The following is a 72,089-nucleotide window of genomic DNA, read 5'->3' on the forward strand; positions in this document are numbered from 1 at the left end:
TAGTAATATAGAAAGTAAGATATAGTGAGTTGTTTTTTTTTTGTTTTTTTTTGTGTTGTTTTGAGGGTAATAATCAGACAAATCAGAAATGTTTCTTCTTTTAAAAAATTATTTAAAATTGTGTTCATGTCTGTGTTTGTTTCTGTGTCAGTATCTGGGTAGGTGCACGTGAGTGCTGTCACTCAGAGGCCAGAAGAGACTATTGGATCTCTTAGAACTGGAATTCCAGGTGCTTGTAAACCACTTGACATGGGTGCTAGGAACCAAATTCTGGAACCTGTGAGCCATCTCTCCAGCCCAGAAAGGCTTCTGATGTATGTGGAGAGACTGTTGGAGACCCTCACAGTTCTGTGAATCTGGGAAGGTCACAGGAATGTTGTGGAATGCTTCACTCCAGCGGCTCAACCTGAAAATGGTGTCAGTGTGAGATTTATGTTAGAGAGAAGTTTATAAAAACCAAGTTATGATAGCTCTCCTGGTTCACACCTGCAATACTTCACCTCGAGCCTGAGCCTAAGGATCAGGAGTTCAGGGCTAGCCTGAGCTACATGGTGAGCATCTGAAAAGCAAAACAAAAGCAAGAAAACAAGCAAAAAATTATCAGGTTTCAAAAATATTATCTGAGCCAGGCATTGGTGGCGTATGCCTTTAATCCCAGCACTTGGGAGGCAAAGGCAGGCAGATCTCTGTGAGTTTGAGACCAGCCTGATCTACAAGAGCTAGTTCCAGGACAGCCTCCAAAGCCACAGAGAAATCCTGTCTCAAAAAACCAAAATAAATAAATAAATAAATAAATAAATAAATATATTATCTGCTGAAATTCAGATTTTGTGATTTTCCCCCCGTAGGTGCTATAATTTCTGGATTTCTGGATGATACTATAAATCCAATGGTGAGGAGAGAGAGCAAGTGAGTAAGTAAGAGAGAGAGCCAGAAAGAACCTTGGTTCCCATGTTTCATTCTGATGCTAATTCTTACTTAGAAGCAATACAGACACCTTCAAGCCCCACACATTATTTTTCATTTTGGTGAGAGTTGGGTTTGTGCTAATGTGTTTATCCACACTAGCACATGATGAGCTGATGGGCAGTGACATTCTTATTTTTCATCTCTCAGTAGTTTTGTGCAAACGTGTTCTTACAGTCACATAACTCTGCTCAGGTTTGCTCTACTTTCCTCCTTTTGATTTCAACCCTCCTTCACCTATGGCTGGTTAACACTCAGGGTTACAGAGGACTAATAAAGGGAAGGATTCTATCCATCCTTAATTGTAATCTACGCTATATAAGGAGGAAAAACTTAAATGCAAGTACATGGTTCCTTGGATTGAGGGAAAATGAATGTGTTGAGAAGAGAAATATTATCCACTTACAAACAGTTTCTTCTCTATTCCAAAAACATATTTGAATATGTCAGCAATTCTAAACACAGGCTTCCTTAGAGAAAATACTTTAGCTTTGTTTAAAATAAGTTTTCTCCCTCCCTTTTCCTCTCTTTCCTGTAAATTCGAAAGAGTCCCTGGGTTTTGCTTAGATCTCAATGCGTTTTTGCTCTCTGGGTACCTACTTTCACGTTCAGCATGGGGCCCTAGTGAGGAACTACCTTAGGCATCCTAAGAAACCACTGCACCCTCACTCTTTCTTGCCTAGCATCTGCTATGTTGCTTTTGGCTAAGCGTCTGATACAATTACTGCCAAAAGAGAAGGGTCTGTAGACTTTGGGGCTGTCTGTTTTGGGGGCCTGAATTTCTATTGCACTTAGAGAGGAAAAGCCCTCTAAGAATGCAAGACTATTTTTCTTTGATTAAAAATCAAAATAAGAACCCTGTTTTGCCTGTGATTTCTCAGCAGTTCCCAAACCTAAAAAGTGGAGGAGAGAGGGCAGGCCCTTTTCTCCATGTAGGTGGCCACTGACTGCTTCCCAGAGGCATTCCCTCCCAAGCAGAACAGAGCTCACAGCCTGGGTGGTCAGAGATGAGTGAGGCCAGGAGCAGGTGAGCTGGTGAGCCACCCCCTCATCACTCAGGAAGTGTCAGCCTGGAGCCTCAAGATGGGAGGGCTGATGGAAGCTCTTCTCTTGTTTTCTGTTGGTTTGAAGGAGTGCAGTATTTCTCTGTTCTCTATACCAAGATTAGGCCATTCTCTGGCAGCAGATAACAGAAAGGCAGAATGTAGAGTGGACGTGGGAACACAGGAAACCATGGCAACTAGTCAGTAGTGACACACTTTGCTGCTCTGCTACATTGTATCGAAGGTTTACCACCTGCTGCTTTTGTCTCCATTGCTCATGACTGTCTTGTGGTTCTGAGGGCCTACAGAACTTTCATTTCTCTGCAAACCTGTGCCTGAGAACATCCATCCCACTCAAGGATTGCTGTATCTTATTGGATCGTCCGGCAACCCTCCCTCTCAGGGTTAAAGCTTTGTCAAAAACTCATTGATGAGCTGGACAGATGGTTGGGTGAGTAAAGCAGGCATAGCTGGACACCTAACACATGTCTATAATCCCAGCTTCCTATAGTGAGGTAAGAAGGGAAGACAGAATCTTCGGGAGCTGGTGGGCCAGGCAGGTTGGTGTACATAGCCAATGAACAAGAAACTCAGTCAAACAAGATGCAAAGAGAGCATGGATACCTGCTCTGACCTTAACATGCACGCTGTGGCACCTGTGAACCCATATTTGTACACATGAACACATCACACATTCAAAGATAAAAGAAATAACTGGGCAGTGATGGTGCACGCCTTTAATCCCAGCACTTGGGAGGCAGAGGCAGGTGGATCTGAAGGGACCAGCTTCCCTTTTGGCAGCCATAATGGCCGAACATGTGCTTCTATGACCTTGTCCTAGACACTAGAAAGTCAGATGCCTGCCTCGTAACAAGGAGCCAATCAGAAGTTAGCTGGTGGCGCTATGCTTTACGACCCTGGGTATGCTTTACTGACAAGCACACAGCAATGACGCACAAAGCATAGCAACCACCCTGGGAGGGCCTATGGGCCATAACAACCAGTTGACCAATCAATACAGGGCAAACCCTCCAAACCTGGAGGCACACCAATCCTGAGCCTGTACATACCCCTAGACACTCCCCTTATGCTGCCCTATAAAGATCTGTACGCAGCGGCTTCGAACTGTCTTTGCTAGCCATCGCCATGGTGGGTGGGTCAAAGACCTGAGCTAACATGGGGTTAGCTCGTTAAACTACAAAAAAACCTCATGCAATTTGCATCAAGCTTTTGCCTCCATTCTGTGATTGGGGTGGCCGAGGTCCTGGGCTAAGATTCTGGAAGCCTCAGCTTTTTGAGGGTCTTACAGATCTCTTGAGAATTCAAGGCCAGCCTGGTCTTCAAGAGCTAGTTCCAGGACAGCCTCCAAAGCCAGAAAGAAATCCTGTCTCGAAAACAAAAACAAACAAAAAAGATTTTATATATATATATATACATACATACATATCTTTAACTAAGAAGTTCATAGAAAAACTGCTCACTAGTTTTGTCCATTCTGGGGCAATATCGCCACAGTCAGGACAGCCCATCCAGCTCGTGATAATTAGCACTTACGGTCAACTTGACAAGACAAAATCACCATGGAAACATACCTCTGGTTGTGTCTATGAGGATGCTTCAAGAAATATTCAACTGCGAGAGACACCATGAGCATGGTGACACCTTCCTGCCGGATGGAGTCCCATCTGAATACAAAGGAGAGAACAAGCTGAGTACCGACCCCCTCCTCTCTGTCCCCTGACAGCAGGGGACACAATGTGACCAGCTGCCTCCTAACCTTCTCCCATGCCTTCTCCACCGTGACAGACTGTACCCTCAAACTGTGAGCCAAAATAACCCTCCTGCTTTTGTTAACCCCACCCCTATCCCCAGCTGCTTTTGTGCGGTATTTTGTCACGGCAACAAGACAAGCGACTAATGCCTTACTGTATGTATATGTGTTTCTGTGATGATGATACAAAGAGTCTTGAACAGGAGAATTTTAGGAAGAACATAACAAATCTAGAAAAGGAGGTTGGCTTGAAGGGACCAGCTTCCCTTTTGGCAGCCATAACGGCCGAACATGTGCTTCTATGACCTTGTCCTAGACACTAGAAAGTCAGATGCCTGCCTTGTGACAAGGAACCAATCAGAAGTTAGTTAGTCACTAGAAAGTCAGATGCCTGCCTCGTAACAAGGAACCAATCAGAAGTTAGCTGGTGGCGCTATGCTTTACGACCCTGGGTGTGCTTTACTGACAAGCACACAGCAATGACGCACAAAGCATAGCAACCACCCTGGGAGGGCCTATGGGCCATAACAACCAGTTGACCAATCAACACAGGGCAAGCCCTCCAAGCCTGGAGGCACACCAATCGTGAGCCTGTGCGTACCCCTAGACACTCCCCTTACGCTGCCCTACAAGATTTGTACGCAGTGGGGTCCAGCTGTCTTTTTTAGCCATCTGCCATGGTGGGTGGGTGAAAGACCCGAGCTAACATGGGGTTAGCTCGTTAAATTACAATAAAGCCTCGTGCAGTTTGCAGCAAGCTCTCAAATCCGCCTGGTGACTGGGGTGACCGCGGTCATGGCCTGGGACCCCGGATACCTGAGTTTTCCTGGGGTCTAATAGGCTGAGCCCCACAGTGCAAAAAAAGCCATTTATATTATCCTGAACTCATCTGCTGGACTTGGGGAGGGACTGCAGCAACTGTCTTGCTCCCTGTCTACTCTCCCAGACTCTCCTGGCCTCCGATTTGTCTTTCACTGTGATTTGCTTTTCATGCCAGAGTTCCCTGACTCACAGATGTTACACTGGCTTGTACACAGCAGGTCTACACTACTTACTTGTTGAAACCTCTGTAGGCTGCTAACAGGACTGTGGGAGTCAGGAGAGAGGTTCCACAACAACCCTGCTGAGTCCTCCCACCTCTGAGCACAGAGACTGTTCTGTTGTGCTACTCCTCCACTAAGCTATTTCTCTTGGTGGGACAGTAAGACTCCTGATTTCACTTCCAGATGGGAAACTGACTTTCTAAACTGAGTGTGGTGGTACACAGTGGTAATCCTAGATCTCAGGTTTGAAGCCAGCCTGGGCTCCATAGCTGGACCACAATAAAAATAAAAATAGAAAGAGGGAGGCAGGCATGGGGAAAAGAAAGAAATGAAGAGAGACAGGGGGAAGGGGAGGAAATGAAAACAGAACAGAATGGGAAGGGGGGAAAGGAAGTTGTTTTTCCACACCAAGAAGAAGCAGAGAGTACAAGGCCCAGGCTTTGAACCTCAGCTTCCTGGGATGCTTAATATAGTGTCGAACCCTTTGTTTTCCTCACTTCCTGATGTCACAGAAGGATGCAGACAGCTTCTTCCCGTGTGGAAATCCCAACTTTCTCTATATTAGCAGCAGTTCCCCACAGTGTTTCTCCAAGTCTTGGCAAGCTGTTCTATGGGGATGGGTAAGGTTTCTGACACCATCTGTCAAGCCCCCTTTGCCTGTGGTTTATAATACTGCTCTTACTGCTTTTTACACACAAATGATCAGAGCTATTTCTTACCCTTTCTATATATGCCCAGATACAGCTCCACGGAGATGCCCTCCTTGTCTTTGTCTGTGCAGCACCTCTGAGTGATTTCTTGTTTGGATTGACTCATTGCTTATGACTAATTTTGGTACATTTCCTTTGCAAAGAATAATGTTATAGACACTCTTAATAAATATTCCAAAATAATGAGCAGCATAGTTGTGAGTAAATGACAAAAACATCTCACCAAGTATCGGTTTTGAATGTCTTAGTAATTGACAGGGAGAAATGGTCACTTAAATGCCATGTAGAATCATCTCTCTTCTATTCATCAACAAGAGACGCTGAATCATTCACTGTACACCAGAGCCAAGAATGACCAGCAGGAGACCAGAGACCCAGGCTAGCCCTGACTGAGGAGTCTGAGGCTCCTGAGATAGCCCATCCTACCTTAAGGTTAAGCAGTACTGAGGTTGGCAGGGCTAGGACAGGTGTGATGGGGAAAACTGTTGCTGGTCTAGGCGGGGAAGGGAAATGAGAATGCCAGCTAGAACAACATAGAGACAGCTGAGATTGGCTCTATTCAAAAGGAGCTACAGTTAAAATGTAACAGACAGCACATAACATATGCCTCGATTGTTCTCTCTCTCTCTCTCTCTCTCTCTCTCTCTCTCTCTCTCTCTCTCTCTCTAGATCAGGATGGTTTCGAACTCACAGAGATCCGCCTGTCTCTACCTACCAAGTGCTGGGAGTAAAGGCGTGTGCCATCACCTCCTGGCTTTTGGTTCTCATTCTCTATTCCAAACAGGAACAGAAAACAGCTTAGATAAGTGCATTTACTGTGGGTGTGTCACTGGCTGCAGGCATGGAAGACAAACTGAAATATGTAAAGGAAGGAACAGACACTTATGAAGGATGTGTGGAGAAAAACAAGAATGGAGCACCCAGCAGCCGTGGTCACCTGCACAAAAATTACATGCAAAGTGGGGCTAGGAAGAGGGAGGGGACCTTAAGGCTGGGAGGGGGTCAGAGTAGGTGGATACATTTACAATGTATGGCAATTGCACATAAACGTGCATAGAACTGTCCAAAAATAAGATAATCAAAATCATAAATATTTAGCAATGAACATGCAAACACACACAAGCAATGTTTTGGGGAGGACTTTTAAATTTAATTTTTATCAGTTAAAGAAAGAGCACTTGCTAACTACATTTTTGTTTTAACTTAAATTGTTTTAAAACAAGGTTTTAGGTTTTTTTTTTTTTTTTTTTTTTTTTTTTTGTGTGTGTGTGTGTGTGTGTGTGTGTGTGTGTGTGTGTGCCCATGCTGTGTGCAGGTGCCTGTGGAATCCAGAAGAGGGTGTTGGATCTCCTGGAGCTGGAATTACAGGAATGTGAGCTAACCCACCTGGGAACTGGAATCTGAACATTGGTCCCGTAGAAGAGCTGCATGTATTTTCTACTGTTGAGCCTTCTCTCCAGCCTCTTAGGTTTAACATAAAAGTTACACATCTGTATTTCTCATCAATCTTTTAGAAACATATCTTTAACTCTAAAAATACATTTATGTGTGTATGTGCACATGTGTGTTTGCTCATAGAGACCAAAAGAGTTATTCCTTTGAGCTACAGCACACATGAAGTGACAACAGGCTTCTTACATTGGTGCTGGGGATTTGAACTCAGTATGTCATGCTTATACACAGAGCAATCTTACTCTCAGAACTATCACCCCAGTCCTCTGAAATACTTTTAAAATTTTTATTAATTTTTAGGCATTTCTTTTACATGTGTATGTGTATGAGTGTATGAGTATGTGTTGTGTGTGTGTGTGTGTTGTGTGTTGAGTGTGTAACACAGAATCCATATGGAAAAAAGAGAACTGTAGGCAGATTTTTCTGTCCCTCCTGCCAGCTCTCAAATCAAGACATGGAGACTTATAATTATGAAAGCTTGGCCAATAGCTTAGTCTTGTTTCTAACTGGTTCTTATTCTTAAATTAAGTGGTTTCTTTAATATATGTGCTGCCCTAATGCTGGGGTCCCTATTTGGGCACCACTCTGCCAGGTCCTCCAACAGTCAGGGCTGTGGGAAGGGCCGGTCCAGCCGGTAACTTCCTGGGGCTGAACAGGATGGCCGGTGTAGGCGACTCAGAACCACCTCCTAGTCAGTGGAGGAAACCACACACTGAGTTTTGGAGACCTATCAAAGCAGAGTCTTGCTTTAGTGTAATAGAAATGCACTTATATAGAGTTGAGAAAGTGGGTGGGGACCTCAGGATGGGGTGAGGTATAAGGGCCAATAATATCTCACCACACCAGCAGTAGCTGGGCAGAGGCAGTTTTGCTGAGTCAGATTGCCAAACTCTAGCCAGGCTCAGGAAATTCCATTAGGCCTTGTGTCTGGGCCTTTTTAGACCCAATACCCTGAGGCTTATTTACCTAATCTATGTACTTCCCATCTTACTTGTTCTACATCCTGACATCTTCTGGTGAGCCTGCCTTTCTTCTTCCCAGTATCCTCTGTGTCTGGCTGACACACCTATATCTGCTGCCTAGCTAATGGCCATTCAGCTCTTTATTAAACCCATCAGGAGACACCTTGGCAAGGGCACATGTTCACAGTGTAGAAAAAGATTCCACAACAGAGAACAACTTGTGGGCATTGGTTCTCTCATCTATCATGGGGGCTCTGGGGATTAAAGTCAGATCATCAGACTTGGTGGCAAGTGCTTTTCCCCACTGAGCCATGTTGCTGCTCTCCCCAAATATTTAAATTGTTTTTAGAGTGCTGTGTGATAATTCCACACATGTGCCCAATGGTCGAGGCAGGTTGGTTAACACTACTATTACCTTAAACTTTTTTGCTTGAGGCAGTGTCTTGTTTTGCCCAAGCTGGCCTCAAATTCACTATGTAGCCAGGCTCTGAGCTCCTTATCAGCTTGCCTCCTTCTCCCAAGTGCTAGGATTAAAGCATGTGCCACCATGCCTGGATATTGTCTTCTAAAACATCAAAAAACATAATATGTAATAGTTGTGCATATGTCTGGAGTATAGTGTGCTGTTTCAACACCTATGTTCTTTTCTATTACTGAACCACATTTCCTTGTGTATAAGTGGCACATTTTCTTTATGCATCTATGAACACTGAGGTTGAGTCCACATTTTTTGCTATTATGAGTAGAAAGACAATGGACCTGGACATGTAAGTGTCTCTTTGATAAGCTGATTTACTCTCTTCATATACATACTCACAAATGGGGCAAGCTGGAGCTAATAGTTACACCTGTTTTTAGTTTTTAAATGAACCACCATATTGTTATGGGGAAAACTTCTAAATCATTTATTGCAATAGTTTGAATGCTTGGCCCATAGGGAATGACATTATTAGGAGGTGTGGTCTTGTTTGAGGGAGTGTGTCACTGTGGGGGTGGGTTTTGGGATCTCATACGCTCAAGCTACATCCAGAACACAGTTCACTTCCTGTCGCCTGCAGATCAAGATGTAGAACTCTCAGCTACCTCTCACAACACCATGTTTGCCTGCACGCTGCCACGTTTCCCACCATGTTGATAATGAACTATAAGCCACCCCAATTAAATGTTTTCCTTTGTAAGAGTTGTTGTGGTCATGGTGTTTCTTTGCAGCAATAGAAACTCTATTATCAAAAAACCAGGATGTGGGGCTGGCAATATGGCTCAGCAGTAAAGGAGCTTGCCACAAAAGTCTGATGATATGAGTTCAATCCCTAGAAACCATGTAAAAACAGAAGGAGATGTACCTCACCTGGGCAGCACAACATAAACAACCCTATTGGTGGAGGTATGGGTGAGCCATGCCTGAAGTTGTAAGCATTACTCATCTGTCATATGCTCCCCCCAGCTACCCCCTATCAATGCCTGAGGCAGGTGAGAGAGCTAGCCTGAGGTCATAAGATTGGGAGAGCTGTCCATACTCATCAGCTGCAGCACTTAGGAGACTGGCCCCTACACCACTTCTGGAAACACAGTAGAACTGGCCCTGAAGGTATAGGTGTGGGAGAGTTGACCCTGAGGACATAAAAGCAGGAGAAGTGGCCCTACACCTTGCTCATCGCTGCAAGGACTGAACTAGCCAGGGAAATGTTTTTAAAAATAAAGGAAATAAAGTATCAGGGGTTTACTATTAAATAATGAGTTGTCAGCTAATTTCAGCCAATTTAGAGTTTTGAAGGAAACTGGAAGTGATGGTGCACACCTTTCAGCACTTGGGAGACAGAGGCAGGTGGATCTCTGTGAGTTCAAGGTCAGTGTAGTTTATATAGTTAGTTCCAGGACAGACAGAGTTACATAATGAAATCCTGTCTCAAAAACAAACAAACAGCTGGGTGATGGTAGGTAGCATACACCTTTAGTCCCAGCACTTGGGAGATAGAGGCAGGCAGACCTCTGTGAGTTTGAGGACAGCCTGGTCTACAGAGTGAGCTCCAGGACAGCCAGGGCTACACAGAGAAACCCTGTCTCGAAAAAAACCAACCAACCAACCAACCAACCAACCAAATAAACAAGAACAACAGCAATATATATATAATATATATATATATATATATATATATATATAATAACAGTAACAACAACAACAACAGTAGTCTTTTACTGTTCTTTTACTGTGAAGAGACAGCTGGTCATGGTGTCTTATAAAGGGAGGCATTTAACCGGGGCTTGCTTAGAGTTTCAGATGTTTATTCCGTTGTCATGATGGTGGGGAGCATGGTGGCACATGCAGGCAGTCATGGTGCTAGAGAAACTGAGAGCTCTACATCTGGATCCACAGGCAGCAGGAAGAGAGAGCCATGGGGCTTGGGCTTTTGAAACCCCAGGGCCCACCCTCAGTGAAGTACTTACTCCAGTAAGGCCACACCTCCTAATCCCTCTCAAGTAGCGCCACTCCCTAATCTATTAAAATGCTAAAAGAGTTGGTGCTAGTGGGTTCCTTTGAACTGAGGTCACTGGGCAGGATCCAGGAGGCTGCTTCCTCTGAGCTCCTTCCACCTGCCTTGAGACTAATCCTCTAAAAGTTATCTTGAACCCCATCCCAGGATCCTAATCAACTAGGGTACCAGGAGGGGCAAACTCAAAGCTGACACCATCCTCTGATGGACTGTTACCTTCTCTTCTGGGAGCTGCTGTAGACAGCTTTCCTGCTTGCAGGGCTTTATCTGTAGAGCAAGACTGCCTTCAGCCTCCGCCTCAAGAGACTGTCCCCTCCACTGTCCCCTCCCAGAAGCCCCAAACCCCGTTCCTTTCTCAAGTGCAGGATGCTGTGTAAGTTTTAAGCTTTAACTTGACCCTTATTGAGCCTTTTACTTTGTTTATTTTTCTCTTGTAAACTTGGTTTATGTGAATTTAATTTGCACTAGGCCAGGGAACCCAAGAGTGTGGTGGAAGCTGCCTTTCACTCCCTGACTCTTTTGAAGCACAGCTGAGAATTACAGAAAAATAAATGTTCAGTGGTGACAACTCCAACCTCTAGACACATTTACTTTTTCACCCTGACTATCTATTAACACCCTATGCTGTATTTACCTAAATAGAGGAAGACTAAATACTTTAGTTATAGAGAGGCATGGCTGGAGACGAGCCAGGCTGCAATGGGGATAGGCAGGAGGGCAGTGAGCAACCCTGGACTGTATATTCCATTTCTATTGGGAAAGCAAGGGCAGTTCAGATGGGGGCGAGTAAATATTTTTTTAGTTAATAGGCAGTTACTGCAATTTCACATAACACTTCAAACTTGTGCCGCAGCTCAATTTCCCTTCCACAGTCAATATGCAACCTTTTGAAATACATTTGCAGAATTAAATTTGCTTTAGCACTTAAAAAAAAAACATCTTTTGGAAAGGGCAGAGATGTGCTTTGGCTGGGTTCAGGCTGTCAACTGATCCTATTTTTCACTTCCGTAAGTCCCCAGATTTCTGTGTTCTGGCTCAGGGAATGTATTGGGGCTCCTCAGGGGAGAGTCCCGAAAAGTAAAACCTACCCAAACATAGGTATGGACTCCTCCTCAGGGGAGAGTCCCAGGAAGTAAAACCTACCCAGACATAGGTATGGACTTCTCCCCAGGAGAGAGTCACCCTGTCACCTTTTCACTGTTAGCATTCATTTCGAGACACAGTGGATGCCTCAGGTGCTGACTGGTGGCTGCTGAAGGGTTACTGTGTTCTCCCCTGGCACTTTCCAAGCCCTGGATGCTGACCATGCTTTCTGTCCCCACCTGCACAGACCTCCTCAGTGACTGCAGTGAGGGACACTACTCTGCCTCAAAGGAGCTTGACTCTAGTACAGTCCAATTGCCAGAAATGACAATGTCTAGAGACTGGTGGTCCTTGGGGATCACTTCCCTGTTTAGCTTCCTCTCCTGCCTCCCATACTTACCTTCTCCTCCTCCCATCCCCTCCCTCCCTTTCCCTTTTTCTTCCTTCCCCCTCTCTTCCCTTCCCTTGTCTTCCTAGACTACCTTCTTTTTCTTTCTCTTCTCCCCTCTTCTGGGAATAACTTCTCAAATATTTCTTTCAAGTGAAAAGAATCCTTATCTCAGGCTCTGCTTATATGAAACCAAACTCAGAACATTGCATGAAAATGATGTCCCTTAGTGTAGAGCAGTTGTCCTGTCCTGACTGCCCACTCCCTGTCCCAGCAGATGCTTCCAAATTACCATGCAGCGACTTAATATTATTTACAAATGCTTAGCCAATAGCTCAGGCTTCTTACTAACTAGCTTTTACTTAAGTTACCCTATATTCCTTGCTTACCTTCTGCCATTAGGTGGTACCTGTATTAACATTGTATGTTCATCTCCTGCTCCCTCGCCATCTGCTGGTGACTCCTCAGACTCCACCCTTCTCCTTCCCATCATCATTACTTTGGTCACCCTACCTATATTTCCTGCCTGGCTACTAGCCAATCAGCATTGGCTACAAGAGCCAGGTCAGCCTTCAAAAGCCACAGAGAAACCCTGTCTCAAAAAACCAAAAAACCAAAAACACAAAAAACAAAAAACAACAACAACAACAAAAAACAAAAACCAAACACCAAAAACAAAACAAAACAAAAAAAACAAATAATGTCTCATGTAGTCCAGGTTGGACTCAAACTTGGTTTATAGCTGAGGATGGCCCTGTGCTTCTAGTGCTAGGATTCCAGGTGAGTAGGACTGTATTCAGCTACAAAGAGCTGGGATGGGATCTGGGGTTCATGCATGCCAGGCAGGTTCTACAACCTGAGTTACATCCTCAGCCCCTCAGTGCCGTGTACCAGGACTAGACAATGAGTTAGTTACATCCTCAGTGCCCCACAATGCCACGGAACAGACCTATACAATGATGTTAGCTAGGGAAGCAAGCCTCAAACTTCAGCATTCATCATGCTCTGGCTATACACTGAATTGTTCTTCCCAAAGCTTGTAAGCCTAAAACTACAGAGGGCAAACTATGGAGGTGAACAAAGAGGAGCCACATGGGGAGAGGAACAGAAGTCGGCTTTCTTTAAACACACACTGCTCTGCAGGCTTCAACTTTAACATCATGTGGATGTATAATTCTATACAATTTTTTAAAATTAATTTTTATTGGAAACAAAACATAAGGATATATATATATATATATATATATATATATATATATATATATGGGCACCATGTAATATTTTTTACCCATTTGTATTTTGTGCAAGGCTTGTGGCAGGCCTTTCTGTCACTGAAGCCTTTTCTTTGTGGTGTAGACTTAGTGCCTGTCTCTTGGCTTGTTATCTGTGGTCACCCTGCTGTGTAGCATTGTCCAGAGCTTCTGTGGCAGCTGTTCCCAACTTTCCTAATGCTGAAACCCTTTAATATGGTTCTTCATGTTGTGGTAACCCCAACCATAGAATTATTTTACTGCTACTTCATAACTCTAATTTTGCTACTGTTATGAATTGTAATGTAAGTGTCTGATATCCCATATGAGACCCCTTATAGGGCAGCATAAGGGGAGTATCTGGGGGTACGCACAGGCTCAGGATTGGTGTGCCTCCAGGCTTGGAGGGTTTGCCCTGTGTTGATTGGTCAATTGGTTGTTATGGCCCATAGGCCCTCCCAGGGTGGTTGCTATGCTCTGTGCATCATTGCTGTGCACTTGTCAGTAAAGTACACCGAGAGCCGTAGAGCATAGCACCACCAGCTAACTTCTGATTGGTTCCTTGCCAGGAGGCAGGCATCTGACCTCCTAGTGACCAAGGCAAGGTCAGGAAAGCACGTGTTAGACTGTCATGGCTGCCGAAATGGGTAGCTGGTCCCTTCATTTTAAATCATAGTGTTTAAATACTTATTTACAAAATGAAATCTCCAGGTGACCTAATTTCCAGCTCAGTTTGTTCATATGACTGATCTTCCAAACACACTACAATTATGATCCTGTGTGTGCTCTGGAATAGTTCAAGAGTGGTTGCTCTGGGGAATGGCCAGGGAACCAGACTCTGAGGCAAGGGTCACCCTGTCGTTGCTGGACACACAGACCATTCCTGGGTGATAACTCACCTTCTCTCCAGGCAGGACAACCCTAGACATAAAGCCAAATGCCTGATTCAATTTTTTGAAGGTAAACTCTTTGAACAACTTCTCTCCTACTTAATTCCAGCTATTCTTCTGCCTCAGGCCAAGAACTCTGTTCTCTTCTTGGCTGTTTACCATTGAGCACCTACTGACAAGCAGGCAGGCCAGGGCTTGTGCCTGCAGCTCCATCAAGAGATGCTGCCTTAGCCCTGTGCCTTTGCACACACCTGTCCCCTGTCAGCTAAGAAAAGCAGCAAGGCCAATGTGACTTTAGAAGGAAGGGTTTATTTGGGGCTTATAGCTCTGGAGGGTCTATCACCACTACAGTGGGGTGTGTGTGACAAGCACCTGGTGTGGTGGCAAGGTGTTAGGTATAGAAATGCCCCCCCCCCCCCCCCATCCATGGCAGTGCTGGTGACATTGGCCTAAACATTAGGACTTTGGCCAGGTAAGCAGGATTTTTACTGGGTAAACAAACCAAAAGGTAGGTTTCTCTTTACCTAAAGAGTTGATTTCCTCTGGAGTTTCCTGCTTGTAGGAACCTTCCTTAACCTTCCTCTAAGGGTCAACTACCTTGGGCATGGGCACCTAGTTCTCAGCCAATCTATGTCAGCTAAGATCCCCATCCTGTGATCGTATTAAATCTGCTTGCTTTTCAGCCATTTGGTTCTCCTCTCTGCTGCCCCCATAATGCCTTGGCAGTTTGATCCCCAATAAATCTATCTTTCTGCCTACAGAGTGGTCTAGTTTGAAAGTTTTCTGAGCTGTTGCTTTTAGCAGGAACAGCTCAGAGCTCATATTTGGAACCTCAAACAGGAAGCAGAGAGAGCAAACTCTAAATGGCACATCTTTTTGGAACCTCCAGTCCTGCCCTCAGTGACACACTGACTGCAGCAAGGTCACCCTTCCTAAGCCTCCCCCAAAAGCCACTCACCGATGATCAGGTATTCAAATACACAAGAATATAGGGACATCTCATCCAAACTTCACAGTAACAGAAGTAGAAATATTTAATGACTAAGTGGTGCCTAGGATTGTTTCAAAGTCATTCTGGGATGAAATAGGTGACAGCTACTTGGAATTTAGAGTATACACGCTTCAAATTAATATGAAGAACACTATCAACACGCGCACTTCCCATGCTTTTATGTATCATTTAAAATGTGAAATGTTGTGTAGCAAGTGATAGGGAAATGGAAGGACACCCTAGGGCTGGTAAAGTTAAGCAGAGATGGGAAAAGAGAGGGTGGGAAAGGGAAGGACTGTGGGGAGGGTCAGCCAACCCTAGAATGTAAAAGGAAGCTGTGCAGACGTCCAGTGCTTTATAAGCTAACAAAAACCTAATCAGAAGAGTCTGAATGGAGGTAGCTTGCATAGATGGACAGGGCGGCTCTCAGATGCCAGACTGTTTTAAATGAAAATCCTGGAGCTAGCTGTGGCCAGGAAGCTCTCAGAGGCTGCCAGAACAATAGAGGCCATTAATGTTGCTCTTGGCCACCTGCTAGAACTAAATGATAAGCCCCTTTGCTGAAGATGTCACATGCTCAGGATGCAGGGCATAGAGAAAACAAGCTGGAGCTGAGCCCCAAGCCTTCTCCCTGTTGGCTAGCACTCATCGTGCCAGAGGTCCATCAGCCTCACCCAGCTGTGCACTCTGCAAGCTCCACTACTCATGTGCCAGACAAGATATGCCTACTGATGCAATAGTGGCATGGCTGTTGTGGGTTAACACTCCTCCTCTCCCCAAGTTCTGTCAGATACTTGGTCACAGTGCCATGGAAGTAAGTAACACACCGTTGTTTTGCTTTTTGATCCTTTCAGTCCCTCAGACCACACCACCCATGTTCTGAGTGTGTCTTCCACATTCACTGATCACATGCCAATTTTTTATGGAAACATCCTCACGGGCACACCTGGAAGGATGCTTTATCAGTTTTCTAAATAACTCTCAATTCAGTCAGGGACTGTATACAAGACACTGTTATGTTTGCTGTTACCTAGTGTGCACCTAAAGTGTCTTTCACACATGTGGTCTGGGGGTCTATTTCAGACTATTGTTTTTGAAGATTCCATACAGTAGGAGGGCTATCTCTAGGAACATGTGACCTGAGCAAGCCTATACTTAGACATTATTATTGAGGAAAGTCTTCAAGCAAACTCTAGTGCTGTTGTCAGAAGCAGAGTACAGGGGTGGGGTGGGGTGGAGGGTGGGGAGGTGGGGGGTGCATGCCAAAGAGGACTTGCCTGAGAGTTAGTCTAGGCTCTGCAAAGTGTCTGACTTGAAAGGGGCAGGAGACAAAGCAAGATGGCTTTGTGAGCAAATCTGGCAGCTTTGTAGGCAAATCTGGTGCATTTGCACAGTCCTGTGGGTGTTTGCTTTCCCTATCAGCTCTCAGTGTTCCACTCAGGGCAGCTTTATCATTCTATTACACCTATCTCTTAGCTAATGGCTTTCAGGATGGTCAATAGTGTAGCTCAGTGGGAGGATGCTTGCCTAGCATATGGGAGGCTCTGGGTTCCATTATCAGCACCAGTACCATCATAACAGAATCAATAAAACTACTAAAACCTCTCAAAGATGATTGAGGGGTCAAGAAAGTTAAGAGTGGTGCTCATAAACACATGGATATGTTTGGGTATGTGCAAGCATGCTGCCCCTTGCTTAGAAGCTGTCAAAATTCTGTGAGAATAGGTCATTGTGTAATGTGAGTCATGAGAATCATCACCAAACTCACCAAAGATGTTATTACCATCATCATCACCATCAGTTCTGTGTTCTTAGCTACGGGTGGAGAAAGTAATATACGTTTGTCTAGCTGCTGGCCAATCTAGTTGTGAAATTGCTTCTGCTATCAACTAAAAGTCTAAAGAAACATCATCCAATCAAAGAAATTATTCAGCAACATCCAGTGGATGTCCTCTTTATAAAAACATCACAATACTTACTTTTCAGTCCTCAAGGTGTTAAGGAATTGTTCAGAGCCCTGATTATGACTCGGCCATTGGTCAGGGATGATAACTGGCCAGATTATATATTATTATGATCTACTTTTTGCCACTAGTATTTAACACACACTTAGCTTGTTGTATACTTGTGTTGTGTATGCCTGACTATGGTGGTTTATTATTACATTCCATTGAAAGCAAAATAAATTACTATTTCAGAGAACCTCTGACCTATTTATTGACAGCCACTGTCCTCAATGAAGACAAAGTAGATTATCCAGAACAGTCAATTCCCAAGGCAGGAGTCTTAAGTTTAGCTTACAATGTTTTCTTATGATTTTGCTGAGGTTTAAGGGAAGATGGTTCAAGTTGGGAGACAAGTTTTAAAATTTTATTAGACTAATTAAGAGGGATGTGTGAGAGTGTGAGTGCGTGTGTGTGTGTGTGTGTGTGTGTGTGTGTGTGTGTGTGTGTGTGTGTGTGTGTGTGTATGGCCATATCATGATATGGGTGTGGAGGTCAGAGGACAACTTTCAGAAGTCAGTTCTCTCCTCCCACTGTGTGGGTCTGAGTGATTAAACTTGGGCTGCCAGACTTTGTGGCAAATGCCTTTATTTATTGAGTCATCTCACTGGCCAGAGAGGCAATTCCCCCTCCCCAAGGGGTTTCTCTGTGGCTTTGGAGGCTGTCCTGGAACTAGCTCTTGTAGACCAAGCTGGTCTCCAACTCTCAGAGATCCCCCTGCCTCTGCCTCCCGAGTGCTGGGACTAAAGGTGTGCGCCACCACCACTCGGCGAGAGGCAAGTTTTATATTATTATTATTATTGTTACTGTACTCATCTAGGCCACAGTGAGGAAGACACTATGCTTTGTCTACTAGCTAATCTGTTTATGAAATTGCTTTTGTTGTTATAGAAGCCAATATAGAGGGCAGAAACTATCCAGGGAAAGAAATTGCTCAGCAGAGACCAAAAGAGATATACCTCAATTTCAGTGACAAGTTACTTTTTCATGTTCTGAGTTTAGTGCTTGAGAACAAATCGCTCCCAGCATTACCAAGTTAAGGTCAAGCTTGTCTTTCACACCTGAAAATGAAATTCTTTGTAAATAGAAATTGTCAAAAATACAACATGAGCATGATTTATAAACACGTGTCCTGGACTTAGCCAAGCACACGCTGTGCTAGAGAAATGAAATGGCTGCAGAGCTCTGCCCTGGAATGTTCTGTTGTTTTGATATTGAGACCATATAAACCACAAGGCAACATCCTGAAAAATACTCACCTCTGTTCTTGTTCATCTCAATAAACTAGGGTCCTTGGTAGGGAGTGAAAGAAAGAGCATGACCCCAAACTAGAGATAAAAATAAACTTAGGAGGAAGACATGGTGTTCTCTTGGGGTCAAGCACATGTTATGAATTATTCCATTATTATAGCCATGGAAAGACTGGTTAATAAGCTGCCAATAGCAGCAGCAGCAAAAGTAACTTCACTGGTCTGCTGTGTTAACTGTGAGGAAGCCATCAACATTCTCTCTCTTTTGGAACTCATATACAAACTAGTCTCTAAATGGAGCTGGACATTTCCTGGAAGACAGGTACCCAGAATACTTTTCCTTAAGCATCTTCATTTATTTCATAATTACAGAATATGTACGCATTTAATTGTTTAAGAGTGCCCTGATGATGGACAAGATAGTAAAGGAAGTATAAATGACAAAAAGTGATATATTTATCACCACCATCTAGAGTTGAGTTCTTTATGGTGGGTAGCCATGACCCATGGCTCATGAGACCATATCCTCTTAAAGTGTGGTTAGTGTACCCAAGGGACTGACATCTTATTTAATTTACATTTCAGTGGATACTCAGCCTAGAGATTGCAAACAACTCATTTCCATCTTTATGGGATCGCTCTCCCTCCATCCTCCCCTTCTTTTTTCCTTCCCTTTTCCTTGTCGTCTTTTCTGTCTCCCTCCCTCCTTACAAGGGCTTGCTATGTAGCCCAGGCTGGCATCAAACTCACAATCCTCCTGACTCAGCCTCCAAGTCCTTAAATTCCTTTCCTCTAGTCTTACACCTCAGGGGCTTGTCTCAAAGGAATTGTCAATAGTAACGACTTTTGAGAGCATAAACGACATTAATCTTCTAAGTACCAAGAGGAACACGTATCATCAGACAGAAAATGAAGAACCAGCTATGAAACACAACCGCCACACACCACAGACCACACCTTCCTCAAAGGCACACTCCTACTCTCAATACCACAGATTAGCTTAACTTCTTTTATTTATGTTATGCTAATTCTAAACGTGTCTCTGAGACAAAGCAGCTGACAGAAATACTTCCAGCATCCTACACCAGCTTTGGGCACAGTCTGAGTAGAGTGAGGAGACTGACTGAAGCTGTGCCCAGGCTGTAGAGGAAGAGCACTTACGGCTGCTGGAGAGGATGTTGAAGAAGACATTCCAGATCTGGTGACTTTTCATGAGGAAACCGAATAGAGGTGACTTCTGAAAAGGTGACACTTGCAGAAGTTATAGGAGCTGTCATTTTAGATCATGACCGCTTTTAAAATTCTTTTATGGATCTGATAAAACCTAGATCTCTAATATTTTTAAGCCCAAGTTCCCCTGGACACTGTAACTCTTTTCAGCTTTTGCTTATATACAACTCATTCTTTACAGCAAATTAAGCTGATGAAGCCTGGCAATAAGATTTGGAAAAAGCTTAATAAAATTTTTTGCCTAGTTAAAAAAAAAAAAAAATTTGTGTCCGCTTTGAAAATTTCCCTGGAAACTTTCCCTGAGAGCTTTTCTTTCCACATTTTTTGGATGTCATCGTGCTGCCTTCTAGCTTGTGTGCCGACAGTTCCCAGTCTTTATTGAGTCACAGAGGTTTTTGTACTCTGATAACTATGCTCCTGACAGTTTGCCACCAGGCTGCCATAGTAGCACGAAAACAAAGACAGTGTGTAAAGCCAGCAGGGACTAGTGTTTCAGCCCAGCTTCATGAGGAGGCGGCAGGGGAGCGGACTTGAGCACTGGGCAGTTTGCTCAGCTTGGTTCTCTGTATGTTCTTCTCTGGCTGCTTATTGCTTCTAATGAAGGAACCGGCTTCCCTTCTGGCAGCCATAACAGCCGAACATGTGCTTGCCATAAACCTGCCTTGGTCACTTAGAGGTCAGATGCCTGTCTTGTGACAAGGAACCAATCAGAAGTTAGCTGGTGGCGCTATGCTTTACGACCCTGGGTGTGCTTTACGGACAAGCGCACAGCAATGACGTAGAGAGCATAGCAACCACCCTGGGAGGGCCTATGAGCCATAACAACCAGTTGACCAATCAACACAGGGCAAGCCCTCCAAGCCTGGAGGCACACCAATCATGAGCCTGTGCGTAAGCCTGTGCGTACCCCTAGACACTCCCCTTACGCTGCCCTATAAGATCTTTGGGGAGACCTTAGGAGCCGTCTTTTCTAGCCGTCTGCCATGGCGGGTGGGTGAAAGACCCGAGCTAACATGGGGTTAGTTCGTTAAATTACAATAAAGCCTCGTGCAGTTTGCAGCAAGCTCTCGAATCCGCCTGGTGATTGGGGTGACCGCGAACCTGGCCTGAGACCCCGGATACTTGAGTTTTCGGGGGTCTAACACTAAGTAACAGGATGGCTGCGGCTTCAGGGTGCTTCCTAGTCTCTGGCCTCATTTAACTCTCTTGGATCTTCCATTTCTCCCCACATTAGGTATTTTTTTTTTTTTTCATTTCTTTTAAGCTTACAGTTTGTATTTTCCCTCCTTTCTATTAATTTTTGGATCTAACAGATTTTTACCTGAGTTCGAGTGAAAAAGATGTTTTCCTGATGGCTTGAATGGTAATTTTGATCATTATGAATTTAATTTCCTAAATGTTTATTCCTGAAAAACTGGTGACTTTGTTCTATTACCTACCAATGAATTAAATAGAATCTGACCTTTCAAGGTTTACTTCTTTTGTGTATAAATAGGTCAATTAACCTCTACTACTAAGTCCCCTCCTCCCCCAATTCTTGACCAGACCCCCCCCCCCCCCCCCCCCCCCCCCCCCCCCCGCCCAAACACACAAAGGCCAGGCAGACTAGGAATGTTTTAAACTTACTGTGAACCTTTACTATTGTGTGGTTTGGAAAAGTTCTACTTTTCTTCTGTCATTGTTCTTTTCTTTTAGAGTATCAACTACATGAAGCTGTGGGTAAATCCTCATTCTGATGTTGTTTATGGGCATGAGCCCACCATGCAGCTAGTGTGAATTAAAAACAAACAATATCTGTCACTCTGCAGCACACTGATTAATACTTAGCACTATGTTAATTTTCCTGGGGAAAAGCCCCAGGAAGAAGACTCCTCCTGTGGCCCCAAGCTATCAAGCCAGCCTTCACATCAAAACCAAATCCTTACATATACATGTCCTGTTCTCACACAAGTCTGGGATGAGGCCTGAACATGGATTATTTCTAAAACTCCAAATGACTTGCTTGTGTTTTGTCTGTGTTTTTTGAGACAGGGTTTTCTGTATAGCCCTGGAACTCTATAGACCAGGTTGGCCTTGAAATCACAGAGATGCTCCTGTCTCTGCCTCCTGAGTGCTGGGATTAAAAGCATGTGCCACCACTCGGCTGATTACTTTTTTGAGACAGGGTTTCTCTATGTAGTCCTGGCTGTCCTTAAACTCAAGAGTTCTATCTGCCTCTGCCTTCTGAGTGCCAGAATTAAAGGTGTGTAACTCTACATACACCTGGCTTCCAAGTGATTTTAACAAGAGAGCAATGTGGAAAACAAACCAAAACCCCAAGCCACCCCCACTAATATAACAAGTGAAAGCAAACGTTTCATACACCCCAAATCAACAAAGAGGGGCATGTATATGGTTGCTTGTGTTGGTGTGTAGCTCAAGGTGAAATCTACCTACTAAGAGAAAAACAACTGCAGGCTCTAACAGACACTGACAAGAGCTAGCAGTACACTTGGCTGACTCTTAGATTCTATTTTTAATGTTAAATCCACACTGGTTATGTAACACTGGGCTAAAGGTTTTACATAATGACTGTTGTTTATAGAAATGTTAATTTTCATTTCTTTGAAAGTTACTTCTATAGGAATTCATCTTTGCCTGGGAAAGCTGCAGTCCGACATACTATTTTTAAAAAGCAGTTTACTTTGAATTTAAAACAAAAACAAAAGCCATTTTTTAAAAAAGGATTCAGTAGAAAATTAACTAAGCAAAATGAAATAGGCCCAACAGTGAAGCAGTAGACAGTCTGACAGATTTGTTCACTATGTGAACAGTGTATTGTTTCATTTAAGGTGTCTTCTAATTCTGACTTCCTTGGTGCTGCACTTAAACCTCAGTTACAGGACATCATCTGAGATAGTCTTACTCTTCCAGGAGATGTCATCCAAGTTTTATTAACAGTCATCACTTCCTGGGTATTTTAAAATAAAACAGATAACGTAACCTTTTCCACCTCAGGATTAGTTTCAGAAATCCAAACTTAGTAGATACAAAATACTATAAACAGTGAAATATATAAAGAACAATATTCTTTTTCTTTTCTTTTTTTTAAAGGATCTTCTTTGTCCCAGGCTGGCCGTGAACTCACTATGTAGCCAAGGACAACCTTGAACTTCTGATTCTCTTGCATCCACTGAGTTTAAAGATGTGGGCCACTAAGACTGGTTTATAGGTGGGTGTTCCAAATAAAACCCAAGGATTTTCAAATGCCAGGCAAGCACTCTGCCAGCTGAATTATACCCCAGCTCTAACACACAGCATTCTTGAGAAAAGACGCTACGTACAAATGTACGGCATCCTCTGAGATACCATGTTACTCCTGTCAGAATGGCTAAAATCAAAAACACTAATGACAGTTTATGCTGGAGAGGATGCGGAGAAAGAGGAACACTCCTCCACTGCTGGTGGGAGTGCCAACTTGTACAGCCACTGTGGAAATCAGTATGGCGACTCCTCAAGAAAATGGGAATGAGTCTACCACAAGATCCAGCAATTCCACTCCTAGGCATATACCCAAAAGCACATTCATATAACAAGGACATCTGTTCAACCATGTTCATAGCAGCATTATTTGTAATAGCCAGAAACTGGAAGCAGCCTAGATGCTCCTCAACTGAAGAATGGATAGAGAAAATGTGGTACATTTACACAATGGAGTACTACACAGCAGAAAAAAGCAATGGAATCTTGAAATTTTCAGGAAAATGGATGGAACTAGAAGAAACCATTCTGAGCGAGGTAACCCAATCACAAAAAGACAAACATGATATGTACTCACTCATATGTGGACCTGCTTTATGATACATAGTAGTGACTGTGCTTTATCAGAGCTGTTTTTAATGATGTTGCTCAGAATGGTTTCCTTCCAGATGATGACTGAGAAGCTAATTAAAAAGAAAAAAATTGGTGCCAGGTACCACAAGAGTAACAGAACTGTGCTGTTTTCTGGGATTTTGTTTTTTTTTACTTTTTTTTTTTAATGGAGTGTGCTGGATGCCTCTACAATTTTGTTCAAATGACTGCAGAACCTGGAAAAGCTGCTTCTGCTATTGATACATAACATATTGCTATTATATATATATATATATATATAATACACACACACACACACACACACACACACACACACACAATTTGAATTTTTGGAAACTTAAGCTGTGCTGTCAACTTTGGAAAAAAGTATCCCAGTTTACCGTGTTGAGTTGGCATAGTACAGAAATTAACAGCCATACTGGTCTAGAAATGTTGAACTTCCATTTTTTTTCCATTTGTACAGGGGTAACACACTGTATTAAATATGTAAGGTCTTAAAAACAAAACAAAAAAACCAAATGTACGGCATCAGTTACTTTGAAACACTCCCTTAAAAAGAGCTCTAGAGTGCATGTAACAGAGTATACTATGTAATGTACACACCTCCAACAAAACAAATGCCAAAGTGGTGACTTCTAGTAACCGAACAGACTGTACCTTACCCACTTTTTTTTCCTTACACTGTGCTGGGCATCCAATCTTCATTTATAGGATAGAAATAAAGGGGTAGGATGTAAAAAGAAGTATTTTTGTAGGTAACGCCATCATAAGGAATAAAGGAGCAAAGAAAATCATACACTTTATCTCTAGTGTGCACATGTTGTGGGTGGGTGTGCTTGTGCCAGGGCATGTGTGTGGAGGTCAGAAGACAGCTGGGAGAAGCTGGTTCTTTCCACCATGTGGATCCTGCAGATTGAAGTCAGGTCCTCAGAATCTGTGGCAGGCACCTTCTTACACTGACCCCATAATTACCGTTTTAAGACTGAATTTTTTTTCTTACCAGATGTGATTTAATGGGCTGCTGTCAGAAGGATCTTAGGACCTCTAAGACACAATGAGGGGTTCTTGTCTCTCCATCAACGGACTCTAGCAGCATCTTAAGGTATAGAAAGGTTCTGCTACTCAAATGAAAGATGATGTTTGGAGAATGAGCCGGGATCATCTTCCAACTGGCTATGTAAATATCAGGAGTCAGAGTTGTACATGCACCCACTATGGACATATTAAATGGGCTTGCAAGACCATGCTCTCTCTATATTTTCTTTCCTGCATATTTCTTCATGGAAAAATATTCCAACTTTTGCAATATATCAAGAGACATCTTCCAGAAGCACAGACTTCCATGTCTAGCTTTGTATTTTGAGATGGGCATTTTCATTTGAGCTGTCTTGCACTGAAACGGAACAAATATAACAATGGTCCTCTGGCCAGCCTTTAACATTCGATTCTCAACATCTACAAAGGGCATGGAAAGGGGATGGAGGGAAAGGAGACAGACAGGCCCGGCCAGTGGTAGTGTATAAATGAGGCAGCAGTAGCAGATGTGTGAGGGGAAGGGCAGCTCAGGGCACCACTTTATTAACTTCAGCTGAATGGGCTTCTCACTTTCCAAAGATATGAAATCCAGCAAGCTATTAGTGCTTGACATTCTCATCTTAAAGCCCTCAACTTTGGTACTGGTTATCCAACTAAAATTTGCACAATCCTAGTATTATTACTAGAATTTAAACATTCTTATTTGCAATCATGTTTTTTTTTTGGGGGGGGTGGGGGAAGTGTTTCCAGACAGGGTTTCTCTGTATTGTTTTGGAGCCTGTCCCGGAACTCCCTCTGTAGACCAGGGCTGGCCTTGAACTCAGAGATCACCTGCCACTGCTGGGATTAAAGGCATGCACCACCAACGCCCAGAGTGTAATCATGCTTTGACACACATAAAATCCTTGAAATACAAGATAGCCCCACAGGTAAAAACTGGGGGCTTATTGCCTTTGTGGAAGTTCCAGAAGCACCTTCACCCAATTTTATGCAATTTCAGCAAATGCTAAGTTTGACACAATCTGGTTAGAAGTTACCATTCAGCCTGTGGCTAACTGAACACAGGCTAACTCAGGACTGGCGGAAGCCAGCTCTAACAGGCTGTTTTCAGAGTCTTCCTGGTGACTGGAAACAGGTAGGGGTGGGGGACAGCAGGATGAAGATTAGGAGTTGTTTTTAATCATTGCCACAAAAGCTTGGGAAAAAGATAAACCTCAAGTCACCAAAGGCCATTATTTCCTTAAAGTGTTTTCAAAATAAATATGCGACCAATCCTCAGAACAATACATGCTCATGGATATGTTAAAACAGCCAGGAAGAAGGGTGTCTGTGACAAGGCTTGAATACTGTATAATGAAGACCCAGGAGGACTGACATGTTTCCAGTTTCCTGGCTAAAAGAAAAGAAAAAGAACCCCCTACTCCACCCACACTCCACCCACACAAGGAACACTCCAGAATCAAAAAAGGATAGTAAGGATGGCGAGGGGAGGCATTCACAGGCTTTATGAAGCAGAAACAGTGTAAGGTATGTGTCTCAGAGAAAAAAAATAAATCCCAAATATACAACTCTAAAAATGTTATCAATGTTTAATGTTTTGAGGATTAAGTAACAAATCAATTGATTTTTTTACTTAAACTAGCTTCATTCCTCTGAATTTTTCTAAAAGTTAGAAATTTACCATTATACTTACTGCTTTAGAACCATCAGATTTTACTTCTGAAAAAAATCTAATACCTTTAAAAAATTATAATTTTAATGTTAGCACAAAAATTACTTCCTAACATTTTGTTTTAGAAAACTTTCTGCAGCCAAATATACCTATTTTTGAATACAGTACTGCAAGGCACATACAGGACTCACCTCCTTTGAAATACACAGGAGATACATACACTCCCTGAAACAGGATTTTAAAGTCCATGGACAACTGGAAATACTACAAAGTTAGGTTAAAAAACACTGCCCTATAGGGCCATGCACCTTCTGTAAATTCACTCACTGTGTGTGTGTGTGTAACCACTTAAAAGACTTAGTTCTTGAAACTAAGAGCAGTGCTGAGGACAGCAGAAGCAGAAGGCCCAAAGTCTGGCAGGAGAAGTTTAAACTACCATTGCCTCCAGAGCCTGGTCATCTCTATTGTTTTCAAAGACTTGAATTTAAAAACAGGGTAATTCTACCAGAAACAAAGATTTTCATCTTTCTTAAAACAACGTGTGTGTGTGTGTGTGTGTGTGTGTGTGTGTGTGTGTGTGTGTGTGTGTATCCTTTAGCATCAATTCTTTTATAAAGAATGCTAAATGGATTATTTTTTTGTTCAGTAAAACTGAAACTACACCATTTAAATCCTTCTACCAAATTTAATGCAGCTTAATTAGGGACCAGGTATAACTTTTTCCTCTTGAACATTTTTGGTCAAGCACGTCTAACCATAAATGCAAATGGAAGTTTAAGAGGTAGATTTTTTTTTTCCATGATGCATTTTGTATTTCAAGAAAATAAAACAACCATTGAGTGTGTTTCTTAAAGTATTCAGGTCTAATGAAAAGAAAAATAAAAGATATGCTATTGGTTACAGCCTGACATTTTAACAGCCATAGTATTAGATGTTTTGTGACCAGATGCATTTTCAATTCTCTCAGGGTCAAAATACGAGTCTGCCAACTGTATTAAATCCTCCTCCTCCGCCCCCTCCACCGGCTGGCCCACAGCTCCCTGGTGGATCATTGTCATCAAATCCATTGGGCCGGAATGAACATGAAGCAGATGCAGCTTGGAGGGCCCGGGCTCGAGCATTCAACTCTTGTTCCTAAAAGTAATGTATATGAAATTAAAAATCTAAATACAATGGATGAGTACAGCACATATACAAATATTCTAAAACTGTCTTACTCTTTACCAAGCATCCTTCATTTGAAAATATTGGTATCAAGCCAGGCATAGTGTCACATGCCTTTGATCCCAGCTCGGGAGGCAGAGGCAGGTGGATCTCTGAGTTTTAGGACAGTGTAGACAGTGAGAACACCCAGGGCTTCTCAAAGAAACTCTGTCTTGAAAACTCAAAAATAAAGTAAGAAAAAACTGACATCTATCTTTGCTAAGTAGTTATCACTTAGTACACAAATGGAGGAAACAAAGTAGAGGGGGCAAATTCCACGTGTAACTGTGGAGTGCCAGACCCCTAAAGCCACTGCTACTATTGTACTTAACCACAGAGGAAGGGGAACTCCTGCAAAACTCACTGATATAACAAGAGTGGAATTCTTTAACAGCTATAATCCACTTTGGAAATGTGTGAGTACAACAGATCAGAAATCACTAATGTCTGGATTTTCCCTACTGCTTCTTTAGATTACTAAAAGAGGCAGGCAGATCTCACAGAAGACTGATAAGTAAAATGAAGCAATCATTTCTACAGTCGGACTTAGAACTCTCTCCTACTAGTTGATTAGACGGTTTACCAGGAAACCAGACATATTTGTCTATGTGCCACATCCATGTTAGGTGCTTAATAAATCCTAATACTCTTATTATAGAACATTATTAGTTACTGGGAAGGTAAAATGGCCTGATGACTAGTTATCTCTAGAATCCACATGGTAAAGTGATGACTCCCACAAACTGTTCTCTCACTTCTACATGTGAACACACATACATACACATATGCTCATACAAAGAAAAAAAGTAAAAAATTTAAAAAGGTCATTATTCAGTTTTACAAAGAACAACCTTGAATAGATAATGGCAGGTTCATGTGGTAGGGGTAAAACTGGACCCTGAAAGAACAGAAAAGCATGGTGCTTATGTTCAAGTGCTTACGCTCAAATACCACGAGGCCAAAGGGAATGGGGAAGCCAGAAAAACCCGTGGATCTGGACTGCATTCCAAGTAGGAGTAGCTGTGGCTATAAAACATGCCTGCCAGTTCCTTCATATCTGATAAACATCTCAACACTGATAATCTGTTTACTTCAGAAGGGAAGGCTATATATGGTGGGTCTTTTTTTTTTTTTAAATAATTTATTTATTTATTTATTTATTTATTTATTTATTTATTATGTATATAACATTCTGCTTCCATGTATATCTGCACACCAGAAGAGGGCACCAGATCTCATAACGGATAGTTGTGAGCCACCATGTGGTAGCTGGGAATTGAACTCAGGACCTCTGGAAGAGCAGTCAGTGCTCTTACCCTCTGAGCCATCTCTCCAGCCCTATATAGTGGGTCTTGCAGCAAACATTTTATGTTACAGATTTTTCTATTGCAACCAGCTTTCTGCTCTTCCTTCCACATTGTAAATTGTGGTGATTTACAATGTTAAGTGACACAAGGTCAGGAAGAGATGAATGGATATATCCTATGTCTTTTACCTGGATATTAAGCCACAAGAATAGGTATTTATTAGTGGTAATCAGTCCAGTTCTAAAATTCTAATTATTTTGTAAAGTTAATTAATTTTTGTAGCACTTTAGAACATTGTCATACCCCTTTAAAATGTATCATATATCATCCTTTGGATATTTTATAATTCAGTAAATTTGAAAGCAACTAAAAAATAACTTCTCATAAAAATCAGTACTAGGGGCTGGAGAGATGGCTCAGCGGTTAAGAGCACTGACTGCTCTTCCAGAGGTCCTGAGTTCAATTCCCAGCAACCACATGGTGGCTCACAACCACCTTGAATGAGATCTGGTGCCCTCTGCTGGCATGCAGGCAGAAGACATAATAAATAAATAAAATATTAAAAAAAAAAAACAGTACTAATGGCTCATTTCTTCTCTTCTAATATCTTATGGGTTCTGTGACCTTAACACACTAAACTTCAAGAAAGTTACCACTTAAGCTCATAAAATTACTTGAACTAGCCCCTTTTTTTATTAGTACTGTAATTTTATCTACAAATTACTGATCTTTGTTTGTTTTGGGGACAGGGTTTCCTTATGTGGCATATGAGGTCTCCAACCGGCAATCTTCCTGTTCTAGCTCCTTAGGCCTGGGCTTGCAGGCATGCACGCACCACCTTGGCTCCTAGCTTCTGCTGGCTCTTTTTGTTGACAGAAATTGGAAAATTTCACAAATACTCAGAAAGACTGATAAACATTTAAAGGAAATTTTTTTTTTTTTTTTTTTTTTTTTTTTTTTTTTTTTTTTTTTGTTTTTCGAGACAGGGTTTCTCTGTGTAGCTTTGGTGCCTATCCTGGCACTTGCTCTGGAGACCAGGCTGGCCTCGAACTCAGAGATCCGCCTGCCTCTGCCTACCAAGTGCTGGGATTAAAGGCACCAACTGGCCAAGGAAACAGTTTCTTGAAAACAATATATTCAAAGATAAATTCATCTCAGCAGCTTTTCCTAAATAAATGTGGTGGCTCTGGTGCAGATCCTTGAGGAACAAACCTCCTTCACATGATCATTTTAGTTCTTCATCTGATTCATCTAAATGTCAATAAGTTTTCCATAAAATACTAGGAAAAGAGCCTGCAGGAATTAGCATCAAATTTAGCTGTGGTCTGGTGAGGTGATTCAGAGAGTCTGTGGTGCTGACCCCATGAAAAGGCAGGAGGTAAGAATTGGTTCTACAAAGCTGTCCTGACTTCCACATGGGCACCACTCCCCCAGTAAAGAAAAACATAGCAGCTGTTGTCCCTGCAGGTAGAACTCAGGAACAAGGGACAAGGGAGGTAGGACATTTACATTTCATTAAACTTTCTGTTTCGGTATGACATGATCTTGCAATATTTTCTAATTAAAATGATATTTTTTGCAGCTCTAAACAACTGAGGCAGAGTTTTGTAATTAAAAACAAAGTCTTCTATATTGCATACAATTGGCATCTTTCACATTACATTTACAATGAGTTGAAATTTATAAATCCAGACTTAAACTGGAAAATGCATCTAGTTTAAAATCAGGGCATCAGATTAACTTCCTATTTAATACTGTACAGAAATGACACTTGTATTTGCAACTCACCTGTAAATACAGTTTGTTGTCCTTTGTTATGGCATCCATCAGCTCCTTCTGTAGTGGTGGATCTCCATTGACCCAGACGCCACTGGCTGGATTGTCACTGCGTAAGCCATTAGCACTGCTCTGTTTTTTGTATAAAAGCACGTAAGCTGTGTCTTTTGGAAACCTACTTGTGATTTTCTGGACTGACTGAAACGAAGTAAATGTCACCCTGCTGTCATTAAATAAAAACCACTCTTGTGACATTTCCTTATTTTCCAAATCCTGTTCAATGACTGTACTGGGGCTTTCTCCCCCTAGTAAACAACTCTGGGAGTGTGCTAATGCCAGACGTTCAGACTGGGGGCAAACCTGGTATGAAGACTCTGTCCCTGTGATGTTTCTGGCATAAGAATAGTAATGTCCACTTTCAGAGGACACACCAGAGTGCACAACAACAGAACTTAATAGGTAGGGCACTAATTTGGGGCAGAAAGCTTCTTCAGTCGTAGAAGGCTTTAATTTTTTAGCTAGGTTCTCATTAATATCAGTGAAGTCAACATCTACAGACCAACTTTCTGACAAGGAAGAAGAGAAGGAAGCAGTTCTTTTAACTGGCAACTCCAAAACCAGTGGCAGTGACACATTGTCTAAAATTTTTCTTCTCACATGGTACTTCTGATCATATGAGAACCTTAGGAGCGTAAGAATAAGGTACTCGGGCTCCTCTGTGATTTGCATAGTTTTCTCAGCATTTTGGAGAGAGGCACAGTTTTCACAATAGTACTGGTTGTCACCAGTCAGAATCTCAGGAGCCAAAAAATAGTTGAGTAAGTCAGTTACTGAAGGTGTGGTTTCGCCTCCGGGATTTGGAGGTACATCTTTACTGATGACAACCTTTGCAGATTCACTAGGGACAGAAGAGTTTTCTGTACAGTGAAACTCAACAGGAGGACTGCCTAATATTCTTTGATTTACAACAGAGTCACAGACGAAAGCAGCTGTTGCTGGATTATAAACTACTGGTTCTTCCTCTGGGTCAGCCACAGTGGTTTGCATTAGGCCATCATCTTGCACACTGGGTAACGAAGCTGGATCTTGAAAGGACGACAAGTCTTCCACAGAAGGGGCAGGACAAAAGGCCAGTGAAAGGTCTGTGAAGGCTTCCACCTTCTGTGAGGTGCTCCTGCAGTTCAGACAGCAGATATGAGTCCGTAGCTTCCCTCCAAACATTTTCTCTATTAAGGTTTTCTCGCCGTCACTTGTGCCAGGAGACTCTGTTCCTGCAGCTGCCTTACTGGCTACTTCTTGTAAAGAAGTGTCAGTGCAGCCCAGACCTTCAGTTTCAGAAGGCTCTTGTGAGGACTGAACTCGCAGGATCTTCTCTTCTTCATGGAGCCTGCAGGAGGGGACACCATCACATAGCTACGTTTAATGTTGTTTATATCTTGAAACCTCGGTGGCTTACAGAAATGTTAATTTAAAGTCATTTTTTCCTCTTTTAACCAGGAGTATGAATGTTAGAGTCTAAGAAAAGCCTTAGAGGACTATCACTACACTCTCATTTCACTTCCTCTGTGCTGATGTTTTACAGCTCACACCACACTGTATGTAGTCAGTTACATACTTGGCTGCTCTGCTGTCACACATGTATCTCCATGTGTTGGATATCTTGGCAGCCTAGTACCAAGAAACCATGGCCTGTACCGAAAGAAGGAAGTTATTCCGAGACTGAATAACTTTACTAGTCAAAGGAAGACAGAAAAATATACTGCAATACTAGGTTTAATTGCTACTAAAACAAAACAAAACAAACAAACAAACAAGCCAGTATAACTTAGCAAATCCTTATAAATTGGATCTTAAAACATTTTTGGTCTCAGGGCCCCTTTATATTCATAAAACCAAAACCAAAACCAAAACCAAAACCAAAACCAAAACGAAAACGTTTAGGAGGTATAAATGAAGCCTTGCTGGACTTACTGAGGGAGGCTTTGAAGTCCCTCTGCCCTGGCCCCTTCTCTTTGCTGGCCTTAAACTCCTGCTGCCATGCCTTCTCTGCCCTGACACACGACATGCTCTCTGCAACTGTGAGCAAAAATCAACTTTTCCCTTTAAGCTGATCTTGGCCATGGTATTTTATCAAGCAATGGAAAAGTAACCAATTTACATATATATACATTCACACACACATTGATATTTACTATATAAAAACAAAATCAAATATGTAAAACAATATATTTAAAAATGAATCCATCAGATATAATATGCAGCATTTTTAGATGAACGGCACTGTTCCACAACTTGTAAGTATTCTAAGCATCTGGCTTCACAAGACAGTCAGACACTGGTGTCTGTACTGCATCCTTCCTTACTGATAATCTGCTTTTTAAAGATGAAATATGTGAAGAAAAGCTGAGCTCCCAAAGATATGTAGTTAAAAAGGGGAGCTTGACAGATTTTTTTTTTGGGGGAGTCCCTTATGAATCTTATACTATGTTTTGGTAACAGGTACTTCTCTAAAACCAAAACCAAATTAGAAACGAAGAAAACCTTAGAAACATGCAGTAACACAAGGCTATTTTTAAAGATTAATTCTGAAAATGTGCCTTAAAGCTAAAACCAGTATTAAGTGGAGCTAAAGCACCAAGAGAGGACATAGTTCAAATGAAGTTTAAAATACTCTGTACCTGTCCAGCAGAAACCTGAGGTACTCAGAGCAGTCTTGCTGTGACCTGGGAGTAAACCATGGAGGTCTGGAAGCCTCAAAAAATATCCGAGGTGCGTAGGCTTCCCTCTTGATAGCAGAAAGGAAAATGCAACAAAGTCACTCTTATAGCACACCAGTAACTGGACCTGTAACATGACGCTTAATAAACTTAACTTAAAATTCTACTGCACTCCATTTCTACTGCAAATTGTCAGGCATGGGTGCAATTTGGAGGCACAGAAAACTTTTATGTCAAGCAAACTTTAGTCACAAATGAATTCTGCAGAGAACTGATGCCCAGAAAAGCTCAGGGTCCTGCTCAGATCAAAGAGCCAAGTGGATAGCAGGGTGATCACATCAGGTCTCAGATGTCACTAGCTGTTTACATATTGCCCCTGATATTTACATGTCTATGACATGCATGTGTTGAGACCTATGAAAAACTGAGTGTGAGAGTAATGTGTGTGTGTGTGTGTGTTTGTGTGTGTGTGTGTGTGTGTAGTGTGAGAACTTCTGCTGTCTGGTGTATGTCATACACGTGTGGGATGGGAGCACTCTGGTTAGGACCTTGCTAATCTCTCCTCTCTCTCTAAGAAGTACAAAGGCAGCTGAAATGAACTCTGGGGTCATCAGGCTCAAATCTCAGATGATTTCACAAACGGAAATGTAGACATATGAAAACATCTGATTATGATCTGAAAATACAGAATTCTCTCAATATTTTAAATACTTGTGGCATAAAGCAACACCCCCCCCCCCTCAGTAAGAGAAAACTTTACATTGGTCAGGGCCCTGACTGAGAAGGGCGAATGTGAGTTCGAGGCTAGCCTTGAACTACAGAGAAACCCTGTCTTGAAAAATGAAAACAAAACAAACCAAATAAGCCTAGACCACAAAACTACTTTAGTTGTTCATTATTATATCAATATGTTTAAGTTTCTATAAACTAAAAAACAAATCCCAAACCAAACCATTAAAGCACAGCCCCCTTCCCCAATCCCTCCCTCTTCTTGCTATATACACAGCACAGCCAGGTCCTGAGCTCACTGCAGGCCCACCTCAGAACCAGAGGATTCCCAGGTGGATCTGTTACCACAGGGAAAACAGTGTACATAATTCCATCAGTTAAAAAGACCCAATATGATATGTGGTTTAAAGAACATTATCATGGAGCTAATATGTACATATTACACATAAACACATACTCACTTGTGTATGAGCCAAAAAGGCAAAAAGATGCTGTAATTTTTTCATTAACGAATTACACCCATTTAGATTTAAAGATAACACTTGTCTTCTAAAACTGAAAAAGAACAAAATATGTTATATATACACACACATGCACTTCTTACAAAGCTAACAGGAAATTGGGTTTGAGAATTATTATCCTCAGTTACCTGACTTACAGGGTGGCCTTTACCTAACAGTTACAGTACACACGTGATGCTGTGAAGGAGGACAATACTGGATAGGCTCTTTCTATGCATGACTCTGTCTGCATGCTGACATTTCCTAGTTTCTGGGTTAGCAAATATAAATAGGCTAAAAGCATTAACTTTAACTTACAAAATGAACTTAAATTATTCAAAATAATCAAGGGAGTAAAAAATACACTGCTATGAAAACATCACAAAGTTGGGGTGATTTAAAAAGAGTAGGAGAGTCCTGGCTGCTCTTCCAGATGACCTGGGTTCCACTATCTGTAACTGTAGTTTCAGGGGCTCTGATTCCCTCTTCTGTACTCCACAGCACCAGGCACTAAAGTGGGGCACAGACAGACATGCAGGCAAAACACCAAAACAGAGAAAATAAAGTTAAAAGGAAGTGTACTATGGGGGCTGGAGAGAAGGCTCAGTTGTTAAAGATTCCATTGCTCTAGTGAAAGATCAGAGTTCAGTTCCTGGCACCCACGTCAGGCAGCTCACAGCTACCTGTACTCCAGCTCCAGGGGATCCTACAGCCTCTGTAGACACTGGAATTTCTCTCTGTCTCTCTCTGTGAAAGTAAATCTTAAACAAGAAGTGTGATACAGGCCAGGCTTGGTGGTATATACCTGTAATCTAACACTCACGAGACAGAGGGGGGATATATGTGTTTAAGCTAGTCTGGGCCTGGAACAGAGTGAGTTCCAGGCCAACACTGGAGGGAGGGAGGGAAAGGGGAGTACACTAAAAAAAAAAAAAAAAAAAAAAACCAACCCCCCCCCCAAAACCAACAAGAGTGTAAAAGAAAAAACAAAAATAGTATAGGAATAACTGGTTAAACATCAGAAAAAATTACTTAAAAAAAATAAAAAGGGCAGGGCTGGAGAGATGGCTCAGAGGTTAAGAGCACTGACTGCTCTTCCAGAGGTCCTGAGTTCAATTCCCAGCACAGCCATCTATAATGAGATCTGGTGCCCTCTTCTGGTGTGCAGATATACATGGAAGCAGAATGTTGTACACATAATAATTAAATAAAATCTTTAAAAAAATAAATAAAAGGTGCATTTTTGGTAGGTCTAATTCCAGACAATACAGAAATTAAAGATGTGACTATATAAAAAAAATATAAAGTACTATTATAAATTTGAATCACATGACTGGAAGAAAGCAAGCACCACAGGATTATCATACAGAATTTATATAAATCGGACACAAAAAATAAGCAGAAAGTCAAGTCGGGAGTTGGTGGCGCACGCCTTTAATGCCAGTACTCGGGCGGCAGAGGCAGGCGGATCTCTGAGTTCCAGGCCAGCTTGGTCTCCAGAGCAAGTGCCAGGATAGACTTCAAAGCTACACAGAGAAACCCTGTGTGTGTGGGGGGGGGAGCAGAAAGTCAATAACAAGACACACAAAGACAATAATAGATTATTCATTTCATTTTGCTCTGAGTAAAGAGAGAAAAATTCCACTATGGGCAGCAATGTTCAAATAAAAACACAAAGACTAACTGTGTGCAGGGTGTGCACATGCAGTCCCTGATCCTCAGGGGCTGTGGCTGCAGAATCCTGAGTTTGAGGCCATGTTGGGCCGAACTGTGAAAAATTTAAGACTGCTTATATCAAGTGCTGTCAGAGGTATAAGGTCACAGGTACAACATACATTGGTCCATAAGGTCAAAGTTGGCTGGGGAGATAGATGGCCAGTGGGTAAAGTGAGGACCTAAGTTCACATTCTAGCACTCAAGTGAAAGCCGGGCAAGGTTGCTCTCCCTGCATGTCTGTCTGTGCCCCACTTTAATGCCTGGTGCTGTAGAGTCCAGAAGAGGGCATCAGAGCAAAGACAAATGGACTCTGGGAGCCTGCTGGCCAGCCAGTCCACCTGCAGTGGGGAGCTCCAGGTTTCATGAGGGCCATGAGGTAAAGAAGGGATTAAGGAGATATTCAGAGGGATTAAGGAGATATTCAGACTCTACATGTGTCTACATGATGAGTGTACCCCCCCCCCCACACACACACAGTGTTGGGGGACAGTAATTTGTCACGTCCTAGTTAAAGATAATCCATCTGTACACGGTTAGAGAAATGTTAGCTATGAGCAAAACAAACTGATGCTCACCAACAGTTATGGGTAAGGGGCTGTCAGGCTGGCAAGATGACTCAGTGGGAAGGTACTTGCCACATGAGTTTGGAGACCTGAGCTCTAGTCCTGGAAGCCATGTAATGGTGGAAGGAGATAGTTAACTCCACTGAGTTTTCTTCTGACTTCCATATGCGTGTCATGGCATGCATGCATGCTCCCATCCCACACTAACAAATAAATTTAAAGCAAAAAAGGTAAAATCCACATCCTGCTCACTCAGAGAAACAGATGTGCATGGTTCTCACATGGGAAAGTTTTTAAGTGCTAAAGGCAAGTGACTGGTAAGGAAAATTTCAACAGGATTCTCTCCACAAGTGTATGTTCGGATATATTAATTATATGTAACTGTTTTTATATTAGATAATTGTAGAAAAATAATCTGGAACAATGCACATAGTTGACATTTTTGAGAATGTATACATCTTGGTTTTTGTTGATGAGATGTTTTTTAAAACCATGAAAAAGAATTCAATGTATTTCTTAAGAGATCTTCCTGTCCTGAGATATTATTACTGGTCAGCAACACTTTCCAGTTCCGGTTGCTGCTGGTCTCCACTTTCCATCACATTAGATGGATGGCAAGGTGACCTCTGGTGGTGAGATATGGACTCTTCAGTCTTATCTAATACCACTTGTGTCTAAGAGTACAACAACAAAAGTTGTGAAATACAATAACAAAACTGAATGAAACCCCAAACACTTGGGTTCTTATAATTGGGGAACAAACACAAAAACCTAAAGCTAATCTGTATCTAAGAATCTGATGCCTCCAAATGGGTGTTAACAATTCCCATCTTGGGGTCAACTCAATTTTATTGGTACTAAGAGAAAAATATCTTTTTTCCTTATTTTTGAGAGCTAGAGCTTCATATAGTCCAGGTTAGACTTGAATATGCCATATAGACAAGGATCACCAAGGACTTATGCTCTTCCTGCCTTCACCTCCCATGTGCTGGGATTACAGATGTGTAACACCAAGCTTGACTTTATGAGGTGCTAGGGATCACACACAGGGCTTCATGCACTGGAGGTAGGTACTCTAGCTATTATCTCCAGCACAAGGATGCCACTTAGCTAACAACAAAATGATTTCACATTTGCTGCTTTTAAAAGAAACCTGATTTGAAAGTAACTCAGGAATGTAAAGGAGCATGCCTCTTTTACACATTTGGCCAGTAACCAACATCTTGGTGGGTAAGCAGAGCTAAGGTTTCCTAAAAGCAAAAATGGAAGCTATTGATATGATTGCCAGCAAATACCTATGGCCAGAGAGAACTGTATGTGACTCTTCAAAAGATACATGGATTAAAAAATACAGTGGGACAGCAGAAGCAAAGATACAAGGTAAAAGCACAGAAGTATAGTAGGGCATGTTAACTCTTTGGAGTAGGCTCATTCAATCCCTTGATTACATATGAAAGTATCAAGACATACTGACTTTTTGAAAAGTAACATTGAAAATATAATGTATAATCTAATCAGACAGAATTTATATGTTGGCATTTCAATTATTCCTAAACATTAAGAGCAGTTTCAGAACGAAACAACTGAATGGCAATTGTGGAGTATTTGCACATTGTGTGAAGGTGTATTGCTGTGATTGGTGCAATAAAAAGCTGAACAGCAAGTCAGGAGGTATAGGCGAGATTTCTGGGTAGAGAAAGGAAGAGGAAGAGTAATTTAGGTGCATGGGAGATGCCAGGAGACATGGAGAAGAAACAGGAGGTGCAAGATGGAAGAGAGGTAATAGAATGCAATAGAATGCAAATTAATATACATTGGTTAATTTAAGTTTTAAGAGCTAGCTAGGAACAAGTCTAAGCTTTCATAATTAATAAGAAGTCTCTGTGTCAATATTTGGGAGCTGGCTGTCATGACAGAAAAAAGACTTGTTACAGGCAATGTTAACCTTTATGCTGCTTACATGGGAGGAGTGACTTTCCCCTTCTCAGCATGTACTCATTTCTAGTTAAACCCGAAATCTCACAGGCAAACTTACTCTGTAGCCATAAACAATGCTTGTAAAACGCTGTTCATGTAACATGTATTTCCCAGGTTAATAAGACCAGTTTTCCCAGTTTCAGATTTTCCAGAAAGTCTAGACAAACAAGATGCTAAAGCATTGGATTGAGAAGTCCAGGCACTTTGATTGAGAATCAACTTAATCTTCTCTTCACTGGGTTTAGGAAAATCCTAGGTCATAAAGAAAAAGATAAGTTTAAAAGTGAAGTAAAAATTATTTTTCAAATTAAATCAGCCAACACCATAGTAAGGGTTTCTCCACTGACACTTACGCTGTCTTTGCTCTCACTCATTTTGTAGATTATTGACATCATCCAGTCAGCCCTAAAAAATTATTCTACAGGGTGGTAGCTAATTTTAGCTAATTTCAACACGACTGACTTAAAAACAAGGAGGGAATTAATCAGGTACACTTCTGCATATGTATGTAATGGTGCCTCTAGACAGCATTAACTGAGGGGGCAGACTCACCCTGAATGCGGGCTGTGCCATTCCACAGGCTGGGGCCCAGGATGAAAAGGAAAAAGCTAGGTGAGTGCTGATATTCATTCACCTTTCTCTGCTTCCTGCTCTATTCAGGGTGTCTGGCTCTCCACCAAAAGCTGTTCTTAGTACTATGTCTTCCCTCAGACTGTGAGCCAAAAGAATCCTTCCTCCTTTATGTGGCTTCTTGACACTAACCTCATCATAACCAGAAAAATAATAGAAATGGGAAACAAATGTCTCCTAAAATCTTAAGGGGGATTATTTTTATGTTTTTGGTTTTTTTGAGACAAGGTTTCTCTGTGGCTTTTGGAGGCTATCCTGGTATTAGCTCTTGTAGACAAGGCTGGTCTGGAACTCACAGAGAGCCACCTGCCTCTGCTTCCCGAGTGCTGGGATTAAAGGCGTGCACCACCACCACCTGGTTTCTTTTTTTTTTTTTTTTTGAGACAAAAATCTGAATCTGTAGCCCAAGCTGTCACTGAAATCACTCACAGTAACCCTCCTATCTCAGTATCTCCAGTGCTAAGATCATAGGCATGAGATAACATGCTTGTCTTAAAATACTATAAAGTAGACACAACAAGGAATTCAAATCCCATGTCAATTACTTGTATTCAAATTCTGGTTCACTATTCACTCAGTACTAATGCTTAGAAATGATGGCCTAGAGAAGGGATGAAAAGTGGGGTTGGTTAGTATAATGACCTCTGACTGAAAAGTAAAACTCAATCTCATGTTTTGCCATCTAGAAAATCACTACTACAGCCAAGCAGTAGTACACACCTCAAATCACAACACTCCTGAGGCCAAAGCAGATGGATCTCTAAGTTTGAGGCCAGCCTGGTCTACAGAGTAAGTTCCAGGACAGCAAGGATTACACAGTGAAACCCTGTCTTGAAAAACAAAAACAAAATAAAACAAACAAACAAACAAAAAAGGCAAGAAAATCACTACTACATACAGTCTTCTTTCTTAGTAAAGCAGAAAATAATGAACTAGAAATTGAAGCAGAGCCATGGACAATGAGGAACACTGGAAAAGCCACTTATGCTCACATGATTAGCTTCACTAGACCTATATTACCATGTAATGCTTATGCCACAGAAAACCAACACTTAGAAAGAGCAGTTTAAGATGCCTCTTTTTTTTTTTTTTTTTGGTTGTTGACTGCTGGTAGAAAATACTTTCCTTAGGCTAAGAGTAGGCCTTTCCTTCGGAGACATACTGGAAAACTGAAGAGTCGGTCAATAGAATGGCAGCAACGAGGGCAGACAGTAATGGCCCATCAAGTCCGTGGCAAATGCTTCTGTGTATAATATACTTCTGAAAGGGTCATGCCATACCAGCACCACACAGGCCTAATAGACTTGTGCTTTAGACCCAATCCTTAGTCTGAATTAGCTGAATAGATAATAACAAGACTAGAACTGACATCGAGTGACTTATTAAGTCTGGCTGAATTACGTTCTCCAATTCTTTGACTATACTCTGATTTTCCAGCCATCCATTCCTCAACACAGACCAAATCAACATTTTAGAGCTTCCCCTTTATAAACTTGAAAACAGTAATTCTAAAAAATATAGACATTCATAAAGTCTACAACAAAGAGAACCAAAACGGGAGGGAAGCAGTATTCCTTGATTCCAAGATGGATTTAATTGTTCAACATTTCTGATACTGAGATGCAAAGCTGATGTCTGTATGCACTTAATGTAGTATATCGTCAGTACCCAATTTCTTTAATAGCTCTTATAAATTTATTTTATTATTATTATTATTATTTTGGTTTTTCGAGACAGAGTTTCTCTGTGTAGCTTTGGAGCCTATCCTGGCACTTGCTCTGGAGACCAGGCTGGCCTCGAACTCACAGAGATCTGCCTGTCTCTGCCGCCCGAGTGCTGGGATTAAAGGTGTGCGCCACCAAAGCCCGGCAGCTTTTACAAATTTAAAGTGACACATTTTACTTGATGGCACTACAAAACTAAGAAATGTGCCTACCAATTTAGAATGGGGGTCTCAAATAAGAGATTATGCCCTGGCATTAATGAAACCACCATCTTCAGAGCAGCCCATTCCTGTAAAGAATACACTCTAGCAAATCTGTCTGTTACACTGTGTGCAGCTCACAAGACTGGTACAGAGGCATCATACCTTCACCGCCTCCAGAACAGGCTCGTAGAGATCTGGAAAGCCAGAGTAGTGATACATCATGCAGTGCACCAGCTCCGTCACCTGCACCAGGAAGGCTGTGCTGGAGGGCAGGCCGTCACTTCTGAAGGAGTGAACCAAGTTAACTACATGAGGGACAATCTGAAGAGAAACAGAGACATGCACTACGGTCACAAAGGCTGACAGCACACCCTAGCCTGTAGACAGAATGCAACTGTTACATGATAAGCACAGGCTTTTCTGCATGTTTAATCACGCCTTAAGAAAAGAAGTCACATGCTATTGGACCAGCAAGGTAAATATAGCTTCTAAGTCACATGATTATAACAGCATGAAAAAATTATTTTTTATTTATGTGTATATATGTCTGTATGAATGTCTGCTATGTGAGTGCCCACTGAGGACAGAAGAGGGTGTCGAATTCCCCTGGAGCTGGAGTTACAAGTGGTTATAGCCACTCAGGTTGTGTGGCAAGCACTCTAACTGCTGAACAACCATTTCTCCATTTCCTGTAATTTCATTTAATACCTTCCTCCTTCAGCTCAGCAGTAAAACGTGTCTGTCACCAAGCCTGACAACCTAAGTTCAACCTACATGTTGGAAGGAGAGAATTCACTGTCAAGTTGTCCTGACTTCCACACATACATTGTTAACACACACACACACACACACACACACACACACACACACACACACACACACAAAATAATTTTTTAAAAAGGGCCAGTGCGATGCCTTTGTAGGTAAAGGTGCTGGCTACCAAGCCTGAGGACCGAGTTTAATCCCCAGAGACCATATGGTAGAAAAAAAGAGAATAAACTCCCCACAAGCTGTCTTTTTACCTCTGTATGTGTGCTGTGGTATGTACACAATCCACCTAAAATACAAACTAAGTGTAATATAAGTTTCAGTCGTTATTGTATTTAAAAAACACCCTTAGTTGAAAAATGCTATGATTATTATACTGACTTGACCATTTGTCTTTAAAAAATTGTTTTGGGGTGCTATGGCTCAAGCCTCACCCTTGTGCTCTGCTACTGAGTTATACCACAACCCAACTAGATTATTTAACGTAACATTAAAAAAAATCCCAAACTGCAATTAGAGAGCTCCATCTAGTGAGTTTAAAATTTTCAATTGAAAAATCATATACAATTTGCATAGCAATGTGTACTACAAAAAATTCTCTGAAATAACTTACATATGTAACTAAAATTGTACTCAGGTATCAGGATTTTATATTGTTTGATTAGCACAAGAATACCTTAGATCAGATTGATACCTTATTTACAAAAAAAGCTGCCCTTAAAATAAAGCCAATCAAAAATATCTATTTTAGCTGGGCGTTGGTGGCCACGCCTTTAATCCCAGCACCCAGGAGGCAGAGGCAGTTGGATCTCTGAGTTCAAGGTCATCCTGGTCTATAAGAGCTAGTTCCAGGACAGTCTCCAAGGCTACACAAAGGAAACCTGTCTCAAAAAACCAAATCCAAACAAAAAAGCTACCATTTTTAAGAAACTGGAAATAAAAAGTAAATTGAAAAATTTAACACTCGTTAAAACACTCTTGAAAACATTTAATATTGGTAACCAGTACAATAGTAATGTCCTTTCATACAAAGATTTAAGACACTATAATCACAATGAAACATTTTATTTTACAGAATGGCTATTATCAGGATAGAATACTTTTTCAACTAGTTATTAATCACAATCTGATACTATGTATGTATACTTCTGAAACTAAAGGTGTCTCAGGTTCTGTATACAGGGTGTCTTTGCATCTCCAACTCCTGATAAACTACAGTCACTGCTCTATCCGGGTTGTCTCAAACAGTACTAAGAGCAGCTGGTACTGATCCAATCAGCTCCCTCTATTGCCACCTGCTGCCTCAGTCAGTGGTCAGATTCTTCAGTCAACAGTGATTTCTGTCTGGAACTGTCTGGATTTATTCTGTATCAAATGCATTAAATGCACTGCAGATGTTATGCCATCTTCTTTAACCTCAGTCCTATTACAGTTACTGATGTGGTCATACTCTAGAAAATGTGTGCAATACTACACTGTCACCTACTAGATTTGTGTTCCAGAACTGGGAGGTTAGGGAAGGAGAGGCACAAAAAGCTCATAATGCTTTAAATCTATGATTTTAAAATTTAATTTTTTATTAATTGAATTTGTTCTTGGACAATTCATACACATATATAAACATTCTAATTATTTTCATTCCACACCCTCTCTCTCTTTAAATTATTTTATGTATTTGGGTGTTTTTCCTGCACATGTATGCCATGTGTGCGTCCCTGGCCTGGTGCCCACAGAGACCAGAAGAGGGCACCAGATTCCCCAAACTGGAGTTTCAGACAGTTGTAAGTACTATGTGGTGCTGGGGAATGACACCCAAGTCCAGTGGGAGAGTAGCCAAGTTCTTAAATGCTGAGTCATCTTTCCAGCCCTTGTGCACCTTCCCTTACCTCCCTTGCATCCATCAAGCCCTGGTCCTACAAATCCCTTTTCTCAGTAGCTTTATGATTTTGTGCTGGGCACAGATCACAACCTTCCTGGGCTACATGTGGCTGCATGCAGCCTGAACATGTCTGCTACCAGTTTCTAATGAGCTTCTTTTGTTATCATGTTTACATCCCCTTCCTCCCTCCATCCCTCCCTCCCTCCCCCTGCTCCCTTAGTATATAACCTAGGGACTCCTGCATCTTAGACCAGTGCTCTATCACTGGGAATATCCCTTTTCTAAACACATCAAGTGATGATTCTGTAAAGCTAAAACTGGTGTTCTTGCTAAATTAGTCTGAAATCCAAAATTACTTTGTTTCCTCAGAGGTGAAAGATTTTAAAGATGAATAGTTCCAAGACTTCCAAAGCTCTCCCAGTGTAGATCCGGTCTTTACAACCAGGTTACAGTTTTGTCTCTTATCACCTCCTAAATGACCACTCTTATCACCAGCATGGAAACAGACAGTCCTTTATAACAACACAGGCTGCTACACAAACAGCAAAGTTAGATTTAAAATTTAGTTATTTCATTTTATGTGTATGAGTGTTTTGCCTGCATGTATCATGTATGTCACATACATGTGTGTGCATACCCGGGAGGTTAGACTCTCTGAAACCAGAGTTACAGATGGTTGTGAGTCATCATGTGGGAGCTGGGACCAGAACAAGTGTTCTTAACCACTTAAGAGCCATCTCCCCAGCCCCGAAGTTAGGGTTTTAAAATCCTAAGTGTTATTACTCATTAAACATAATTGCTACTTGAGGAAATATGTATCATTTATTTCATTACTAACTTTGTTTTTATTTCTCCATTTTAACTATGCACCACAGATCAGTTTAAAATAAATCTCTTTTTATAAAAAGTGCATGGAAAGCAGCTTAGCCTCTAACAATACAAGTCAGAACTTCTTGGTTCACTCTCAGATTTCTAAACACAAATGTAATGAGTGACCAATGATGTCCGTCCCAGGCTAGTGCTCCTACTTACCTACTCAGACACAAAATCCTTGACTGAATTCTTCGGAGTCACTGACAATTTAACATTCTTCATTACTAGTTCTCCAAGCTATTTCTAGTTGAACTTTGTAGGGTACTTACACAATATTGTGTCTTGATTTTTCAGGCTTTACAAAGTCAGATCAAAATTTTCAAATTTCAAATCTAGATATTTCTTAAGTAGGTGATTTAAAACCACTTTAATCTAAAAGCTAAGTTTCAAAGGAAGTATTTGTTATTTCAACTCCTTTTTTTTCCAGAAAGAGAGCGAGAGAAAAACAACATAAAAGGTAAGGAAGTATAGTTTTTCTTTTAACAAATTGTGAGAAAAAGACATAGGTTTAAGCAGAGCCTAAGCAGTTAACTACAGAGATGAAGGGGTGGTGTCAGCGTGAGAGGGAACACGCAGTGGTTTACTTCCCAGAACTTCTCAAATGGCCTGTACATGATAATGCTAGAATACAGGGACAAATGTTTTCTCTTCTGGAGCATTTTGTTTGTATGCCTAGTAAGTGTAGCTCAAAATTGAGATTTGTCTGATAAACAAAGAATCTTATGGATTCACCATCAATTTCACCACATTGAGAACAATGACTACAGAAAGCACTCATCCAAAATATCAAATGAAATGACTTATTATCAAGGTTTCCATGAAACAACATCTGTGGATTTCCCTCAAAGGAAGAGGCCCTGGGCAGCCCACATGAGTCTACCGTCTGGCTAGCTAGCTGGGCATAAGCAGGAGGAATGCACTGTGCACTTCTGCATGTCTCTGACTGTCACGGTGCATTAGCACCCCTAAGGTGATGCAAGATGCTGTTGAGTTTCAACTCCTATAAAACACGATCGGAATTGGAGGATGCAGATAACCATGTGAATGTTTCCTGAAACGGATTCACAATAACATTTTGTCATTCCTCATCTGTAGTAACTGACAACTGCAATCAAATCAAAGCCAGCAAACAGCTGGTTTCGGGTGGCAGGTAGAATTGTGACTACCATCAAAGATGGTGTTAGTGGGCTGACAAAGAGGGAAAGGCCCCAAATCCAGGACTCAACTAGTTTTGTTCTTTCCCGTGCCATCGACAGCAGTTTCTCTCACAGTGATCCTGCACTGTTGGTGTGTAAAGGCACTCTGCAGTGACAGCTCCCTGTATAGCAGTGACTTCCCGTTGTGGGGGCAATCGCTGTTGAGTACAGCAGTGTTGGTAAAGCACAAAACTTTCTGAAAATATATTCTTTGCCAGGCTATTCTACAAACTCCATTTGTTAAGAATCTAGTTACATGAGATACTATAAGGCTAGCCTACAGTCTTTTCATTAGACATGCAATGTGAGCTACATGTTGACAAGCATTTCACAGAGAGCGTATGTTATACTTACCAAATGGAATGCCTCTGGAGAATGCTGAAAACTAAGCAGCATATGAGAGAGAACTGCAAGAGCACCAGGTCTCACAAGAGGAAACCAAAGTCGATTAAAAACCTGCAGAATGAGACACCATCCTCAGAGTTCACAGGACAAGCATTAACCCTTCCCTACGGCTGACAGCCCTTTCTGTGAATGTCCCCTCTTCCTGGAAAGCCCTATCATAACACATTGTTAGACTTTGGGGGAGAAAAAAGAAACACAGTAGGACTGAAACCAAAGAGAATTTAATGATCTAAACAATTCTCAAAACTCCCTCATTTGAAAATATGACCAAATATATAAATAAGCAAGCATATAGCCTCCAGAGGCACTATTCATTCAGCTTACTCATTATTTACTGAACACCTACTATTGTTTGGCAGTGTTCTAGGTACTGTAGGTCATACATGGCTTATGGTTAGAGGACACGTAGAAGATAACAAAAAGTAATAAACAGTGATAAAAATACAAAGTAGAACACAGTGACCAGGAAATACTGGGTAGCAAAAGAATCTGTCATTTTATAGAGGGTGCTAAAAATGCCCCAGGAGAAAGGAAACATGAGAGTAAATTGAAGGGACATCAGCTTCACACACTTAGGACAAGAACATTTATTATAAGCAGGGCAGACAGTACTGCCCCAGGTCCTCAAGACTGGCGCGGTAGACAACAAAGGGCAATGTCACTGAACAGAGTTGAAGGCAAGAGTATCTGGAGATGGGATGAGAAGAGTCAGCAAATGGAGTTCTTGTATAACATTTGTAAGGAACCAAAAGTAGGAGCAATGAAGCCACTAAATCAATGCTACAAGAGATGATGACAGTTTTGGACCAAGGTAACAGTGATGTAATTGGTTAAAAGTAGTAATAGGATTCTGGGTATATTTTAAAGGGAGTTAGAATGTGTAGGACAGTGGTTGAGACAATAAAGAAAGATAAGGGTTGCTTCAAAGACTAGGCCTAACAGAGGGGAAGCTATTTGAGATAGCTACTTATCAAGAGGGAGAGGACCAAATTTGGGAGTAAACATCAGGAGGTTGTGGATAAGGTGAATTTAATATTTCTGAGTATAGATAGGCTACTCATTTTTTGAGTTAGTTACTACCCATGTCTTTGGAATATATTTTAGCTTTCTCCTGCTGCAATAAATATTTTTATAGGAAAAAAAAAAGCAAAACAACAAAATGCAAAACACCCTCTCACCCCCCCCCAAAAAAAAGAAAAGAAAAGCAAAAGAGAAAGGTCTGAGTTTAGATAACTGAATAAATGTGTGATGATCTGAATGAGAATGGTCCCTAAAGGCTCATGTACTTGAGTGCCTAGTCTTCAGGGAATGGAACTATTTGAGAAGGATTAAGAGCCTTATTGGGGGTGGGCTCTGAGGTTTCAAAGCACATGCTAAACTCAGTCAGTCAATCTGTCTGTCTGTCTCTGCTTGCAGATAAGGATATAAAGTTCTCAGCTACCGCTCAGAGCCAAATCTATCTGTTTGCTGACATGATGATCATGCACAAACTTTCTGAAATGATAAGCAAGCCCCAAGTAAGTGCTTTCATTTATGAGTTTTTCTTGGTCATGGTGTCCCTTCATAGCAGCAGAACAGTAACTACAATAAAAATAGATATGGAATTCAAGGGCAAATAATGAAATAAAATATAAATCTGTCAGTTATAAAGTTGGACATCTTATTTAAAGTCATAGAGCATCTATGATTACTGCATGGTATAGAACACCTGCTGCAGTAAGTATGGATTGAGAAGCAAGTAGAGCAAAGAAAAGTTAGGAGACTGATAACCCAGTAAAAGACAAAGGACAAAAGAGCACAATGTCCTGAGAATTAAATAAAGTGTTTTACGTGATTTGGCTCAGGATGTAGATCAGGGGTACAGCTTACATTGTGAAAAAATCAAAACCCCAAACAAAAACTGTGGTGATCAACTGTGTTCTGGTTAGCAACACCGGAAGCAGAGTCTCCAAGGCAGATAGGTAGAGCACAGTGACAGAAGTTTGATGATATGGACTGAAGAGCTCATGGGAGCCAAGCATGGTGCTAAATAACCATAACCTTTCTATCTGTGTGGCTATGGCAGGAGGATTGTGAGTTGGAGGTCAGTCTGACCTCTGTAGTAAGATAGTCTCGGAAATGCCGAAGATAAAAACAATCATCATCATAACTAACCGTCAACCACAAAGCTGAAATACAAACAAAAAAAGCTAATAGGTGGACTTTGTTTTCACATTAAGTGCTTAAAAATGGCAAACTAATTTCAGTTGACTATCCCTACATTGCACTGGCTTTTCCCCCTAAGACCTATTTAAAACAAACCCCAAACTAGGAACATACTCAGAAGTCTATGCATTCCAATGGGCTGATCCACTTTGACTCACCAGTTCTATTTTCAGCAAAGTAACATCTATCAAAATAGTAAACTTCTGAACAGCTGCCAGTCCTTTCAGGAGAGCGATTACCCATGTATCCACATGCTGAGCCAATGGCCAAGACAGCCAGTCAATCATTCTGAAAAGTGAAGGAAGACACATCAGTCAGGAGTAACAAGAACCCTTTGGGACTCAAAGTGAAACTGTGGCTTGTCTTCAAGTGCTTTCCAGTCGTGTAAGCTCACAGTTTCTGTATTTGATGAATTCCCATAAGACTTTATGATAAATGATCATTTCTCATAACTGTCAAATTTCAAATGGATGTTATAAAGGGATATCAAGAACTCTTCAACAGTAACTTATAAGAGTAGTTCAAAAACTAAGATGTATGAATATCAACCAAGATTTTGCTTCTTGCTAAGTAGTGCAATGTGAATCATACCATTAAAGAGGCTACATTCTGAATCTTGGAGCAAGAGTCTTTGCCTCTTTCAAAATCCTACACACAATGACAACAGAAGAAAATTTGATTTTCCATTATTGTATAATTCCTTTCTTACATTATCAAGCCAGTTCAATGGTTAAAAAGTAATTTGGGTTCTGATGGAACCTCTTTCTAAAGCTAAACATATAGCACACTGAAGACTAGTACAAGTCTTTGGAAAGCAGCCAGGCTACATGCTTATGTAATCTGAAGTAATCTAGATTGATTAGATACTAATAAAGAGTAAAGAAAACAAATATTCAGGTTTCTGAAGTCAGAGTAATTGGTTTAAAAATCTCAACTCACAATTTATTAGTTGGGAGAATCTATGCACCTTATTTTCTTTTTCGGAATTCCTTTATCTCTAGGTTATAAATATGCCTATTTACAGGGTTGTTCTAAAGATTAAATGGATAACACTCATCATGAATGTAACCTTTCACCAAATATTAATCCAGGGAGCAATTACCATCTTTTTAAAAGTTTATTTATTATGGTTGTGAGTGTGTATATGTGTGTATATATGTGTATATGCATGCCTTGACACAAACAAGGAGGCCAAAGTGTGGGTTCTGAGGAATCAACTCAGGTTGCCAGACTTGTGCAGCAAGTACATTTATCCCACTGAGCCACCCGGTGAATCCAGGAATAAACAGCTTGATTGCATAAAATGTAAATGTAAATGTAAATACTGAGGATATAAACTGTGATCGAAAGAAAGAACACTACCATGTTAATAGCACCGGCATCTGCATTATATAACTATCCACCTTTTTAAGACTGGAGTATCATCATTATTGGTCTTTTTTATTTTGGCTTTCAAGACAGGGTCTCATTCTGTTGCCCAGGCTGGCCTTAAACTTGTGGAAATCCTCTTGTCTCAGGCTCCTAAGTGTTGGGTTTACAGCAGTACACACTATGCTTTTTTGCTTTTAAGATTTAAATGTTCTCAAAAGTATGAAGTGTGGCCACCAAGTACAATGCATACTAACTGCCAGTTATCTGGGTACGCCTCATTCCTCCCACAAATTTTATGTCTTTTCTTCTTTTTCTGGCTTCTTACAACAATAATGGTTACAAGTCATTGAAGTAATTGTTATTAGCTACTCTTTATCACCCAATTATTGTAGGGCTGCTTTTCAGAAAAATCTGTAGCAACATACAGAGAGTAATAAGAGACATATGTGCATTTCTGTAGAGTATATTCAGACTGGGGCAGGTACATGGTTGAGCTGGTAGAGTGCTTGCTGGTCAATCATGCACAAAGCCTTGGATTTGATTACCAGCACTTCATAAATCAGATATGGTGGCTCAAGTTATCTTCAGTTACTATCAAGTTCTAGGAGGGGTAGGGTATAGCCTGTGATACATGTGACCCTGTCTCCAAAAAGTAAAAACAAGCTGGGTGTGCTGCTACATGCTTTTAATTCCAGCATTTGGGAGGCAGAGGCAGGCAGATTACTGTAAGTCAGCGGTCAGAAAAGGATATAAAACAAGACTCTCCTAAAAAAAAAAGAAAAAGACCCAAAAACCCCAACATTGTAGTAGTGACAATGAAAGATACTACGGAGGAATTTTAGTACCAAGGAAGTTCTGTATAAATCTATCCACAGCTATTTAAAATGGAAAGATATGAGCAGGCCATGGTGGCTCACCTGTAATCTCAGTACTTAAGAGCCCAAGGCAAGAAAACTGCCATAAATTTGAGGATAGCCTGGACCACAGAGTGAGTTCTATGCCAGCCTGGGCTAGACTAGAGTCTCAACCTGTTCCCCTCTTCTCCCCAAATAAAAGAACTGAGATACTGTTAAAATTAATGCCAGTAAGTTAGCAACAAACAACAACTCCTTTTTTGTTTAAGTGGGAAAATGCACATGAAAATGAGGCAGTGTGAACACCTGCCTTGGCTCTGTGCACTCACTGCCCTGTGAATAGTGGCACTGCCATCGAGGACCGTAAGGCCAGAACCTTCATCTCAGTGTAAGGAGAAGATTGACTGGAAGGGGGGAGGAGCAAGGTCTTTACTTTTGTTAATTACTCATTTAATTAGCCTTTTCCTTGAGCTCTCTTCTAGATTCTTATCATATAATCATTTCCACTTGCTATGGGCTGAGTGTCAGCATCTTTCTCAGACCCCTGCTGAAATCTAACCCTGAGCTGAGAGGTGAGGCCTTTGGGGAGGCTGGAAGGCCCTTATGACTGGAAGGGGTCATGGTCTTCACCTCAGAATTTTCACCCATTAGGACTGTAAGAAATGTACTTCTGTTGTTTATAAACTACCCAGACTAAGGAGTCTTTTTCTTTTCTTTTTTTTAAATAGCAGCCTGAACAGGTTAAGACAGAAGTCATCCATGAGACAAGTATTTTGAGTGTGTACTCTAGCTAGTAAGGTATTAGGTACCAAGAAATGCTATCGTCAGATTTGCTTTCTGTCCCCAAATTGGAAGGAAAAGTCAGGAAACCTGTCAACAACCACCAAACAGTGTTACTGATATCTGCTCATTTTATATTCTGGAATATAAAATGCAAATTTTGGGTGTCCTTTAATCTTAACTGTGACAGTCCATTGTGTTTCTGTCTACTCTCCTCCAGTGATTGTGTTGTTTCTAGCTAAAACTTTGGATTTCTAGTGTTTACAGTAAAGACATTTATTCCTATAACTCAAAGAAATAACACACAGCTTTAAAACCACAACATTAAAACAGGCAATATTATGGAAAGAAATGAAAACAGAGTTAATCACAAATCATGGTATATAAACCAACTTTCACTTTTACAAGGCAGCTGGAGGACTCCATCCAGCTTTCAGTCTTACTTGTTTTATAGACAGGAATTTTTACACAGACAATTTGACTTCAGGCTTCTTTGAAGATTCTGCTGAGGCAAGACCAGATTCAAGTTTCTCTGTTATCGACAGACAGACCCCTGGAGCTGAAGCCCTTTCTTCCTCAGAAGTGCTTTCGCCCTCAGTCCTCATCACTTCACTGATTCCTGGCCTGTTTCATACTTGAATGTTATCTGATCAACTAGAAGACTATTGTAGCAAAACAGGTTTGATTTCTACAAATGGTAGAGACAGAATTCAAAGGACTTAGTGATATTAGTTAAAGTGAGTAAGAAAAAGAATGGAATTACACTTGCGTCTAGATTTGTGATCTAGGAAATTAGAAGCACAATTTACAGATGAACTGGTTCCATTAATTAAATAGCACAGAGAAGAAGCTAGAGTGGGTGTGTGTTGTAGAGAGTGGCATGGCACTCTCTGGGTTCTCAACATAAAATACTTCAGCTCATGTAACTAATAACAGAGACACAGAAGCCACTGTAACCCTCACCTCCTGTTTAAACAGGCCAAATACATAAGATAGAGAAACTCAAGAAACAAAATTAAGCAACTAAGAAACAAGTTAAAGCTCAATTAGGAAACAATACTGTTCCTGAAACACAGAAACTCAACAGCTGGAATAAACACTATGGATGGGCACCTTCATAGAGAAAAATGAGCAGGTTTTAGCACAAGGCATGTATTCCCTCACCTAAGACAGTGCTGGAAACTTTTTGTAAATGGAAAATACCATAGGAGTAAAGCCCTAAATACAAGCTACCAAATACTCTGATTAAGAAACACAGTCTGATGTAGAATACTGGGTGCTTACCCAGCTTGTGGCTGACTTGGGTGCTGTGGCTCACTATGTCTACTGAGCATTTCAAGAAAGCATCATACTTTATACTCTAGCCTAGGAAAAGCTAGAGCATGGCTTCTATTGAATGCTTGTTTTGGCACAATCAGAAAGTTGAGAAATCATAAACTGGGTCAACCGAAGTTAGACACTGTCTGCTGGTGTCTTCTTCTAAAACACAAGGCCTTGCTTTCTCTTTTACTTTAGTACACGGTCACCTCAATGAACACTTCCTTAGCCATCTTCCTGAAAACTGCAAAGCACTTATTTACAGCTCACCCCTCTTCTTGTCTACCTTTCCCAACAAATACTTATTATCATTTAACATATTAAATTATTTACTCCATGTTCTAAAATGAAATTTGAATCCAAAACAAAATCAGTTTAATTATTCAACAGCAGGGCAAAAAAGTCAGGCCTGTTTATCTAGGGCACCCGTTACTATACATTTTCACACTTTAAATCAGGGTGAGTGCTGGGGTCAGTGAAACACTACTACATCACTGTTGGTCTTTCTGAATAAAGGAAGCTCGTGAAAGAATATATTTTTATTAATTTGCTCAGGGTATTTTGAGCTCTGCCTGACACTCTTGTTAAGTGCTCAGTAAGTCACTTTGAATGAATACAAGCATAAAAGTGCTGCAAAGGGCAAATTAGTTTATAGCTAGACATGGGAGACTACTGCAGATCATTAAGGATAAAAAAAAAAAAAGCATGTTATCAGAAACACCTGACAAGCAGACTGGCAACAGCTCCCACCAGTAACAGTAAATGCCCAATAACAATGTGCTATTACTTTCAACATGTTAAAAGAAAACAGCTATCAAACCAGAATTCTTTATCTGGCCAAATCCATCCAGTTATGAATAAAGGAAAGAAAACAAATTCCAAAGAGGCAAAGGTAGGGACTGGAGAGATGGTTGAATGATTAACAGCACTTGTTGCTCTTGCAGAGGATCCATGTTCAATTCCCAGCACACACCTAGTGGGTTCACAACCATCCATAACTTCAGTTGCAGGAGCTGATCAAGCATGCACATGGTACACATTTATACACGAAGGCAAAACACAAACATAAAATAACATAAATCCAAAGAGGCAAGGGCAAAGGTATAATCTATGGGTCTGGTTGAAAGAGAAAATAAAATCCCTACTTGGGTAAGAAGAACAAAACCAAACCCAGAACCATATAACGCTAACAACAACCACCCTACATGAAAAGGCTATAAGAATAACAAGGAATAAAGAATCTAAGGAAACAGTTGGCCAATCAACCAACACAGGGCAAGTCCTCCAAGCCTTGAGGCATACCAATCCTGAGCCTGTGTGTACCCTTAGATACTCCCCTTATGCTGCCCTATAAGATCTCAGTCCCCTGGCGTCTCAGGGCCTTTTCCCAGCCATCCGCCATGGTGGATGGATGAAAGGCCCGAGCTAATGGGGTTAGCTCATTAAACAACTGCAATAAAGCTCTTGCTGTTTGCATCAAAAAAAATCTAGGGAAACAATCTAACCAAACAATTTCAGATGAGACTATAAAGGTAAGTCCAATTAATTTGAATAAACTACAAATTTCTTTCATGATCTCAGTTTTTGAAATTTCCCTAAGTTTTCCACTATGCATACAAAAAGCCATAATATCATCTCTTCTCTGGTCTGTAATAAATGTCTGGCATAAACAACAAAGTACCTGCAGAGAGCTTGGGTCATACTTGCATCTTTTACATTGGGATCGGCGGTCAGGCTCCTGATGAGGACTGTGATCATCTGCAGAGGAATATGCTGCACAAGGCTTGCCAAGGCGACTGAGGGCTCAAAGGAAGCATCTAGTTTTTAGTCAAAAAGATAGACAAACATGTCAAACAGGTTCAAAGTGAAGTAGTTCAAGGAAACACACACTTGCAGTGAAGATGTTACAATTAGTTGTTATACTATACCTCATGAGCAGACTCTAAAATTGAAAGTTAAATCATAGAAAAGCGAGGTCAGGAGTGAATAGCAATAACCACTCATTCTACAGACACAACACCAAAGTATAAAAACTATCGTTAAATTTAGTCAATAAGATACTTCACTGTTAATGTCACATTTTGGGGGGATTTAAAAAAAACTAGAACCAGTCAGATATCATTCTGATGTCCATGTCAGAGCTTCTAAAATAATTAAGAAATATTATACTACTCTAAGGGAGTCTTAAAAATCTTGAGTAGAAATATATAAATGTAATATAAATGTTTATATAAATGTAAGGCATTAAGATGGTGAGCTTCACTGCTACAGTTGAAAGACTTCATAAGAAATCTAACTACGGCAAACGACAAGTAAAATTACAGGACAGGGAAGAGAATGTACCTAGTATATAATAAATGCATTGCATTGTGGGAGATTTTAAAACTTGACCCTTATTTCTGGTTAAGATAAAAAGAGGGCTGGGTGTTGGTGGTGAGCGCCTTTAATCCCAGCACTCGGGATGCAGAGGCAGGTGGATCTCTGTGAGTTCGAGGCCAGCCTGGTCTAAGAGTAAGTCCCAGGATAGGCTCCAAAGCTACACAGAGAAACCCTGTCTTGGAGGAAAAAAAAAAAATAGATAAAAAGAGGACAGCTTCACAAGTTCAGTTTGACTGACAGATTTTAAAGCCCCAAGGGCAGACACAGACAAAATTCTGAGGTGAAAGTGTTTTCTAAGTATTATCCTTTGACCCTTCCCAAGTTTGTGATGTAGTTTTCTTTTTTTTTGAGACAGGGTTTCTCTGTGGCTTTGGAGGCCGTCTTGGAACTAGCTTTTGAGACCAGGCTGGTCTTGAACTCACGGAGATACGCCTCCCAAGTGCTGGGATTAAAGGCGTGTGCCACCACCGCCTTTGATAAGGGCAGGCAAGACCAGCATCTACCTAAACTGCCACACTTCATACTTGTTTTAATGTTGCCTGGGTCTCTTGTCACAAATACTGTTGTAAAGCGACAATGACAATACTTTAAACTGGGACAATCTTATAATAGGTTGTGCGCGACCCTTGAATTCTTTTTAAAAAATGAGAACATTGAAAAACAGCTTCGACAAGATGATAGGTTACATACAATAATGACACTGTGGTAAGCATCATATGAGACCATTAGTCAGTAATGAGGGAAGCTTTTCGTAATGGCTGTCAGCCTGTAAGCATTCCAAAACTGGAGCAGAGGCTGGGTCATTAAGTGACTTGCCCAGTGACAAAGGTCTTGGGACTTAGGCATCTTTTGGCTACAACGTTCGATTCTGAACAAGGCAGTGAAGTGCAGTACAATTTTGTGGCTAAGGGTATTTAGATCTGCTCTCCATCAAGAATGCCTCTTACCGGAGGATTTACTCCAATAAAACATGCTTGCTGACCTTCCGGTCCTCACAAGAGAATGTTTCCGGGCAGAAAGCGTACTGTGTTTGAGACACATGTTGAACTTCCCCTGAAATAATGACCCTTACCTGTGGAAGAGATGCTTGCAAAAACTTCTTGCAGAGAAGGTAGCAGCGTGGAGGGCTCAGCCTTCCAGATGTTCTGTAGTAAGTTACTCACTTTCGTTACCTGGGAGACATACTCCCGCAGCTCCTTCTCCTGGGTGGACACACACTGGAAATGACCTATCGTTCGAACCAGCTGTTGACAGAAGGTAATGGACAGTTTCCCTTTGGGGACGCACTGTACGAAGTCCGTCAGCAGGTCGCTGAGTCGGGCACAGAGCTGCGGCTCCGGCCTCTCACAAACCATCCGCAGCACCTCCACCTGCAGCAGGCTGAAGAGGTCCAGCACCGACGGGCAGCTCATGATCAGCTTCAGGCCATTGTGAATGTAGTCCAGGATGGCTACGTCCTTCCTGTCCAGGGAGTGGTAGCCCTGTTGCAGGAGGCCCAACACGAAGGTCTTGTTGAAGAAGGACTCGAACTCGGGCCGGTGGTACCGCGCGTAGGCCTCCAGCACCTGGTGGCCCACCTGGCGCTGGAAAGGGTCCGGGCCCTCCAGGATGAGCCGGGTCGTCAGGTCAAACATGGCCTCGCACTGCGCCTCGTCGAGCCCGTGCTCCGCCGACTCCACCACCTTGCGCACAATCATCCGCTTGAGGGGCAGCGGATGCGAGGAACTCACCAGGCCCTCCAGGATCTTGTCCATCGTCGCCACGCTGCAAGGCCGGGCCCGGGGGACGAGGAGCGGGCGGCGGGGCGACGGCGGCGGCGACGGCGGCGGCGGCCCCGGGGGGCAGCCACATTTATCGAGTGCGAGCGCCCATCCGAGCCGGGGCGGAGCGGGGCTTCCGGGGCGCCTAGGGGCTGCCAGTGCCCGCCGTTCGCCGGAGGCCGGCACAGACGCCCCTCAGCATCCGGGCGCGGCGGCCCCGCAGGCCCCCGGGCTGAGTCCGAAGGTGAGGAGCGCCTCCGCGTCCCGGGGCGGCGAGGGCGTCCAGGCTCCCGCGGGTGCGCAGAGGAAAGCCGGCCCGGGCTGAGTCAGGCGGCGCTGTCACCCAGAGTGCCGCCAACAGCCAGGGAGAGAGAGGAGCCGGAGGCAGCGAACACCCTCGACCCGGATGCAGAAATACCGGCAAGGAGGAAGTGAAGCTCCGACGGACCCGGGCTAGGTCCGCCCTCGCTCCACCCACTTTTTCCGGTTTTTTTTTCTCCTCTCCTACATTCTACACACTTCCTTCTAGCCCCGCCCCTTCCCGGCCTCTCGCCCCATCTAGCTCCTCCCCTCCCCGACAGACCGCGCCCCCTTCCCTGACGCGCAGGCGCCGTGGCCCTGACGGAGTCACTCTGTCACTTCCGCGTCACTGGAGAAGGAGTGGCGCGTCACAGGCGGACATCCGGGAGGGCTGCTGAGGGAATCTGGAGGGGACCTTGCTGCTTTTAGGTTCTCGTCGCCTTTCTTTGATTAGAGACTCAGGGACCGCTGAGCACGACCGGATGGCGTCTGTGTGAGGCCGCCGGCGACTGCGGGGAGAGAAGCACTTCTCACGGGGCCGCCCGAATGCATTTCACAGGGAGCTTCTCCATGCAGACTGCACAGAAAACCGCGTCCTTGTTTGCCGTTGGCAGGGGAAGGAAAGGATGCAGGTGGTTTCGTAGAAGCCAGAACTGGCAGTTAGCTGGGGCATTTCCCCGAGCTCTAGAGCAGGATTGGGTGCAGGACTCTCACGGAGGGGGTAGAAAGGGGCGGGGGTGGCAGCTGAAGCTTACACAGAAGATGGCTCCAGCTGAGACAAGATGGAGGAACCGTTTACCCTGTCAGTCTGGGTGACGACGCTTAGGAAAATTCGAGGGAGTGCTGTTTATTTGGAAATGTTGTGTCAGAGGAAGTTTTGGGAACTCTAGAAGCGAGGAAGTGAGGAAAAGTATAAGAATACACAAACTTTTTGGGAAATCTTTTAAAAGACCTTTTTGGGTCTAGACACGCTCCAGTGCCTAAATGACTGGATTTTTTCCCGGAAACGACTGCTAAAGACATCTCTGGAAGTTTATACATGGAACGATGTTTTGAAACAGGGTTGTGGTAATAATGCAGTTAGTGAGCTTTTGAATTTTGTGCACAGTGTAAGCAGGCTGGAGTGTAAAGCAGAGAATAGAAGTATGTGTGTGTGCCTGTATAAAAGACTACTTCGGAAAGAAAACTTTTGACGACGTCATAAAGTTTACATTAAAGATCTTTCGCATCAAGGGAGGATATATGCGGTCATCATACATGTGCCCTTTCAAGTTAAATCCCAAAGATTCAAAACGGTTTTCAACTCTAGGCCTCGGCATGTGACCAAGTGGTCAAAGTACCTGACAAGGCCCTGGATTTGACCCTGTTGTATGAAACAAACAAAAACTTTAATCATATGCTTTTACTTTGAAAAATGTTGCCTAATTGTAGCTTCCTTCAACCTCATTTAATATAGCTGTGAAATCAGACGTTGTTGGTTACTTTTATATACCTTTATGTGTCCAATAGACAAAATGGTAACATGTTTCCATTTGTTCAAACGTTGTTTTGCTTAAGTCGAAAACTTAAGAAATACACGATCCCAGCCGGGCGTTGGTGGCTCACGCCTTTAATCCCGGCACTCGGGAGGCAGGGGCAGGAGTATCTTTGTGAGCTCGAGCCCAGTCTGGTCTACAAGAGCTAGTTCCAGGACAGCCTCCAAAGCCACAGAGAAACCCTGTCTCAAAACAAACAAACAAACAAACAAACAAATAAATAAGAAATGCACGATCACATCAATGTATTTAATACATCCATTTTCATAATATTAAAAATAGCAGTTGAGAGGTGATAAAGAGCTGGGTGAAGGGGAACAGGAGACTTCCGTTTGTAGGAAGAGATAGGGAAAAAGGGGATTAGATCTAGACCCAAGAATGGTTTTCAAACTCCCTTTTCAGGTAGGTAGAAGAATAGCAAAGTCATTGTGCAGTTGTTGCTTTTGTCCAGGCTGCCCTCAGAAAGGCTTAGTTGAGTATTACCCTGACTTACTGATTGCTCCAGCCTCCCACCTCTCTAATGCTGGGCTTACCTGCTTTTGCCACTATGCACCGTTTCATGAAGAATTTAAGCATAAAATAATTCCACTTCTAGGCATATACCTCAAAGAATTAAAAGCAATGGCTAACTGTGTATCAATGTTCCTGTAATTATTTAAAATGGCCTACAGGTGAAAACTGCATGAACAAAATGAGTGGTTAAGTAAAATGTGACACAGAAATACAAAGGGATGTTATTTGCCACTCACAAAACAATAAATCCTGTGTGATTCTATGTATGTGGGAAACTCAAACAGTCAAGTTAATAGAGACAGAAAAATAGAGGTTTCTAGAAGGGTAGGGAAGGGAGAAGGGTATTTATTTAGAGGGTGTACATCTTAGAAAGATGAACAGTTTTTGGAAATGAAGAGTAGTGCTGATTGTATGATGATGTGAAAATATTTTACCACTGAACTTGACACATTAAAGGTAAGTTTTATGGCTGGAGATCAGTTGGGAGAGCGCTTGCTTGCCTAGCATGTTTTAAGCCCTGGGCCTCAGCATTTGGTAAACTGAGTATGGTGGTACATGCCTGTAATATGCATGTACATAAATGCAACTCAGGAAGTAGATGCAGAAATGTCAGGAGCTTGGTATTCTTTATATAGGTTAGTCCAGGCCATATGAAATGCTGTAGAGAGGCTATATAAAGCAATCCACCTAAAATGATCAAAATACATGAAACACATTTAATTAAAAAGGGCATACAGATGGCAAATATAGGAAAAGATACTCAGTAGCCACAAAAGCAATGCAAGTTAAAACCACGAGATACCACACACACATTAGAACAGTGACAATTCTGGGAAGGATGCAGAGAAAATATATATTATTGGTGTTAATACAAAATGACTCAGCTCCTCTGAAAAATTATTTGGCAGTTTCTTTTTAAAACCGTCTCATTATGTAAACCCAGGTTTGCCTTGTAATCTTGTTGCCTCTGTCTCTGAAGTACTAGAAGAATTACAGGCATGCTTCCCCACATCCATCTTACTTGGCAGATTCTTGAAATTAAACATGTTGGCTGGAGCGATGGATCAGCAGTTAAGAGGGCATATTGTCAGTGTTTTGATTGAATTTCACACATTTGTTTGCTCAAAGAAGCCTGTAATTCCAGCTCCAGAGAGACCCAGTGCCGGTGGCCTCAGTGTGCACTTGCACTGAAATGCACATACCCACTTCCACTCTCACACAAACATATGCAAAACCTTAAAAGTTTTACAAAATTGAACATAATTGTCATATGACCATGTAGTTGAAATCCAAGATATTTACTTCAGAGAAATGAGAACTTACATTCAAATAAAAATAATCATACACATATGTTTATAGTAGTTTTATGTATTATAGTCAGCAATAATGGCAATCAACCGGATGGTTAAATTGGATAAATGAACTGGTTCAATTGAAGCATAGAATACCAACAAGAAAAAGCAATGGACTACTGATAGGCACACCCATTTGACTGGTCCCAGGGGCATTATTCCAAGATAAAGAGGCAATTTCCAAGGTCATATGCTTCGACAGTATTGTCGAAGAGAGTATTTTTAGAGATGAAAGACTGGTGATTGTTAGGGTTTAGGATGGTAGAAGAGAGTGGGTAGACTAAAGGAGTAGCACTCAGTTGACTTTTGGTAGACTGGTTCTGCACCTTGAAAAAATGACATGTAACCATACATGTATACATGATACATAAATTTCCTGATTTTTATATTGTGCTATATTTAGGTAAATGTAGAGCACTGGGGGGAATGAAATAAAGGGTTCAAAGGATTTCTGTTTGTAACTTTTTGTAGTTGATTTCAAAATAAAAAGAGACAAATGACCTCCCATTCTCATATCCACCCTTCATTTGTAAGTGGTCAGAGCTTATAATTATGTGATTCTGCTGCACCCTGTATTATTCTTCCCATCAAACAACAAGCTACCACAGTCTGTAATATTTAGAATGTTGATACTGGAGCTCTCCAAATCGCACTTCAAGAGGCAAATGTAAACATGACTATACATAGATGATAGGCTTAACTGAATCTTTGCCCTTGTCTAGTTATATGTAACTGAACAATATATGAATAAATCTTGGTGGCCAGGAATAAAAGTTTTTTTCTACTCACCATTAAGCTAAAAAGAAGCTAAGAGTTCTGTGTAATAAAGATTCCAGCATGTCTGGACCCTACCCATGTGAAATATGGAATTGCTGATTGTGAAGAATAATGTAGACAGACACTGTCTTAGGTTGCTTGAGATGCCTTGACAATGAATGTAATGCACACCGGGAGGCCTAAACAACTGAAATGCATTCTTTCACAACTCTGGGTGCTAGAAGTTTAAAATTGCCAGCAGACTTCTTTCTGGTTGTCACCCTCCCCATCCCTCCCTCTCTCCCCCCTCTCCCACTCTCCCTCTCCCTCTCTCTCTCTCTCTCTCTCTCTCTCTCTCTCTCTCTCTCGTGTGTGTGTGTGTGTGTGTGTGTGTGTGTGTGTGTGAGAGAGAGAGAGAGAGAGAGAGAGAGAGAGAGAGAGAGAGAGATGGGGTGATAGAAAAGGACCATAAGAGGGGAGTGAAAAAGTGTGTGATGGAATTCATATAACATGAAAGCAGAAAACAGGACTCTTTGACTGAAGGAAGACCAGAAATGGGTGGGGTGGCTAAGGGACAAGTAAAACAGTGGGGGAGGGAACAAAATAGGACAATCTATAATGGCACCTATGTATGATAGTGCCATAATGAAATGTACTGCAACCCATACTAACATGAAAAGGAGCTCTTAAAGGAAATGCTTGATTTGCTATCTAAATAGCAGTAAGGCAGTGACTTCTGGCTGCAGTAACTGGCTACTTAGATAAGCCTTGCCATGCTTGGAAGCACTGAGCACTTGCTTTCTCTTTTTAAGTCACTGAAGATCTGTTCTTTCCTGGTTCCTTTCCTCTGGCCTTGGTAACTCACCCTTCAGGGTGTCAGCTCAGAGGGCTCCATGTTTTAGCAGTTTTGTCATGGTGACAGAATGTCTCATATAAATAACTTCAAAGGAGGAAAGATTTGTTTTGTTACAGGTCGAGGTTTCAGTGTGTGCTCATTTGGTTCTCTGTGCTTGGTCAGAGCATCAAGGTGAAGCCCTCAGGGTCATGCCAGTGACCTACTTCCTCCACCTAGGCTTCACCCCCTAGATTTCTCCAGCTCTTAGGAAAGGCATCATTTTATTGATCCTACATGACATTAGTCTCTTCATTAGGTTAGAGTCCTCACGATCTAGTCTTTAGAAATGCCTCACAGATAAGCCAGACCTGTACTTCACTGATATTGAAGGGGCTTCTTTCCTGAAAAAAATAGCCATCCATCCATCCATCCTTCCATTCATCCTTCCTTCCTTCCTTCCTTCCTTCCTTCCTTCCTTCCTTCCTTCCTTCCATACATCCATCCATACATATTGAGACAGAATCTCCCTATATAGCCCCAGCTGTCCTGGAATTCACTATGTAGACCAGGTAGCCTCAAGCCTACAGAGGTCTGTCTGCTTCTGCCTTTCAAGTGCCAGGATTAAAAGTGTGCAGCATGCCCAGCCTGCCTAGGGGTTTCTTAACTCTTAAGCAACAAAAAAACAAAAACACAACAACAACAACAACAACAACAACAACAAAAACACCAACGACAGTTTATGCTGGAGAGGATGTGGAGAAAGAGGAACACTCCTCCACTGCTGGTGGGAGTGCCAACTTGTACAGCCACTTTGGAAATCAGTATGGCAATTACTCAGGAAAATGGCCATCAGTCTACCCCAAGATCCACCAATTCCACTCTTAGGCATATACCCACCCCCCAAAAAGCACATTCATACAACAAGGACATCTGTTCAACTATGTTTATAGCAGCATTATTTGTAATAGCCAGAAACTGGAAGCAACCTACATGCTCCTCAACTGAAGAATGGTTAGAGAAAATGTGGTACATTTACACAATGGAGTACTACTCAGTGGAAAAAAACAATGGAATCTGGAAATTCACAGGCAAATGGATGGCATGAGAAGAAACCATCCTGGGTGAGGTAACCCAGTCACAGAAAGACAAACATGGTATGTACTCACTCAGATATGGATATTAGACATAAAGCAAAGGATTACCAGCCTACCAACTTACAATCCACACCTCCAGAGAAGCTAGGAAACAAGGAAGACCCTAAGAACGACATACATAATCCCCAGAGAAGGGGAAAGGGACAAGATCTCCTGAGCAAATTGGGAGCATGGGGGGAGAGGAGAAGGAGATAGGAGAGAGACAAGGGGAAACGAAGAGGGGTGAGGAGGACATGAGGGAGCAGGAAGATTTAGTTGGGGGATGAATAGAGGAGAACACGAAAAGAGACACCATCATAGAGTTAGCCATTATAGGTTGAAAGAGAAATCTGGCACTAGGGAAATGTCAATGGATCCACAGGGATGACCCCAACTAAGAATCTAAGCAATAGTGGAGAGGCTACCTTAAATGCCCTTCCTCTATGAGAATGATGACTACCTTATATGCCATCCTAGAGCCTTCATCTAGTAGCTGATGGAAGCAGAAGCAGACACCCACAGCTAAGCACTGAGATGAACTCCTGGAATCCAGTTTCAGAGAGGGAAGAGTGATGAGCAAAGGGGTCAAGACCAGGCTGGTGAAACCCACAGAAATGGCTCACCTGAACAAGGAGGAGCTCATGAACCCCAAACTGATAGCTAGGAAACCAGCATAGGACTGATCCAGACCCCATGAACATGAGTGTCAGTGAGGAGACCTGGGCAATCAATGGGGCCTCTGGTAGTAGATCAGTATTTATCTTCAGTACATGAATGGACTTTGGGAGCCCACTCCACAAAGAGGGATACTCTGTCAGCCTAGGCACATGGGGGAGGGCCTAGACCCTGCTTCAAATGATATGACAGACTTTGAATATTCCCCCATGGAAGGTCTCACCCTCCCTGGGGAGCAGAAAGGGGATGGGATAGGGAGTTAGTGGGGGGGAGAAGGGGAGGAGGGGAGGGAGAGGGAACTGGGATTGACATGTAAAACAAGCTTGTTTCTAATTTAAATTAAAAAATCTGAAAAAAATTAACCATCTCACCTACCTTCTGGGGACACTTCATGAAACTAATACAATAAGCCAGTTATCCTATAAACTATCCTCACAGTGTCCTATATTTCTAGCATTTGCCACAATTATATTTCTATGTTTCTCATTTGTCTTTCTTATGTGCTAGGGTACAAGGTCATCTCTCCTGTTCATTACCCAGCACCCAGCCTAGTATCTTCTTGCTAATCTTTGGGATATTAAATATTCTGTGCTACTTCATGTTCCTAATGCAGTGATGACCCCATCCATAAAATTATTTCTCTACTCCATAACTGTAATTTTGCTACTGTTATGAATTGTAATGTAAATATACCCATGTTTCCCGATGATCTTAGGCAACCCCTGCGAGAGGGTTGTTCTCACCCAGAGGAGCTGTGACCCACAGGTCACTATCCTAGCACTTAGCACTCAAAGATTATTCAAAAAGTTCATCTTTGTTGTAAAAGTCCTTTTTGTTATATGCTCATATATCTATTTTCATAGAAATATTTGCCAAGATGTTACTGTTATAAATTTTTTATTGTAACATATATTATAATACACACAAAGGTAAATATTTGGTTTGATTTTTAAAAATTGCATTCAGACATTAAGTTTGAGCAAGGTAATGATTATTAGGATTTGTATGCAGGAACACAAACAGTAAAAAACAAAACAAAACAAAAAAAACTTCTTAATCACTTCCAAACATAATAAATTATAATTTCTAATGAAAAACATTTCTATGCTAATAAATTTACTTTTTAAAAATCTTTTTGCAGATTTTTTTTTCCCTGAGACAGGGTTTCTCTGTGGCTTTGGAGGCTGTCTTGGAACTAACTCTTGTAGACCAGGCTGGTCTCGAACTCACAGAGATTCACCTGCCTCTGCCTCCCGTGTGATGGGATTAAAGGCATGTACCATCGATGCCCGGCTAACTAACAATCTTTCAATATAAGATCCCTGTTTTTAGACAAAAATAATTTTAAAATTTGCCTGCCTCTTTAAAATTTAAAATCCGCCTGCCTCTACTTCCTGAGTGGTGGGATTAAAGGCGTGCACCACCAACGCCCTATCTTTTTACTCTTTGATACTTTTTTTCTGAATTACAAATTACAATAGGCAATTATAAATTACACACAATCTTTTGCTTTATCTTCCTCACTAACACCACAGTCATATTTCTTGTGTTGGTTACATTTTTATCTGTTAAGGCAGAATATACTTACTAAGCAGGTTATATTTCATAATCTTGTGAATGAAAAAAAATTAGAAACCAAAGAACAAGTAATGGTGTAATTGTTCTATCAAATCTCATGTAATTTCAGGAAAAATCACTTCTATCAGGCAGTAATTCTGCCTAATAAATTCTTTTCATGTCAGAAAGAAAGATGAAATTGTAGGAAATCTATGGCAGTTTGTTGTGTGCGTTTACAGTTCATTGCCTGGGGCACTTGATAATGCAATTATTAGACTGGCCCTAAATTATATCTAAATATGTATGAAGTGTATACACAGTTAAGTGTGATGTGGTGATATCGTTTTTGGAAAATGAAGTGTGTCTGAAGATCAGTGGAGCTTGTCACTAGCTAACTATAGAGGTCTGGAGGTCTGCACATACAGACAGGAAGTGAGATGGCTGGGGGGAGAAAGGCATATAAAGGCGGGAGGAAACAGGAACAAGCTGATGAGGCAAAGGTGGCTCCTTCTCTCTGATCTCTCAGCATTTTCCCTGATGTCTGACTCCAGGCTTTTATTTTTTAAGATCTATTAGAACTCATGTTGCAGGGTGAGTGTGCAAAGAGGCTGAGCAAACTACTTAAATTATGAGATGCAAGTATCCACATAAATTTTCCATGTTTCACTTTTTCTGGAATATTTGTTAAGGTTGTTGAATGAATTTATGGGCCATGGTGAAGACAGTTCTTTTATCTGATGACATACAAAGGCCATGATAATTATTAACTAGGGTTTCCACAGTGGATACATTCTACCAATAAATTCTCTTCTCAAAATCTTTCCCTCTATATTTCTGAGGTAATATTTTTGTTATTTCCTCAGTGTCTGGTGGGTATCATGACTCAGCAGATCTGGTGATCAGCTTCTCTTAGAATGCTGGGAAATTCCAGAAGAGTGAGATGGGAGCGGTGCAGATGTAAGAGTTTCTCTGGCACTGGGTTTAGGATTGTTTCTTCTATCAGAGAAGGCCCTGGAGCATGTAGCTTGACTCTCTGAATATCTCTGCTAGGCAACACCTTCTTGTTACCTATCACAACCTGTGAGGAAGTGCATCTCTGCTGAGCAGTTTCCACAGTTGACAACAGACCTTGCAAACCTTTGGGATATTAATATTCACTGAAATGTGGTACTAACTTTTATTTTCAAGGCTTTAACCAGGAACATTTGTTTCTTAGATTAAACAAAATGTGATAGTTTGTTATAGGCTTCAAGGTAGAAAAAAATATTTGTTTTTTCAGATAAGGGTGTTTGTCATATTTAATTTAAAGTGTCCATTCCAGATTCTTTTTTTTATAAATTTTATTTAAATTAGAAACAATCTTATTTTACATATCTATCACAGTCCCCCTCTTCCTACCATCCTCCCATGTCCCCCACATACCCCCCATCCCATCCCCCATCCACTCCCCAGGGAGGGTGAAACCTTCCATGAGGGATCATCAAAGTCTGTCAGGTCATTTGGGGCAGGGCCTAGGCCCTCCCCCATGTACCTAGGCTGAGAGAGTATCCCTCCATGGGGAATGAGCTCCTGAAGTCCATTCTTGCACGAGGGATAAATACTAGTTCTACTGCCAGGAGGCCCTATAGACTTCCCAGGCCTCCTAGCTGGTTCAAAGGGCCTGGTTGGGTCCTAGGTTGGTTCCCCAGCTGTCAGACTGGGGTCTGTGAGCTCCTATTTGCTCAGGTCAGCTGTTCCTGTGGGTTTCTCCAGCCTGGTCCTGACTCCTTTGCTCATCACTCCTTCCTCTTTGGAAACTGGATTCCAAGAATTCAGTTCAGTGTTTAGCTGTGAGTATCTGCTTCTGCTTCCATCAGCTACTGGATGAAGGCTCTAGGATGGCATATAAGGTAGTCATCATTCTCATAGAGGAAGGGCATTTAAGGTAGCCTCTCCACTTTTGCTTAGATTCTTAGTTGGGGTCATCCCTGTGGATCCATTGACATTTCCCTAGTGCCAGATTTCTCTTTCAACCTATAATGGCTAACTCTATGATGGTGTCTCTTTTCATGTTCTCCTCTATTCATCCCCCAACTAAATCTTCCTGCTCCCTCATGTCCTCCTCACCCCTCTTCTCTCCCTTTCTCTTTCTACTATCTCCCTCTCCCCTCCTCCTGTGTGCTCCCAATTTGTTCAGGAGATCTTGTCCCTTTCCCCTTCTCTGGGGACCATGTATGTCTCTCTTAGAGTCTTCCTTGTCTCCTAGCTTCTCTGGAAGTGTGGATTGTAGGCTGGTAATCCTTTGCTCTATGTCTAATATCCATATCTGAATGAGTACATACCATGTTTGTCTTTTTGTGACTGGGTTACCTTGCTCAGGATGGTTTCTTCTAGTCAGAATGGCTAAAATAAAAAAACACCAAGGACGTTTGTTCTGGAGAGGATATGGAGAAAGGAGAACACTCTTTCATCGCTAGTGGGAGTGCAAACTCACACAGCCACTTTGCCATACTTCAGTATGGCAATTTCTTAGGAAAATGGGAATCAGTCTACCTCAAGATCCAGCAATTCCACTCTTAGGCATATACCCAAAGGATGCACATTCATACAACAATGACATCTGTTCAACGATGTTCATAGCAGCATTATTTGTAATAGCCAGGACATGGAAGCAATCTAGATGCCTCTCAAGCAAAGAATGGATAGAGAAAATGTGGTGCATTTACACAATGGAGTACTACTCAGTGGGTGGGTGGGGGAAACAATGAAATCTTGAAATTCACAGGCAAATGTGTAGAACTAGAAGAAACCATCCCAGATTCTTGTTTGGAGTCCTGGCCCCCGGTTTGTGGTGTTACATTGGGAGGTGGGGCCTAGATGTTGGGAATGAGCCACTAGGCGTGAAAGACACACTTGGCTCCACATTCTTTCTTTGCTCATAACCTCCCTATCTATTTTGATGTGAGAGCCTTTGTCATAGGCTCTCACCAATATGATTGGAGCTGCTTTGTGACACCTTCTCTAGTGATGGACTGCAGTCGTCTGAAACTGAGCCAAGTAAGGCTTCCCCTTCCTGAACTGTTTTTGTTGGGTTGGAGTAGTGCAGGACAAGCGGGTAGGGTATCTTAGCCAGCTTCATCAATGGAGTACTTTCACGGGCTCAGCACTTTTTCTTGAAGTATTCTTTTTAGCTTGAACACATAGCTGTGGGGTGCCAAGTTACAGTTCTAGGGTTGGGAACCAAGCACGCTATCTTTCTTCCTGTTTTTGGTCTGGTATGCTCTGTCTAGTTTGAGTTGCAGGTACATGAAGATATATCCCTGTTTTCCAAAACAGACAAAATTTGGTTTATTTCCAATTAATTTTAACCTTGGGTAAATTACATGGATTTTTAGTTATTCATTGGCACAATGCAAGTATTACTCTATTCTCAGGGTAGTTCTATAGAGCAAAATGTGTTAATAATGTGACTTAATAGGCTCACAGGGAGTAGAGTTTTCCCTTTATGTTGGCAAGAAACTGGTTATAAAAGCAACAGAAACTCAAGTTCCTTGTATAGAGTGATGTAATATTTTGTGTGGCTGAGGAAAAAAAAATCAATAGAATGTTATTGAACCAAATTCTTTAACACTACAGACCTGGTACTTCTATCTAAGATCTCTCTCCCTTATATTCATTCTCCTTGCTACATTCCCTCCATCTTACTCTGTGCCTTAAAAAGCAATGGTTTGAATTATCATTGTAATTATGATTAAGATCATTAGGGATAAGGAGAGTGAAAGGTGTAAATGTGTTCAGCCCCCATCTGTAACTCTTGACTAGCTGAGGAAACTCTGAGGGTTAGGAATGCAGTGCGGTGGTGAAATGCTTCACCTAGCATGCAAGAAGCCTTGGGTTCAGCACCCTAGCATATCACACACACATGCATGTATGTGCATATAACACACACACACACACACACACACACACACACACGTTCTCGGAGGGAAAAGCTCAGAAAACTGGGCATTCATGATGTTTATCGGGGATAAAACTTCTTGTGAGAGCATTGATGACACTAAAGGGTTAATAAAGGTATTAGTAATCACAAATATCAATACTTCAATTACAGTTTCTTTCTTACAAATGTGCTCATGAAAGGAGGACTAAAACTACCTTTTTAGTTTTTTATTTGTTTCTTTGAGATAAAGAGATAACAGCACCGTTCTAAAGTTTGTACATAACCCAAGGTATGTCGTATTGAAGAAGAAAGCCTGTCCTTTTCTAATGATGCTTGCAATGTAAAATCCATGGTGTGGTGTTTATCTAACCCAAACAATTTCTCTGTCTCACTACACTACACAACTGGGTCAATCTGTTAAATTGGGCATTGGTCAAATTATCTGAAAGTGATAGACTACATCGAAAAATTAATGACTATCTTTAGCCTGGCTTGTAGCAGACAGAAATTTCTAGTTTAAATGAGTCGTCCTTTTTTTTTTTTTTTTTGATTCTTACCAACAACGTGTACTATAGTAGCCTTAATATCCTATAGTTTATTGTAAGACTAATAAGAGGCCTTATAGAAAGATATGTTTAAACTAATTCATACACATACGACACAAACATTACCAAAATCAGTTAAATTGCGTTGGAATTCAGATGTTGCATCAACTCCACAGTTTAACTAGTATCTCATATTTTGTATCTCAGAATGTCCTAATAGTGTTAAGACTAAGTCATGAAACCACAGCATCTGTTTACACCACTGACTTAGGTTATCTCCATCAACTGTGGCCTCATTGCTCTGAAGTCTTATATTTACTTCTAAATATTTGCTATGCCTCAGAACTCAAGTACCCTATCTCTGCCTCTCCTTGGTAGTGCCCTTTGTTCTTACCTCAGTGAAGGCAGCATCCTTAATTTTTCTTTTCTCAGCAGGAAAAGGTTTTCTGTGTCATTTTTCTCTATTTTTGTTAATTCAAGTCTTCTGTACACCTTGTGATTTTTTTCTTTCTCAGCCATATCCTGTGGCATTAATCTCTCTCCACTCTGGTTTTCCCTCCACAGACACACATGTACCTTCTCTCAATCTTATTACTGTCTGATTTGTCTGTTCCTTAGGATCTTCTAGTGTTTCAACAATAGTTTATAAGGTGACAAATAATAAACACTCTAAATTCCCCCCCCTCAAAAAAAAAAGAGTGTTTACTTACCTCTGGAGACACAGGAGTCATTCCTTAGTGAGCTTCAGAGACCCTTGTTGGAGGCATTTTGTGGAAGGAAACTCTTTGAAATTAGTAACATTTTAAAATCTGTCAAATAATGTGCCATTTGTCTTAAGGTGCCTACTCTGGGACCTTTATTGCATCTTAAAACAGAACTTGTTATTTCTAAGATTTGATTTTTCTGTTTCCAGGTAATAAATTAGCCAGATGCTGTTTCATCAACTATTCATCTACACTGGCAGGAGATGTGTCTTTTGGGTCAGAAACACTTGTATTGTTTCCTCTTGCCTCTCCTTCTTTTGGGAGTGGTACTGGGGCCCCAGCTGGAACCTGCTCACATAATAGCTTGTGTTCTAAGAGCTCAACACCCAACTAGATACTCTGATAATTTTGGAGAGTTGCTTGCTGCAGACTCATCAGTGAGGAATGGCCTGGGCAAGGATTATGGTGGGACCCACACTAGGTACCAATGGCAGTGCCCTTCTTCCAATAGGTCCCTTCTGCCCTGAGCTCTCTTTTTAACAACACCCTTGTGAGGAAACAGATCCTGCACATTATGATTTAGGAAAGCACCACATAGGTATTTTTATATAGTGCTGTCAGATAGACAAAGTCAAGAATCAGTTCTTCACTATGGGTTACTGTTGCCAGCTTCCATTTCTTCCTTAACAAGCATTCGTCAGTGTTCTCCCAAGCTCTCCACATCTTCCTTTAGAGGGTTCTGACACATTGCAAATTTGCCATGGAGGGTGGTCTTATTTTTATGGAAACTCCTGTTATGCACCATCCTCCAAGTCCTTATTACTATTGTTGGAAGTTACCTGAAATACATGTAGTCTTTCTCTCACGTGAGTGCCACACACCTGATTTCCTTGCTTTGCCTTGCCTTGTATTCCACAACCTCAGAGGCTCTTGGGTAGGAAAAATTGCTTAAGTTTGGTATCCAGACTGAACACATAATTCCAGTGAGCTACATGGTCATCACAATGCGTCAGAACTACAATTATTAGATAACTTTTGTTTACCTGAATCAGCTTCAAGGATATTTCTTCTTTCTTTTGTTTGTTTTTCAGTTTTGGTTAACCTATCTTCACCCCTCCTTTTCCCTTATCCCACCCCATCCCTACCTAAACCTTTAACTCCCAGTATTCCCCCCTCTAACTTCATTCCATAGGTGTCCTACTCTCCCCTGTCCTCTTAAGACCTCTTCTCTTCTCCCTTTCATAACTACTTTCTAGTTTCCTGTGCTCCACAGATAGTCCAAATCAAACATACAAATCTAAAATTTCAAAACTAGGATTCATGTATGAGGGGGAGTTTGAAGGATTTCTC

The 72,089-nt window shown here is 41.7% G+C and overlaps 1 protein-coding gene across 1 annotated transcript; it reads right to left on the reverse strand.

Annotated features, from left to right (window-relative positions):
• Positions 1-25,974: 25,974 nt before the first annotated feature.
• On the reverse strand, positions 25,975-56,940 carry Usp38 (ubiquitin specific peptidase 38). The gene is made up of 10 exons (XM_027404873.2): positions 56,228-56,940; positions 54,458-54,593; positions 48,613-48,742; positions 46,199-46,300; positions 41,291-41,449; positions 38,630-38,823; positions 34,277-34,370; positions 33,048-33,154; positions 30,382-31,756; positions 25,975-27,217 (listed from the first exon to the last, which is right to left on the reverse strand). Exons 1-10 carry the CDS (start codon positions 56,907-56,909, stop codon positions 27,053-27,055), a joined length of 3,144 nt encoding a protein of 1,047 aa, XP_027260674.1. The 5' UTR covers positions 56,910-56,940; the 3' UTR covers positions 25,975-27,052.
• Between the last annotated feature and the right edge of the window lie 15,149 nt (positions 56,941-72,089).

This window comes from Cricetulus griseus, chromosome 3 (genome assembly GCF_003668045.3).
Source record: "Cricetulus griseus strain 17A/GY chromosome 3, alternate assembly CriGri-PICRH-1.0, whole genome shotgun sequence".
Classification (NCBI taxonomy): Eukaryota; Metazoa; Chordata; class Mammalia; order Rodentia; family Cricetidae; genus Cricetulus; species Cricetulus griseus.

Excerpts from the sequence above, each read along its gene's own strand:
- Usp38 (XM_027404873.2), bottom strand. The coding sequence starts at position 56,909 with ATGGACAAGATCCTGGAGGGCCTGGTGAGTTCCTCGCATCCGCTGCCC. Across the intron at positions 38,824-41,290 it reads CTGTTCTGGAGGCGGTGAAG|GATTTTCCTAAACCCAGTGA; the intron begins GTATGATGCCTC and ends TTTATGACCTAG. Across the intron at positions 33,155-34,276 it reads CCTTTTTGGCTCATACACAA|AGGGAAGCCTACGCACCTCG; the intron begins GTGAGTATGTGT and ends TCTGCTATCAAG.